This window comes from Oryx dammah, unplaced genomic scaffold, assembly GCF_014754425.2.
Source record: "Oryx dammah isolate SB20612 unplaced genomic scaffold, SCBI_Odam_1.1 HiC_scaffold_14, whole genome shotgun sequence".
Taxonomy (NCBI): Eukaryota; Metazoa; Chordata; class Mammalia; order Artiodactyla; family Bovidae; genus Oryx; species Oryx dammah.
Window position 1 is genome coordinate 6,212,473 of NW_024070198.1, and position 72,089 is coordinate 6,284,561.

The 72,089-nt window shown below is 37.9% G+C and overlaps 1 non-coding gene across 1 annotated transcript; it reads left to right on the forward strand.

Moving 5' to 3' along the window:
- The first annotated feature begins 38,264 nt into the window (after nt 1-38,264).
- TRNAS-GGA lies at nt 38,265-38,336 on the forward strand. Its single transcript has one exon. It is a non-coding gene; the product is annotated as a tRNA-Ser (tRNA).
- The last annotated feature ends 33,753 nt before the right edge of the window (nt 38,337-72,089 follow it).

Below are 72,089 nucleotides of genomic sequence, written 5' to 3' on the forward strand. Positions count from 1 at the left end.
TACACCTGTGGCAGATTCATGTCAATGTATGGCAAAACCAATACAATATTGTAAAGTAATTAGCCTCCAATTAAAATAAATTTATATTAAAAAATAAGGAGAAGAAACAAATATCCTATATAAATGCTAAATATGGAATCTAGAAAAATGGTACTGATGAACCTATTTGCAGAGCAGAAATAGAGACACAGAACAGACTTGTGGACACAGTAGGGGAAGGAGAGGGTGGGACAAATTGATAGCATAGCACCTAAATATTAACATAAACATTCAGTTCAGTTCAGTTCAGTCGCTCAGTCATGTCCAACTCTTTGCAACCCCATGAACTGCAGCACGCCAGGCCTCCCTGTCCATCACCAACTCCCGGAGTCTACCCAAACCTATGTCCATCAAGTCGGTGATGCCATCCAGCCATGTCATCCTCTTTCATCCCCTTCTCCTCCTGCCCCCAATCCCTCCCAGCATCAGAGTCTTTTCCAATGAGTCAACTCTTCGCATGAGGTGGCCAAATATTGGAGTTTCAGCGTCTACATCAGTCCTTCCGATGAACACCCAGGACTGATCTCCTTTAGGATGGACTGGTTGGATCTTCTTGAACCATATGTAAAATAGACAGCTAATAGGGAGGTAATATATAACACAGGGAGCTCAACCCAGTGTTCTGTGACAACCTAGAGGTGTGGGATGGGGTAGGAGGTGGATTCAAGAGAGAGAGAGGACATATGCATACTTATGGCTCATTTACTTTGTTGTATGGCAGAAAGCAACACAACATTATAAAGCAATTATCCTCCAATTTAAAAAAAAAAAACAAAAACTGTTAATAAAAGAAAAAAAAAAAAACATAAGCTCCGGGATTGGGATCTCAACTTTATATTGCTCTCTTAAAATCATAAAATTGGGAGACTATCAGAATAAGCAAGGTATTTAAAAAATCATCTAATATTTCAACTTCTTAGTGAATGAAAATAAAAAGAGCTCTCTCATTAAATATGTTTTGGAAATCATGCATTCCATATCATCCTCTGAAATTGTCAGAAGTATTTTGCTATATTAGAAGTTTTATGAAAATCTCCAATAAAAAAAGCTTTTTCATTTTGTGTAACCTAATCTCCCCCCCCCCTTTTTTTTTTACTCCTTTAATGCCATATTTCACCATCCTATGAGGACACATTTGGAGAAGTGCTAACCTGGTCTAACGCTTTTCTGAAATTTGCATCCAAGGAAACATTCTTTCTCACTGCTACTGCATTCTTCGGAAATGCTGAAGACATGTCTGGTTCCTCCCGCCTCGTGGAAGAACAAGACAGATTGTCTTATGAGAACATTTCATGTCTGAGTAGGTAGAACAAAGTGTCACCACTCTGAAATGCATGACTTTCTCATTCTCGAAATCCTTATCCAGAGTTGGTTGGCTAAGAATCATGGATACTGGTAATATTGTTTGTTTGGTTTAGTTTTTTTTTTTTTTTAATTGTTTTTCACCCAATAAGCTTTCTCATCCCCTTCCCTCTGGGAACAGAACCTGCTCTCTTCCACTGTAGATTCAGTTCTTGGCTCATCATGGTCTCTTTTCTTGGCAGCTGTGATGGGTCCAGAGATGAGCACATCACAAAACTGGGCTAATTAGGATCCTTTTGTAAGATTAACACGTGAACTTTGGGAAAGAGCAACTCTCTCTTTCTACAGAGTTCATTAAACTAGGAAGATGTGATATCTGTGGCTGGCGGTCAACTTCTGCTCCGGCACAGGAAAAAACTATGAAGCTGAGCAGAAATAAGCAGTGGAAACAAAAAAAGCAAGGTCAAGTTGGGTTCCTTGTTCTCATGCTTGAGAATCTGAGCTTCAAAATACGCTGTGACAAACAGACACATGCTTCCCAATATATTATCCATAAATAATTCACTTAAAGATCATTTAAATAAAGCCTATTATTAAGGACACTCTTTCTTACAAGACTCAAATTATCAGTGCATAACTCTGATTATGAACAAAGCTGTTGTATACAGAATAAAATTTAAATGTAAATAACATCTTGGGTAAATTATTTTTTTATTATTCTAGTTTTAGCAATTAAAGGGACTTTATTTTCAAACCTTAAAAACAAGCAAAGGTTTCTCTTTAGTTATTGTATATTTTATTATTTGAATTTGGTAGTCTTAAGTAATTATTAAAATTTGTAGTTGGGATCAACCTCAAAAATAGCAGAGAGTCAGTGTATTTCCCTGTGGAAATCCCAGTACTTTTTGTTCTGGTGTGTTTGGTAGGGAGAGAACGTGAGAAATAGTGTTCTTTATTCTGACTTCTTTACAACATTCTTCATTAAACACTGTACAAGACACAGAAAAAAGTATCCCCTTGCTCTCTGTTTCTTTCTTGTTTAGCAGAAGTCATCCTCAAAGATGTTATCAACTGAACAGAATGTTTAGTGTCTGGAGCCTTAGATCAGTGAGTCAAGCATTGCTACAATGAAAATCAAAATGTCATGCTGGCTTCAACTCCTAGAGCTAGCTCCACTCTGATAGCATTTAGGAAGACAAGTGGCACAACGCCACGACATGTATGCTCACGTCCTGATGGATGTGCCCAGAGATGTGTTTAGTTCTTGGGTTCTTTCCCACATGGCACCTCCTGCTGCAGTTTATTGACACCAGATGCTCTTTTGTATAAGAAAGACTTGCAGTAATGTCTATTTAAAGTTAAACGGAGTAATTGAAGCCAGAGCATCGTACTTTGAATGAAGTAAATCAAAGCGCATCACAGTCATAAAAATGCAGACTAGGGAAAGCATGAATGAGAGAAATCCATTATAAAAAGAAAACCAGACTAATAGAGACCAAAAAGCTCTGATTAAAATGTATCATCTCACACTGCACTGATAGAAATCAATTGGTAACTGGTTGGGTCTCTGACGCCAGAATTAGTGAGCAAGTCTCACTATATAAAATAGGCAGGAATCTTTTGTCATAATGACCTCCTTCTCCACAACAGCTCATGGAAATCAGTTCTCCACTGAATCGCTATAGGGATCAGATGCAGAAACTCTAGTTAATGATAAGAGACATGGACCTGAAGTCTAATCATTTCACTAACATAATGCTTTAGACAGAGGTTTTAACAAATCAAAGCTCAACTAATGATTGACGGTAGGAAATGAAGACATCTTTTAAAGTCTGATTTAAAAGAAAGTTAAGACAGGAAGGACAGTGTGATTAGAAAAGCTCAAAGCCAACCACGAGCCATGAGCATTAATAAATACGTATTTTAATAGATACATGTCTGGCAGACAGTAGAGCTTAGAATGGTTGAAAAAAAATAGAACTTTCAGTATGAGCCCTACTAAATTGATTCATGAGTGGCAATCAAAAAATAATAGTAATTTTAAAATACAGAAATCAAAGCTAATAAGACTAAAATAATAAGTGTAAGCAGGGCAAGAATCCTTGGTGAAGGAAATGGCAGCCCACTCCAGTATTCTTCCCTGGGAAATCCCATGGACAGAGGAACCTGTGAGCTACAGTCCACGGGGTCACAAAAGATTCAGACATGACTTGGCAATTAAATAACAACAATGGCAGGAACATATTTTAAAGAAGTTAACCTATATTTTCCTTTTGAAAAAATTTTCCAGGCATTTTTCCTCAATCTGTTGCTATATGAAGGCTAATTCCCAACTCTGCATTCATCATTTGAACAGAATGTCACAGGACATAAAGCAGACGGAGCCTGTCAGACTCTGCCTTTTGTACTCCAAAAGCCTAAAATCCTTTGGAGAAATGTTAAGGATTTAGAATAAAATATACAGGAAAAGAAAAATAAAAAGGGATGTCCCACTTCCACTTGGACTAGAAAAATAATCCCCTGGGTAGAGAGAAGAGATGGTAAAGAACTTTAAAAAGAGAAATTAGAGTGTTTGAGAAAGGGGCCCAGTGCCCAGATCTCGAAACAGGATGCTCAGAGTGGGGTTGGGGAAGTCAGGAAAGCATGAGGGATAGTAAAGAAAATCTGTATAATGGATCCAGACAGCCCTGGACAGACACTGGGAGTTTCCATTGCCGCATGATAGAATAAAAGCTACAGGATGACGTCCATGCCCGAAGTCTGACTCTGATGTAGAAGAGAGAGGCCAGCAGACTAGAAGGAATCTTGAAGACAGGAACATGGGTGGACTCAAAAGGAATCTTAATTCCTGAATGACTAAGGACTAAATAGGAAAAGGTAGGTCTCTGAGGATTCTTGCTTCAATAGATGACTCAAGGGCCAGATATGCCACAATATCTCAGTACTACACAAGCCCTTGGAAAACCCTTACTACTCCTGCAAATGAAGTCTTGATATAAAAATTAGGGTGATATAGAAAAATTAATTATTCATGTATTTAGGGCTAAGGACTCGTATTTATACCACTATAAAAGTATTTTAAATGTCTTTGAAGAGAAAAAAAAGCCATATTCAAAACGTGGACTCAGTTGCTCAGTCATGTCTGAATCTTTGCAATGCCATGGACTATAGTGGATTGAACCCATGTCTCTTGTGTCTCCTGCATTGGCAGGTGGCTTCCAGCAACCCAGTCCAGTATTCTTGCCTGGGAAATCCTATGGACAGAGGAGCTGTCAGGCTATAGTCCATGAGGTCACAAAGAGTCAGACACAACTGAGCAACTAACACACTTCTTTACCATTAGCGCTACCTGGCAAGCCCCATATTCAAAAGAGAGGGAGATACAAAATATTGGACAGCAGGAAGAATTATTGCATGAATATGAATTGCTTTAGTGAATCAAAATGTAAGATCAGCCAAGGGAAATGTGTGATCCCTGCAAAGTGTGGGTTCCCTCATCACAATAGATGGCTAGCATCTCAAGTCTTTCACATCCTAATGATCCTGAAACAACCTAGCTCTCAGTTTTGGACATGCTGAAACATGGCTCCACTCCATAACTTAAGGCCAGGAAGATTCAAGTAGATAACCAAGGAAGGTTTTCTGGCTTCAGGGTAAAAGCAGTGTATGGATCTATGAAGAGGTAGTGGTGTGCTACTAGTCAGCAGAGGATATAGCAGAGCACAGGGCAGAAGCAGGTGAGTCATTCAGTTGTTTATAGCATTGTGAAATTCTAAAACAATAAAGTAAAAGACAAAATATCACATTGCTTAGGTTTTTTGGAGAAATTACAAAATGTACTAGGAAAAAATGTGAACTTGGGACATTGTTAAGGAATTTCTCCTACTGTTTTCAAGCAAAAAAAAATAAAACACATTTATCCATTTTGACAGAAACAATCTAGGTGTCTTTGTAAGATTTAGGATATAGATGCAATTTTTAGAAGAAGCAGAAAAATGGACTAAGACTTAATAAGGAAAAAAACAATCATATGTGAGCCAACTGTTTCTTTAATGAAAAGACTGCAACTATAGGAAGTTAGGAAAAAATACAGAAAATAACTGTGTGGACTTCAGATAAGAATTTCTGAAGCAGAATGAATACAGATTCACAAACTATTAAGAAAAATTACATAAATTTGTATCTGTTTAATTTAAAATTTTAAAATATTTAAACTTAAAAGATAAGTGGTTGATCAGGAGGCCATATTTTTAAAATATACAGCCTACAAAATATCAATCCCCAAAATTGATAAATCCCCAAAAGTGCTAAAAAATGCACTTACACACACACACACACACACACACACACACACACACACTGAGATGCCACGTCATACACTAGCAAGACTAGATACAGAGTACACCAGATTAATGTTTACAGGAGGATATGCAAAAATGGTTTATGCTGGTGGAATTGATGTTAATAAAACAACATGAAGGACAATTTTTCAGAATCTAGTATGGTTGAAAATGTATATTTTCTATAGACCAGGATTTCTGTTTCTCAATGTGTAACATAGGGAAAGCATTTATTGCAGTATCACTTTTTAATAGAGAAATATTGGAAATATCATCAATAGGGAAACAATATAAGAGGAATGTAGGAAGTAATACTACTGTTTAGAAACAAATTAGATTTCTATATCTTAAAATGATTAGGCCTCAAAAATATGATTTTTAGAAAAAAGTAAGTTGCAGATTGGTATTCCAATATGATGCATTTATGTATATATACATTTAAAAATACTTTGTTAGTCTTCAGGGTGAGGAACAAAATGGACATTATCTGAATGATTTTTACTTCTTTAAAGAAACCAAGAAAATATATCAAAATATTAACAAGGATTAATTTTAGATATGACATTGTCTTTTGTCTTAGTATTTTTATATTTTATAAAAGAACAAAGAAAGAAGATCAGGAAAGAATACAAGGTATTCATTTACCTTCCAAAAAACATATTTAAGAGGTAATTTTGGAACCCAAGACCTAAAATTGAACAGATTCCAAGTGTCATTATCAATTACACAAATTGAGCCAATTTTTATTGTATTAAAATAAGACCTCTTTGAATGTCTTAGGAGAGTAAAGGTATTGTTTCGCTAACTTCTTGTGTCATTTCATAAATTTTTCTTTAAATACCTCAAATCCAAGGTGGACTCCAAAGTAAAAGTTCAATTATTTTATTAAAATAAATAAATCACATCTTAGTAGGTTGGAAGAAAGGGAGTTATCAAAGTGGATACTTTTTTTAGCCTTGGGGAAATAAAAACCTCATTCACTATATTCAGCATTAAATGTAAAGCAGTCACTTATGTCAAGATTGTACCAGTATCTACACTGCATAAGACAGACATTGAATGCATGGAGATTTTGTATATAGAGAAGAGGATACACAAGTAGAAAACAAAGGCAATTGCATGATGATTATATTAGTTTCCCGGCTTTCACAACAAAGCACCACAAACTAGCTTAAAATGACACAAAGTCATGGTCTCACAGTTCTGGAGGCTAGAAGTCCAAAATCAAGAAATTGGCAAGGTTGGTTCCATCTAAGAGTTCTGAGGTAGAAGCTGTGCTTCTTGCTTCTGTTGAAGCAGGCTGGGCATTCCTTGGAGTGACTCTGTCACTTCAATCTCTTTCCTCCATCTTCACATGTGTTCAAATTTTCTCTCATCATACAAAGACACTAGTCATAGTGCATGAGATCCAACCTAATAATCTCATTTTAAATTGTTTAAATCTGTAAGAACTTATTTCCAAATAAGGTCATGATCATTGGCACTAGTACTTCAGCAATAAGGTTGTTGTGGGGGCTGCATGCTTGCTAAGTCACTTCAACTTAGTGTCCAACTGTTTGCACCCCAGTAGGCTGTAGCCCGCCAGTCTCCTCTGTCCATTGGATTCTCTAGGTAAGAACAGTGGAGTGGGTTGACATATCCTTCTCCAGGGGATCTTCCCGACCCAGGGATTGAACCTACATCTCTTATTTCTCCTGCATTGGCAGGCAGGTTCTTTACCACTAGCAACATCTGGGAAGCTCGTGGAGGGTGGAAGGGGACATAATTCAACCGATAACAATATATACTTCAGAATCTCTAAAAAAGGTAATAAGAACTGTGTGTGGTAGAAATTACTTCTTCTTTTAACTTTTTATTTTATTATTGTATCCATTCTCCCCCATACTTCTCTCCCATCCAGGCTGCCACGTAAAATTGAACAGAGTTCCCTATGCTATACTGTAGGATCTTGTTGGTTATCCATTTTAAACATAGCAGTATGTACACCATGATCTCGAACATCTTAACTATAGAGATGTTTTCTTTAAAGAGATGAAACTTGAACTAGAGACTAGAAAAAAACTTTTACAAGCAGGGAATATTCTAGGTCACAGGAATCAAGTATGAAAAATGACATATTGACAAAAATCACATGCATTTAAAAAAATCATTTGATTGCTTAGAACTGGAATTTTCAGTGCTTGGAAGAACATTAGCCAGCCATTATGGGTTCTGACCCCTCATTATTGCATTCAACAAATCATTATTCAATAACATTATCAACTGTCAGTCACTGCCAATGTGCACAGCTCTTGTCCTTGTGGAGGAAACAGAGTTAATAAAATAACCACACAGACCAATGTAAAGCTGGTTGACAAATGCCGAGATAGAAAAAACATAGAAATCCCTTATGACTATACAGTAGAAGTGAGAAATAGATTTAAGGGACTAGATCTGATAGAGTGCCTGATAAACTATGAACAGAGGTTCATGACATTGCACAGGAGACAGGAATCAAGACCATCCCCAAGAAAAAGAAATGCAAAAAAGCAAAATAGCTGTCTGAAGAGGCCTTACAAATAGCTGTGAAAAGAAGAAAAGTGAAAAGCAAAGGAGAAAAGGAAAGATATACCCATTTGAATGCAAAGTTCCAAATAGCAGGGAGAGATAAGAAAGCCTTGCTCAGTGATCAGTGCAAAGAAATAGAGGAAAACAATGGAAAGGGAAAGACTAGAGATCTCTTCAAGAAAGTTAGAGATAAAGGAACATTTCATGCAAAGATGGGCTCAATAAAGGACAGAAATGATATGGACCTAACAGAAGCAGAAGATATTAAGAAGAGGTGGCAAGAATACACAGAAGAACTATGCAAAAAAAGATCTTCACGACCCAGATAATCATGATGGTGTGATCACACACACTCACCTAAAACCAGACATCCTGGAATGTGAAGTCAAGTGGGCCTTAGAAAGCATCACTATGAACAAAGCTAGTGGAGGTGACAGAATTCCAGTTGAGCTATTTCAAATCCTAAAAGATGATGCTGTGAAAGTGCTGCACTCAATGTGTTAGCAAATTTGGCAAACTCAGCAGTGGACACAGGACTGGAAAAGGTCAGTTTTCATTCCAATCCCAAAGGAAGACAATGCCAAAGAATGCTCAAACTACCGCACAATTGCACTCATCTCAGTTCAGTTCAGTTGCTCAGTTGTGTCTGACTCTGTGACCCCATGAATTGCAGCACACCAGGCCTCCCTGTCCATCACCAACTCCTGGAGTTTACCCAAACTCAGGTCTATCAAGTCCTGCATTATTGTGGAATTATTATATTATGCTTTATAAAATAAGCACTCTGGCAGCACATTATAATTTACAAACAGGAACACCAAGAGTCAAATAAATTTTGTCAGGCCAAAATCTAAGAGGTTTTTAGAAACAGAATAGAGCAAAAACCAAAACCTCTTGCCTTGTCCTTTGTGAAAAGCAAAACTGTAGGGGTTCCTCAAACACCTAAAAACATTTGGCTTCTCCCCTAGCCCTCTCCCATGTAAGTAACTGTCATCTACCCTATTCAGTTCAGTTTAGTTCAGTCGCTCAGTCGGGTCCGACTTTTTGAGACCCCATGAATAGCATCATGCCAGGCCTCCCTGTCCATCACCATCTCCCGGAATTTACTCAGACTCACGTCCATTGAGTCAGTGATGCCATCCAGCCATCTCATCCTCGGTTGTCCCCTTCTCCTCCTGCCCCCAATCCCTCCCAGCATCAGAGTTTTTTCCAATAAGTCAACTCTTCGCATGAGGTGGCCAAAGTAATGGAATTTCAGCTTTAGCATCATTCCTTCCAAAGAAATCCCAGGGCTGATCTCCTTCAGAATGGACTGGTTGGATGTCCTTGCAGTCCAGGGGACTCTCAAGAGTCTTCTCCAACCCCACAGTGCAAAAGCATCAATTCTTCGGCTCTCAGCCTTCTTCACAGTCCAACTCTCACATCCATAGATGACTACTGGAAAAACCATAGCCTTGACTAGACGGACCTTAGTTGGCAAAGTAATATTTGTGCTTTTGAATATGCTATCTAGGTTGATCATAACTTTTCTTCCAAGGAGTAAGCGTCTTTTGATTTCATGGTTGCAGTCACCATCCACAGTGACTTTGGAGCCCCCCAAAATAAAGTCTGACACTGTTTCCCCTGTTTCCTATCTATTTCCCATGAAGTGAAGGGACGAGATGCCATGATCTTCGTTTTCTGAATGTTGAGCTTTAAGCCAACTTCTTCACTCTCCTCTTTCACTTTCAAGAGGCTTTTTAGCTCCTCTTCACTTTCTGCCATAAGAGTGGTGTCATCTGCTTATCTGAGGTTATTGATATTTCTCCCGGCAGTCTTGATTCCAGCTTGTGCTTCTTCCAGTCCAGCGTTTCTCATGATGTACTCTGCATATAAGTTAAATAAGGACGGTGACAATATACAGCCTTGACGTACTCCTTTTCCTATTTGGAACCAGTCTGTTGTTCCTATTGCCCATATCCAAATCCTTCAGCCATTTCCAGCTCTATTTCTCACTACCATATTTAATCCATTAGCAAACACTGTCAGTCTTAGAAAAAAATTCCTTGAATCCATTGCTTTTCTCCAAAGCCCTGCTTCCACATTAGTCAATACCATCATCAGTGGTGGCCTGAACAATGACATGGCTAACTGCTCTCTAATCACCATCCTCGCCCCACCACGACAAAATGATCAACTCTCCATATTGCTAGAAAACAGATTTTTTTTTTTAATTTAACTGGGAAGATCCCCTGGAGAATGGATCAGCTACCCACTCCAGTATTCTGGCCTGCAGAATTCCATGGACAGAGAAGCCTGGTGGGCTACAGTCCATGGTGTCGCAAAGAGTTGGACACGATTGAGTGACTTTCACTTTTTCCTTCATAATTGCTTTACACATTGCATTAGTTCCTGCTGTACAGGAAGTGAATCAGCCATATGCATTCATAATCCCCACCCTTCTTGTACCTCCCTCCCAACCCCTCATCCCACCCATCCACCCTGAGAAAACCATAATTCAAAAAGACAAGTGTACCCTGATGTTCATTGCCTCACAATTACAATAGCCAGGACATAGAAACAATCTAAATGTCCAATGCTAGACTGATATTTTTAATTTTTCTTTTTGAAGAATATATAGTATGTAATGTCACTCCTTTACTAACCTCCCCGCTCCCATGGCTTAACAAAACTCCTAAAATAATTCAAAACAATTTACCATGCCCTAGTATATCCTGCATTTTCTAGCTCCTCTTCAACTTGAACTCAGACATTTTCTCCTTAACCATGCCTGGTCCATTTCTCCAACTTACCAAGGTCATTCCCAACTCAAGGCCTTTATATTTGCTGTTCCTTCTGATACGTTCTCCTGGTTCTTTGTAAAACTGGATCCTTCTCATATTTCAGATGTCAACTTTCCACATTTGAGAGAGAAATTTTTGGCTGTTGTATCTAAAGTGGGCAATGAATCTGCATCTCAAAACTCTCTTTTCTTCTTGGCTCTTTATTTATAAACACTTTTAATTAGAAGCTCTTTATTTTTTCAAATTTAAAATTTTTTTCAAACTTTATATATATATATATATCCCTTCTAGTATTATCTGCTTCATCCCATCAAATATGAGATCCCATAAGAAGGAACTTTCAATGCTACATTTCCAACATTTACCATAGTCAATGTCAAACACAGAAGTTGTTCAATAAACACTGATCAAATAAATGAATAAATACATACAGTGCTCAGTAATTATGAATAAAAAAATCCACTAAGGACAAAAACATGAGAAGGATAAACAAAAACAATTATGAAAATCTCTCAAAATTTTCATCAAAAGTAATAATGACTTTTAAAGGATCCTCCTTGGAAAACTATATTTGCTTTATGGGTACATGTTTTATTAATTTTTAGTCTAGAGTTTGAGACGTTCTTCCTAGAAAGTCTCAATAATGATTTCCTTCCTAGAAATAATGATGATTTAATAATGATTTTCTTCCTAGAAATAATGATTTTCTTTCTAGAAAACTATGTCTGAGGTTTTCAAAAGAATGAAACAAGACACTATGGACAGTAGAAGGGTGGTTAGAACCTTGGTCAGAGACACCTTGACTTAAGAAGATTCTGTTGCGGCTTTTCATGTAATAAAAAGTGTAGAAAACACACCCAACTATTACAGGAGCTGAGCTTAGGATTTTTTTTTAACACTTTTAATTAGAAGCTCTTTATTTTTTCAAACTTAAAAAAATTGTTCTAATTACTCAATAAAAACAGCCAATTGTTGGTTTCATCTGATTAATTTTCCCTAATGTAAGCTAAACTAAGTGGACCATTTCAATTTGAATGTTCTCTTCCCAAAGTACTTTGTCTGTAAAATTACTTGGAAAATAAGAAACTATAAATAGATTTCTATGTCTGTGTAACATGTGTTTAACTTCTGATCATCTGGCTAAAACATACTGTCTCATTGATTCGTAAAATTATTTCATCATTCTTATCATTGTTTGCAATCAACCACAAATATGTTTATAATGCTAGGAGCTTTTCATAACCGAACAACACATATTTACAGAACAACTACTATGTCCTGAAACTTGTAAGACAATAGCACTATATTAATAAACAAAGTATAATTTGCTTCCCTCTAATCTGTAGTATCATGGTAGGACCTAGAAATCAGTGATCAATAAAACAGATTCTACTATGCCAAAGCATTGCCCCTAATTAACATGATCTTAGAAAATTTGTTTAAATTTTATAGAATTTTTTTGAAGGACTTGGATTCCTCATCAGTATTATGGTGATAATAGCACCAATATCATTGTATAATTAAGCATATAGTATATTAGTAATAGCATTCAGTTAATAATGATGAAAAGGTAGAAATGGGGTACATTGTTCTTGAAATGAGGCAAAATTTGAGCCAGTTGTATAAAGAGAAACACAGAACCCCTTTCAAGGAAAGAATCTTTTCTTTTTTTGGATAGCATTTATATGGTTAATTAGTAGCATATATTTAAGCCTCCCCATGGTGTAGATGGGACAGGGGAGCCTGGAGGGCTGCCGTCTATGGGGTTGCAGAGTCAGACACGACTGACACGACTTAGCAGTAGCATGGTATAGATAGCTTAATACAGTAGCCATATGAACTAAAAATAGTTAAGCTTGCTTTATAAGAGAAAACAATATGAAAGCTTTCATGGGCTGTTGGCAGCTGTTGGAAAAGATGGGAGAACCTGGGAGAAAAGGAAGAGTGATGAGTTAAGCAAGATGGTAGCAGTCAGAGACAGAAGAAAAATTTAGCTCATATACATTTTCTGTTATAAGTTTTAGAGACTAAATCTTAAAAACTTTAGAACAATGATATTACGCAATCAGTGATATGCCATGTGGCATCCTTTCTTCCTACAAATCTATCAACCTATAAACCTAACATATTTGCAAGTGGTCTGATGAAGAATATCAGCTCATTGATAAGTCTTCTTTATCAAAGTAAATGACAAGGGCAGATGTTAGAGAAAAGGAAACAAATTTCCTTTCAAGAAATACTTATTTATGAGAAGATAATCCATGAAAGGAGAAAGGGAAGACATGCATATTGCACATTTGTTAAATGACCTAATAAACCAGACACAAATTGCCCTACAAATAGAGGGAAGAGTGTTTCTTAACGTTACAACTTATAGTACCAACAATTTGAGAGTATTGTAATAATTTGTAAAGTATTGTCCTCTCTGAAGTCCATTTCATCAAAAGAATGCAATCCATAAAGTCGTTCATGACACTTTCTTGTTAATCTTCTAATGTATGTGAGAGCTAGAGACGTGTCTTTTCTTTCATTTCTGATATTGATCATTTGTGTTTTCTCTTTTGGTCTTGATCAGTTTCTCTAAGGCTTATCAATGTTAATAATCTTTTTGAAGAATCGGTTTATGGTTTTATTGATTTTTCTCTGTTTTTGTTCTGATTACTTTCACCTAGATCATAACGGTTACCCAAGTGATGAACACATGACCCAGTAAGACCAATGAAACATGGTCTTACTTAAAGTGATTAGAATTTTATCACTGTATTATGTAGGATGAGGCTAATTTCACCATCTTGCTACCACATGCAAAACTGTGTGTTGGCAAAAAATCAATACTCAGAAGCAGGCAGACCTTTGAAAAAGAAAATCTGAATTTTGCTATATCCTTCAAGTTTCAATTGAGCTGAGCTTACAGTCTCCCTTTCTTCTTTTTCTTGTTATATGAGTTAATATATTCTTTTTGATTAAGGCATTTTGGTTTGGGGTGTGTGGGTGTTCATGTGTGTGTGTGTGATACTCAATCTAAATAATCCTAACTGATAAGACAACTTTGCAGCTTTAGATATGAAACAAATCTAGTAATAACAACACAGAGAATATCCGCAATAAAAACCAGCATCTAAGGCTTTCTGTCACGATGGTAGACCAAGTTGACACAGGAATTCTGCCTTCCCATCTGATCTTCCTTCAACATACATTCATATTCTTCAAACATAAAGTAGGACTATTCTGATACATACCATAACTCATTGCTTGGGTCTCCTCTGAACTCATAAAGTTCTCATACTGATTCCTCATGCAACAGTTAGGCATGTGCATGTGTGTGTGTGTGTGTGTATGGGTGTGTGTGTGTGTGTGTGTTGCTTTCTTATGTTGAATGTGCTTTTAACATGTAAGGACTTAGAGCCTTCTTTTTTGGCTCTTTAAAGAGATTTATTGTTTATGGTGCTAACCCTAGAAAAGTAAATGTGCATTTTTATTAAAGTCAGATAAGATAAGAGCACCCCAGCAGGCAGGGGGGAGAGAGAGAGAGAGCCCTTTGGCTCCTCTTTTTATATGTCCCTCCTCCCCCCCACCACCCCGGGCCTGCCCTATGTAAATTGGGCCAGCTAGGAGTGCTGTTTGTTCTACTTGAGGTCCTCACTCTGGTCCTCGGTCCTCCGACCTTCCTTCGTTCTATTTTTGTGGGCTTTTCTCTTTCTTATCTTTCAGCCACCACCATTCTGGACTCCTTTTCCCTGTTCTAACTACCTAACATTTCTAAAGGTAGATTTCAATCTATAGTCATTCCACCCCAAATGTGCCTGATCTTGTCTAGACGTAGATTTCTGGTCAAGAGCATAGTATTTTGTACTTTTTAGTAAAAAAGGTACAAACTCCTAGTTATAAGGTAAGTAAATTCTGGGGATATACAACATGGCAACTAGAGGTAACTATTATATATTTGAAAGTTGCTAAAAGAGTAGATCTTAAAATTTCTCATCAAAAGAAAATAATTTGTAATTATGCATGGTGATGGCTGTTAACTAAACTTAATGTGGTAATTATTTTGCAATATATAATTATGTCAAATCATTATGTTGTATGCCTAAAATTAATGTAATGTTATAAGACAATTATTAATATATCTCCATATATATATGCACATATATGACACATATTCAGAAAGTATTTTTCTCCTTAGGAAAAAGAACTAAATGAAATACACGGATAATTTTTTTTTAAGAGCATTGTCATTTGACCAAATCACTTTAATGAAAGAGAATGGCTAACCATACTGTGTGTGTGTGTGTGTGTGTGTGTGTGTGTGTGTTTAATTGGAGGATAGTTGCTTTACAAAGTTGTGTCGGTTTCTATCACACATCAACATGAATCAGCATAGGCGTACATATATAACCCCTCCCTCTTGAACGTCTCTCCCACCTCCCACCCCACATCACCCCTCTACTTTGTCACGCAGAGCACCAGGTTGAGTTCCTTGCATCACACAGAAAATTCCCACTGGCTATTTGTTTTATGGTAATTATACCATACCATGTATACCATGCATATGTGGTAATATACCTGGTATCACCTCACACTAGTCAGAATGGCAATCATTAAGAGAAATCTACAAACAATACATGCTGGAGACAACGTAGAGAAAAGGGAAGCTCTTTCACTGTTGGTGGGAATGTAAATTGGTACAGCCACTATAGAGAAGAGTTTGGAGATTTCTTAAAAATGCTATGCATTTTTCATTTTCATTAAATGCTTGTGGAGGGTGAGGTAGGCACTGCCTAAATATTTGTAGCCTCTGAGTGTGCAGGTAAGCATCAGAGCAGAAATGGCTTTAACAGATTTTGAAGAAAATGAGCCATTGCTAATGGGGAAAAAATCAATTATACATACAAAACTATATTCTTTCTTTTTAGGACTTTATATAGACCCATCTTTATTACCGTGTTAGTATTTGTGTTTCAAAATTTTTGTTTTACATTTTTTGAAGGGCCTCAAAATAACAATAGATAACACGTGATACACACTGACCGTGTTATAAGCATCATGCCAGGCACTTCAGAAACATCATCTATTGATCCTTCAGTTCAGTTCAGTTCAGTTGTTCAGTCGTGTCTGACTCTGTGTGACCCCATGAATCGCAGCACTCCAGGCCTCCCTGTCCATCACCAACCCCCGGAGTTTACTCAAACTCATGTCCATCGAGTTGGTAACGCCATCCAGCCATCTCATCCTCTGTCGTCCCCTTCTCCTCCTGCCCCCAATCCCTCCCAGCATCAGAGTCTTTTCCAATGAGTTAACACTTCGTATGAGGTGGCCAAAGTACTGGAGTTTCAGCTTTAGCATCAGTCCTTCCAACGAACACCCAGGACTGATCTCCTTTAGAATGGACTGGTTGGATCTCCTTGCAATCCAAGGGACTCTCAAGAGTCTTCTCCAACACCACAGTTCAAAAGCATCAATTCTTTGGCACTCAGCTTTCTTCACAGTCCAACTCTCACATCCATACATGACCACTGGAAAAACCATAGCCTTGACTAGACAGACCTTTGTTGGCAAAGTAATGTCTCTGCTTTTTAATATGCTATCTAGGTTGGTCATAACTTTCCTTCCAAGCAGTAAGCTTATTCACCAAATTTAAATATCCTCATTTTGTATCTGAGGAATGAGGCTCTGACGAATGCAATCACTTGCCCTGGATCAACAGATAGTGGCAGAATTAGGAACCACAGAGCCTGAATCTATAGCTAATAACATTCTTAATTACTATATTCCTGCACTGCCTTCTTTAACTTTAGGCCTCTGTTAGCACAAAGTATCCACCCTATATTTAATCAAAACAGAGAAAGGTTTGTAAGGCTTTTTCTCTGTCCTTTATCTTTGCCAAGTCTCCCAAAATAGAGTAATCTAATTTTTCATAGTTCAGCTCATGTCTATCTAAGTATTTTGAATATACCTGCCTTCATTCCCTGTCATGCCCCCCTAAATTTTCGACCGTCTCACCACAGTAATGTCTCTAATGGCGGAACAATGCCCATCATTGTATAATTATTTAAATAAATTGTAGTCCATTCTTTAGGTACATATGTAGCCATAAAGAGTGTGTTATAGAAGAATATCTACTGAAATGGAAACTATTTCATACTATGCTTAAAATTAATAAAATATTCTCTGTTACTACTTTTGGTAAAGAAACATACACAAATGTGAACTTTGGTTACTTTTATCTAGTATAATTACACATGTGTTTATTTTTTCTTGTCATTTTCCAGAGTTTATATTGCTTCTATGACAGGAAAAAGTTATATATTTTTTAAAATCATGGAAAATCTTCAACATTAAACTCAGTTCCACTGCTTTCACTAAATCTTTGGCAGGCAGCTATGATCCCTCTCATCCAAACTCCTATAGTATCTGGTACTTGCAGTACGAATGCTGCACATATACTAACTTGCTTAATGATTACTTTGTATATATGTTTAACTCTACAAAATTGTAACTAGGATTTAGAAGAATGAGGAAGAATGGCTTGTACATTCTGTTCCCTAGCCCCAAAACCAGAGTACTGAAAATTCAGCTAGAAATTATAGTTCAAGGCTTCCTATTTCCTGGTTAACCTCACATGTTTACTAATCCTTGCTGGTCTGTGCTAAGTCGCTTCAGTCATGTCCAACTCATTTGGACCCCATGGACTGTAGCCCACCAGGATCCTCTGTCCGTGGGATTCTCTAGACAAGAATTCTGGAGTGGGTTGCCATGCCCTCCTCCAGGGATCTTCCTGACCCAGAGGTTGAGCCTGTCTCTCTCATGTCTCCTGCATTGGCAGATTGGGTTCTTTACCACTAGTGCCACCTGGGAAGGCCCTTACTAACCCTTACCTATCACATAATTCATTCACCTAATTACCGTATATATACATATATATGTATATATATGACATAGGTCATATACATCTAAAGAAAAGAAATGCTTCAGTTAGTTACTCAGTCGTGTACAACTTTTTGCAAGCCCATAGACTGCAGCACGCCAGGCTTCCCTGACCATCACTAACTCTCAGAGCTTGCTCAAACTCATGTCCATTGATGTGGTGATGCCATCCAACTATCTCATCCTCTGTCATCCACTTCTCATCCTTGTCATCTGTATTCAATCTTTCCCAGCATCAAGGTCTTTTCCAGGAGTCAGTTCTTTGCATCAGGTGGTCAAAGTATTGGAGTTTCAGCTTCAACATCAGTCCTTCCAAAAACTATTCAAGACTGATTTCCTTTAGGATTGACTAGTTTGATCTTCTTGTAGTCCAAGGCATTCTCAACAGTCATCTTCAACACCACAGTTCAAAAGCATCAATTCTTTGGTACACAGCTTTCCTTACAGTCCAACTCTCACATCCATACATGACTACTGGAAAAACCATAGCTTTAACTAGACGGATGCTTAGAGCACTTATTGTATATCAGGGCCCTTCAAAGACCTGGAGACTCTTTCTCCAACAATTCTACTTTAACCTGGGGAATATCTTGGGCTTTACCTAAGATTCAGTTTTTAAAAAGTATTTGTCACCTATAACCTGAAAAATATTTTTTAAAATACTAGCCTGTAGAGGGAATTCCACTGATCAAAATAGCACAGGGAAAAGCCCAATTACAAGTAGAAGTAAGAGTTTATAAGGCACATTTCAAATTTCTCTTGGAATTGTTCAGAAAACTCTTTGTTCTATCACTTTGTCACTGTCCAAAAGTGGTAACTAAATGATTGTAACTAAATATGTAGGTAGGCATGATATACTTAAATTGGATAACAACACTAGCTGCCATAGTTAAGAGCACTTCTAATCAAGAAGGAGATAAATTAAATAAATACAAATAGAGTATCCTAGAAATGGAGGAGACAGAAGATGGTTTGCTCCTGTCAGTGCTGGAGTTGGACTTTTTTGCATAAAGAAAAGACACATTTCAAATTTCTCTTGTCCAATTATCATGTTAAGGTTTGAGAATTGATGATTTAAGTCTATTTCCTCTTTTCAGTCATTATCACCTAATAGTAAACTTTCAAACACACTTAGAAACTGGTATGAAGTCTCTCCCTTTTCCAAAAACCTAATTTTTACAGACTAAGTGTGACCCTGCATTCTTATATTAGCACCTGGCAAAAAGATTCCTTCTTTATGTTCTCCTTCTCCAGTTTGTTTTTAATTCTTTTCTGGTGATAGGAATTTGCTAGTAGAATTTGCTAGAAACTTTATGTAAAAACTTTCTTCTAATGGAAAACAATACCATCTATTAATATGTTCATACCAGTAGAGAGATAACAAATTATCTTTAAAATTTTATCTAGTCAAAAACATAGATTGTCTTGTTTGATATAAGCAACTTTTAAAATTCTTCTTCATATAAGAAATAAAAATGACTAAATTAACCAGAATATGGTATAAATTGCTCACTTTGGGTTGCCTGTACAGAGTTATAATGGGTATAAATTTCAGAGTTTTCCACTAAACAAGGGATTCAGTGAATGAGGCTGATAATTCCTGGTAAAAATCTTGGCCAACAGAGCAAAATGAACACTCAACAGAATTTGGATTTGTGTTCTTATTTTTCCACTAAAAGACAAATCCTTAATCTTCCATACATTTCAATTTATATAACTGTAAAATGGAATGGTTGGATTAGGGTATATTAAAGTCCCTCTTTCATTTTAAAACTCTTAATTTCTCTAGGTTACTGCTTTGCACATGTACAAGTACACACATCGCACACAAAATTTAAACATGCTGGATTGCAAAACACTGCATATGTATGATACGTCCTCTAGACATGAAAGACAGTCCCCTTCAATTTATCTGTGGATGTTAACATTTTGGGCTTCCTTCAGTAATAAAGTAAATGTTGCTTTTCTTTCTATTTGTCTTTATTCAAGTGTTAAAGTAATCCTTATAAAAAGATAATTTAATCCATAGAAGGGACAACAACTTGCTTTCAAACGTGGACTTCCATCACTTTTAAATTTTGTTTAATTAGGGTGAGGAGTGCACACTGGAAATGCTTGTATGGTACTGATTACCACTTGGAATGCAGCATTTTGATTGAAGTCGTAACAACTACATGTCTACACAACTTGTATCAATAGCTGCAGCCACGCAGGAGCCACAGCTTCAGTGTTATGTCTCTCGTCACTAGCAAGTGCCATTGTGAGCCAGGCTGCTGCACAGGGCCTGTCTGCTTCCTCACAATAGCTCTCGCCCTCTGGGGAATACAAAGGCAGACAGCAGCTTTTCTCCTCTTTTCAACAGACACTCAGAGGGTCTGTTCCTTATTATCTTTGGAAGAAACGACACAGGTTTCCACAATCTACTTGAGCTGGTATCAGCTTTAAGATCAGAAAAGATGAGGTAGGTCCTTGAGACTCTCCTGCAAGACAGACTTTATTGTTGTTGCTGATAAAAGTAAGATTCACAAACATTCAGCAAATCGGAGGAGTTTCATTTTTTACTTACTAACATCTTTATAACCATCTCTTTTGTGGAGAAAAGGAGACTTAAGTGGAGAAGCTAAGAGCTACTAAATAGGAGGAGTATTCATAATAAAAGAGAGAGAGAAAGGCAGAGATAGAGGGAGAAAGGAAACTTCCTGACCTCCACAAAGAGTTACAATCTGAAAGACATCCCTTTACCTCCAAGAGCACAATGCTGGTCAGCATTTACGATAGTCGACTTTCTTATTTGCCTCAGTCAGTTAACTTCCAGGAAACAATCATAATAACATTTTTTTTTTTTAAGAAAATGACAACACGGCATTAAAAAAAAAAAGGTGTCTTGGACTGGACTCTGGAAAACATGGGTTCTAATCTTACTTCTGACACTTGATGGCTGTATAATGTTAGGAATATTGCTTTAACATCTCTGCCCCTTGGCTTCCTTGTTTTTAAGACATTTCATTTAGATTATCTCCAAAGTCTCTAAAAGTACAAAAATTCAATTCTAAAATACACTGAGCCTATTTTCTTTCTTTGGTCTAATGGAGTTGTAAAATTTATAACATTTTTAAGTTAGTACAAATTTATTCATGCAAACAAGAAGGCCCTCAATTTACTTACACTTTCCAACCAAATATTGATGCATTTAAAGAGAAAAACTGTATTTCAGCAAGGCCACCTAGGAGCAAGAATAAAAACCAGCTGTAGCACAATATTCTCAAGGACTGCCCTTGGTAAAAGTTCTGAATGTGTCTGTTCATGGTGAAAACCTAAGGGAAAAAATCAAATGTCATATTTCCCTTTCATTGGATAGAAACTAATAATACATAGAATAAAATAAGGCACCAACCCAGAGGCCTTCTTCTGTTTTAACTAGAGCATCTGTGTGGACATTGTGGAGCCATCAAGACTGAATTCCCTAAATCCTATAGGAAATGATCATTTTATCCTGAGTGATAGAACAGTAAGTAGAAAAGAGTGAGGGACACAAAGAGGGTAAGCTGTGCTGAGAACAGAGACACACTTTTATTGATAGCCTTTAGACAAAATCCCTTGGCCAATTACACTTCCTAACTATCATTCCAAAATCTATACTAGTTTAGACTCTGCTAACAGGTTTATTGTATGAAATCAGCCCCAGCTTGTATTTATCTCCTAATTTTTTAAACCAAAATAAACATTTACCAGAATTATTATAAAACAAGATTCAAAGAGTCAGACATGACTGAGTGACTGAACTGACTAGAAGACTGGTAAGTGTGACTGAGACCTGACTAGACTCACTAGACTAGACTAGACTAGACTAGACTAGACTAGACTAGACTAGAGATGTAGTCTGCATGCTCAGTCATGTCCGACTCTTTGCAACCCCATAGACTGAAGCCTGCCAGGCTCCTCTGTCCATGGAATTTTCCAGGCAAGAATACTGGAGTGGGTTGCCACTCTGTACTCCAAGGGATAGCCCCCACCAAAGGACTGAAACCAGGTCTCTTGCATCTTCCGCATTGGCAGGCAGATTCTTTACCACTACATCATGTGGGAAGCCACCAGATATAGATATCCCAGGATATAGATATCCCAGGATATAGATATCCCAGGAATCCCTCTTTTGGTTGAATTAGAGAGCTTCTCCTTAGGTAATAGCCATCAGTCCACCTTCTCCTAAAAAAGCCTCACCAGCACATTGGATTCAATCCCTCCTTATTTACTCGAAGTCAAATTCTGACTCTCTGCTCAGTAGAACATAAATGCCTTTATTTGTCTTATACATAGCTCAAACTTTACTTTGGAATATAAAGATCACTCACTGAACATCTAGGGCCTCTCTATCACTGGAAAGCCCCCTGGCTCATTTATTCACTCAACCAACCATCCTCCACTTATCAGATAATTGTCCATGTTGTATTGCTGGGTTTGGGGGGCCTGCATCATCCCATTTTCTTTTCAGATTCTAAGCTAGTTTGTAAACTGGTACAACAATCAACGAGTAAAATATGACATTATCTTTATTGAAAGCATGATAGAGGTGAAAAATGTAGCTTGAACCCAGGAAGGTTAGATATCTTAATCTTTGCTGCCTAAATTGAACTCATTTAACCAGTTACGTGGAGAAGACGCTTGAGAGTCCCTTGGACTGCAAGGAGATCCAACCAGTCCATTCTGAAGGAGATCAGCCCTGGGATTTCTTTGGAGGGAATGATGCTGAAGCTGAAACTCCAGTACTTTGGCCACCTCATGCGAAGAGTTGACTCATTGGAAAAGACCCTGATGCTGGGAGGGATTGGGGGCAGGAGGAGAAGGGGACAACCGAGGATGAGATGGCTGGATGGCATCACTGACTCGATGGACGTGAGTCTGAGTGAACTCCGGGAGTTGGTGATGGACAGGGAGGCCTGGCGTGCTGCGATTCATGGGGTCGCAAAGAGTCGGACACGACTGAGGCACTGAACAGAACTGAACTGAACTGAACCAGTTACAGAGGGCTTCCCTGAGGGCTCAGTGGTAAAGAATACAATGCAGGAGACCTGGGTTCGATCCCTGGGTTGGGAAGATCCCCTGGAAGACAAAAAGGCAATCCACCCCAGAATTCTCACCTGGGAAATTCCATGGACAGAAGAATCTGGGGGGCTGTAGTCCTTAAGGTCACAAAGAGTCAGATACAACTGAATGACTGAACAACCAGTTATAGGCAAAGATGCAGAATTCCAGTCATCTGCATGGAGATGGGTGTATCAATAAATTGTACCAAGACTGTTTACCTATTTATCACAATTATATTCAACTTATAGAAATGTACATCCTCTAATACCTAAATGAAACTGAATTTAATTTTTCTGCTTTTATTCTTCTCTTGGTCAGATTGCCTTATGGCTTTTATTGTTTTAAGTTACGATAGCAAGTATTAAAGAGTCATCCTGCAGAAATAGAAAAGATATTTAGAAAATTATTTTAGCACTTACACAAGTAAGTGAGAATAAGAATTACTAGCCACAGAGTTGTTACCAAGTTCACAGTTCTAAGAAAAGATTCAGAAATGTATATGTTCATGTGTGTATGTGTGTCTGTGTGCACGCACACACACGCACTAGTTGGGGAGGGGGTGGCTAGAAAGTGAACAAAGCTGTTTGAAGCTAAAGCTGTTTCAGCTTTGTATTATGGCTTTCTGGAAACATGCCAAGTATTCAAGTGTCTTTAAAAAGACACTGGATTTCCTGCTGCTGCTAAGTCACTTCAGTCGTGTCTGACTCTGTGCAACCCCAGAGATGGCAGTCCACCAGGCTCCCCCGTCCCTGGGATTCTCCAGGCAAGAACACTGGAGTGGGTTGCCATTTCCTTCTCCAGTGCAAGGAAAGTGAAAGGTGAAAATGAAGTCGCTCAGTTGTGTCCGACTCAGCGACCCCATGGACTGCAGCCTATCAGCCTCCTCCATGCACGGGATTTGCCAGGCAAGAGTACTGGAGTGGGTTGCCATCACTAAAAAAACAAGTAGGAAAATCTGAGTAATATTAGAAATTAGCCTTTTCTCATCATTTACAATAAAATCCCAGTGATACTTAGAAACAATAAAATGATACCTCAAAACCCTGTGAGAATATTTGTTTAAAAAATACCTTATTTAAGATTCTCCTTGTTATAAACCTATAGTTAATGCAAAGCTTTTAACTCAGGTTATTTCTATATCTATTATTTCTCTTTATTACCATATGTATCTAATAAAATATGAGGGCAGTGGGGCAAAACTACGTTTTTTGTTTTAATTTCTATTTCCTTCTTTTTTAGTAATAGGACCTTCCATTTTCAGTTGGACTTAAACTCTTAAGAAAAAAATCACATTTTCTTCACTCTCTTGAGCTAGATAACTCCATGTCACTAATGCCTGACCGATGTAGTGTGTACAATTTCTGGGAAGTGTCCTTAAGAGCTATGATCTAGCCATGATCTAGATCACTCTTCTCTTCTTCCTTCTAGCTAGCTGAGAAGCAAAAGAAATGCTCGTATTCAAGCAGCTGTATTACCTGTGACCTTAGGACTAAACACTATGCAACAGAATCAGGAGACAGAAGGAGACTTGGCCTCCAATATGTAGCTATTTTAAAACTCAAAGCTGCTTATCTCTGGGCTTTTGTATGAGAGAGAAATAAATCTCTTATTTCAGCCATTTGTGTGTGTCTGTTTTCTATCTATAACCATATCTAATTCTAATATAGGTAAATAAAGAGCTCACAATCCCTACTAAGGTGTCAGATATGTTTCAAAAGTAAACTATTGGGATTTTTAGCAGGATAATACAATGTGTAAAGTGTTCATTAGGCAATATAGCAATGGGATCTGGAGCAGTAACATATAATCAATTCATTAATATTTTTTTCAGCAATATATCAAAATACAGTAAATGAGATAAATATAGCTAAAAATAGCTTCTCATTGGTTTATGCCTGATTTTCCCCAATAAACTAATACAGTCTGGTTGGTTACATTTCACCACCAAATTATCATAAAAAATTTCTTGGTTTTTAGAGATTTGAGACTCCAGTATTGTGGCAAAAGAATAATATACCTACATTATCTCTTTTTTTACAGGTAAAAGAGTTATAATGTAAGAGATTAAATACTTGCATAACGCTTCATTATGATGACTCAGACAGTAAAGAAGCTGCCTGCAATGCAGGAGACCTAGGTTTGATCCCTGGCTCAGGAAGATCCCCTGGAGAAGGAAATGACAACCCACTTATGTATTCTTGACTAGAGAATTCCACAGACAAAGGAGCCTGGCAGGCTATAGTCTGTGGGGTCGCAATAGCCATAATGCTTCATGGTGGGATAGGTATTGAAATTTCCTGACTCAGCTGAAGATCTTTTTTATTATATAATAGCATTTCTGTTTTTTTATTTTATGAAGTCTTCATTTATTTATTTATTCACTCCAAAAAACATTGACTGACCATAAGCCATGTGCAAGGCTTATACTCCAGGAAGTATACTCTTGGGAGTATATTAAGGCCATGCTCTTATCAAGGGTATGTGTACTCAGTTGCTAAAAAACCATATTATAAACACAGAACAAATGCTCATACAAAGATTTGCACATGAGTGTTCACTTATTTGTAACATCCCCAAACTACAACTCAAATGTCTATCATTAGAATGTTTATCATTCCACTGTATGGTATATCCATAAAATGGAATAATACTTAACAATAAAAAAGAACAAATTATACATGCTATAATATGGATGAATCTCAAATCCATTATATAGAGTAAAAAATGGGGGAAAGGAGTAAATATTGTTTGAATCTGCTTATATAAAATAATACTAGAAATACTAACAAATCTATACTGACAGTGGATCAGAGGTTACTCACGGGGAGATGTCAGAGACAGGTAGGAGGAAGGAATTACAAAGTGGCACAGGAAGGTTTTGAGTGATGGATATGTTCATTATCTTGACTGTGGTGATGGTTTCACTAATACACACACATATATATATGTGTGTGTGTATGTGTGTATATGTCATAACTTATTAAATTGTACACGTGCAATATGTGCAGTTAATTATTTGTCCACTATACATCAATAACGGAGAAGGCAATGGCACCCCACTCCAGTACTCTTGCCTGGAAAAGCCCATGGATGGAGGAGTCTGGAAGGCTACAGTCCATGGGGTCGCTAAGAGTCGGTCAGACAGGACTGAGCGACCTCACTTTCACTTTTCACTTTCATGCATTGGAGAAGGAAATGGCAACCCACTCCAGTGTTCTTGCCTGGAGAGTCCCAGGGACGGGGAGCCTGGTGGGCTGCTGTCTATGGGGTCACACAGAGTCGGACACGACTGAAGTGACTTAGCAGGAGCAGCAGCATACATCAATAAATCTGTTTTTTTTTTTTTTAATGGGACATCTTCCTGGACTGTGAGTTTTACCAAGAGTTTTTAAAGGGATACTCAATGCCTAGATTTTCTTTGTATTAAAACAACATAAATACCATTAATATAACATATAAAGCAAAACTGAATTACTTCTCAAGATAAAAACTCTAGATATCACAATTTAACACTTATGATGGGCTAGATCTAGGTAACCCTTTAAGATACCCCAGAACCTGGCTATTTTCACTCTTCTCTGCAGTTACAAGACTTCGGTGGTAAAGTCTGAAGTTCTGCCAAGGGATTTACAAGCTTATATACGAGATGGAAAAAGTCCCCCCATACCTATAACATACCCTTGGCTCTAAGTTACATGTGGTTTTAGTTCTGTCATCATATCTTCTTTTTTTTTTAATTTAATTTTATTTTATTTTATTTTTTATTTTACTTTACAATTCTGTATTGGTTTTGCCATACATTGACATGAATCCACCACGGGTGTACATGCGTTCCCAAACATGAACCCCCCTCCCACCCCCGTCCCCACAACATCTCTCTGGGTCATCCCCATATACCAGCCCCAAGCATGCCGTGTCCTGCATTGCACATAGACTGGCAATTCGATTCTTACATGATATTATACATGTTTAAATCATTGACTCCTTTTCTATTTCTATTTCTAAGAGTACTAGTTATTTACAATCAATGGAATAAAAATAAAGGAATAGTCCTTGGACTACCATAATTGTACTATCCTGGGACATGAGAAAATTAAACCCTAGTTTTAAATACCCATATTTTCTAGTATATAGAAAATATATTCTATAGTTTCTTCACTATATTCTATAGTTTTTAGTATTCTTTCCCCCAGAGAATTACAGATTAAATGGGTAGCAAATCTTGAAACACCTTACAATTCTCACACTGTGCAGACCATAATGTCCTATGGACCTACTTGAATAATCAGAAACAGGAATTTATTACAGATATTTTATTCAGATGCTTCATATAAAGAATGCACAATATTCTTGATGAAAACAACACCATGAAATCTATGAATTTCTAGATTTTATGAAGATAGAGTTCTAAAGATTCTGACAAAACATAACTGCAGAAATGAACACCTCTCCAGAAGATGGTGTATATTCATACACCCAAAAAAAAAAGAAAAAAAAATAAAAGTTTTTTTGACTCCTTGAGAGAAGGATACTCAAATCCTACAAGGTTTAAAAAACATCATTCAGAGATATTTGAAGCCAGGTTAGAAGAAAGTAAGAGGGTGCTTATCCAAAATATTTAGGATCAAGATCCAAATTACTTTATCTCAGGGTACTGAGAAGATTTGCTTGATATGATCTTAGAGCAAAACTTAGCAATCTTGGAGAAATCTTTGAGAAATAGTGGAGAAAACTGGAGGAATGATTTATAATCTTCTAAACAAAGAACAGATAAGAAATAGAAACTATGGAGAAGAATGAACAATGTTAATTCCCACAAAAATACTAGAATCAGCTGCTAAACAAATGGTTTATGATGCTTTCAGAAAAAATGTTACCAATGTAGTATATACTCATTAAAAATTTCTGTCTAAAATAATATGTGTTTTATCTCATACTAAGTAGGACAAATATATGTCTAGGCCATGATGGAATGTAGCTTCAATTCATTTCAATTCAACAAATGAAACAGTGTGTTGTTACACACTGATACATGAGGTGAGGATATAGAAGGCTGTCTGTTAGACCACATCAATCCTAAGGAGAATCTGTTTGTTTACCATAAGACTGTACTTGGCATTACACATAAAAACAGATATTGATAAACTAAATTTAACCAGAGGATTATAAAAAAGAAGGTAAAAGTTCTGGAAATTATAGCAAACATAAATAGCTGCAGTAAGAGAATGTTTTACAGGCAGATGAAAATATTCACATGGGGCTTTTAAAAAACGTTCAAACGTATGTTATAGTGATGAGTGAAACTACTTATTTTTTATTCTTCCAAATGGCATAGCAGGACCAATAGTTGAAATTTACAGTAAGACTGATTTTGGTTCAATGTAAGGATGAATTTATAACAATTATAATGTCCAACAATATATTTTCTGTTTCAAAATGTATCATATCCTTTACTTATCAGTATCTTTCAATATTCAAAATGTGCAGGCCTTTTGACAAAAGATTTCTATTTAAAGCAACTAATCCTGAAACTATCACACACATATTTTCAAAAATACATATTATATTGTTTGGAGCATTATTTATAAAACCATCCAATAAATTATTTTTAAAAATCCATACATGGGAGGCAGCAGTTACAAAGAATAAAAAAGATCTATATGACAGTATTTGTTTCTATTAAGTGAAAAATTATTATAGAACATTGTCCCTAGTTTGATCTCAGTTCAGTTCAGTTCAGTTCAGTCACTCAGTCGTGTCCGACTCTTTGCGACCCCATGAATCGCAGCACACCAGGCCTCCCTGTCCATCACCTCATTTGCATAAAATTAAAAGGATTCTGAGTGTTTTATATTATTACATGTATATGCTTACATATGCATAGAAAATTCTCATTAATGCATAGAAAATATGCCTTAGAATCATAGTAATTTCTCTAGACAAACTGGGAAACCTACAAGAATTATAAAAACAATCTTTATATTTTTATTACCATTTTTATTTTTTAAAGCTATGAGTGCAAATTACTTTTTAAAAATACTAATTTAAAAGTTATTGCATTTGTTATCAAAAGTGTTATCAAAAGTGTTATTTGATTAGTATATATTATTAAACTCTGTCATATATGTTATTTATATTACATTATACCTGCTATATATAATTATTACATCTATTATAATTATTATATAATAATTCATTCCTATCAAACACATAATATTTCAAAGAATCTGTTTTACTATCAGGATAGAATATTAGTTATACAATTGTCTAGTTGTGAACTTAGCCTGGAAACTTAACATCTGTGAGCCAAAAATGTATTTCTTGTGATGTAAGGAGAGCTTATGAATTGGAAATAAGGATTAAATGGGATACAACTAAGAAAGAATTAACTACTTCACTTAATTCTTGCAAACTGAACTTATTAATGTCTACTAAGCTTGAGCAGGCTTAATATAACAGAATAAAGTGTACTCTGGAGACAATATTTTTCCTTAATTCTCCATGCTTCCCCCTTTAAGACCTGGAAGTTGGTCATCGCCTTAAAAATATAACAAAATATTTAAATTTCCTTATAATTGAATATGGACTTTTCTTATATTTTTGCTTTTAGTTTGCCAAGTTTCAAACTTGAATGTGAATAAAAATTACCATATAGAGATGGTATATTCAGTATTGTGTATGCCGTACTTATATGGGGAATTTTTCATAGGCAATTTTAACAAGACACGATTTTCCTTTATTTGCTAATTTTATAACACACACACATATAAATCTGGGGTTGACTTATAGTCCTCAAAAGATATGTTTACCGGAAACCTCAGAATGTGACCTAACTTGGAATAAGGGTCTTTGCAGTGTAATTTAGGTAATGGTCTTGAAATAAGATTATTTTGGTTTAGGGTAGGTCTTAAGGTCAGTAAATCTTTTTATAACAGACAGAAGAAAGACACAAAGACACAGAGAGGAAGCCCATGTGAAGACGGAAGTAAAGACTGAGGGCCTGTGTGCGTGGGTGCTAAGTCACTTAGGTCGTGTCTGACTCTTTGTGACCCTATGGACTGTAATCCGCCAGGCTCCTCTGTCCATGGGATCCTCCAGGCAAGAACAATGGAGTGGGTTGCCATGGGAACCCAGGGATTGAACCCCCTTCTCTTATGTTCTCCTGCACTGGTAGGTGGTTTCTTAACCACCTAGCAGCACTTGGGAAGCCCGAAGACTGATATCATAAATCAAGAGTGTCAGGCACCACTGGAAGCTGGAAAAAACAAGAGAGGATTCATCCTCAAAGTCTTCGGAGAGAATATAACCCTGCTGACATCTTGATTTCAGACTTCTGGCTTCCAGAACTGTGGGAGAATAACTTTCTATTCTTTTAAGTCACCAAGTTTGTGTAACTTGTTACAACAGCCCTAGGAAACTCACTTCATATACAGATTTCATGACTATATAACTTGTTGTCCTTAATGGGTCACTTTGGGGAATAAAAGGGGGCACAATCATTAATGATACTGAGCCAATAGAGATGACTAGCATAAAGAGCACTGCTTGTTGAGACATAATCACCTAACTCATGAAACATGAAGTTGCACTGTAATGTATGCAATAGAGTTAGCAGAATGTGCCTCTGATATAATACGTCCTCAAAAAATTATTTACTACAAATATCTTATACGTAATTATAGTATAGAAAGAACTGGGGCCCTGAAAGTGTGGACTCTCTGTCTACAATTATAGGATGGAGGCTGGCTGAGCAAAGGAGTGACAGAAAATGGAAAATTACTAGCCAAAGGAAGGTCTCTGTCACACTAGCAGTCAGATAATAGTAAGAATTCTGATTATTACAGCTGCTCCCAGCTCCTGTGTGTCCACAGATACCTTTTATATACTGAGAAAGCTCTTTTACCCCTAAATTATGGCCAAGGTTCAAGTTCTACCACAGCTGAATGACTTGGAAAATCTGTCCCAAATTTCTGTTGAGTTGTAAAACATATCATCACTACTGACTGTTTTATTGACTATGCCAAAGCCTTTGACTGTGTGGATCACAATAAACAGTGGAAAATTCTGAAAGAGATGGGAATATCAGACCACCTGACCTGCCTCTTGAGAAATCTGTATGCAGGTCAGGAAGCAACAGTTAGAACTGGACATGGAAGAACAGACTGGTTCCAAATAGCCAAAGGAGTAGGTCAAGGCTGTATATTGTCACTGTGCTTATTTAACTTCTATGCAGAGTACATCATGAGAAACGCTGGACTGGAAGAAACACAAGCTGAAATCAAAATTGCTGGGAGAAATATCAATAACCTCAGACTTGCAGATGACACCACCCTTATGGCAGAAAGTGAAGAGGAACTAAAAAGCCTCTTGATGAAAGTGAAAAAGGAGAGTGAAAAAGTTAGCTTAAAGCTCAACATTCAGAAAACGAAGATCATGGCATCTAGTCCCATCACTTCATGGGAAATAGATGGGGAAACAGTAGAAACAGTGTCAGACTTTATTTTGGGGGGCTCCAAAATCACTACAGATGGTGACTGCAACCATGAAATTAAAAGACACTTACTCCTGGGAAGAAAAGTTATGACCAACCTAGATAGTATATTCAAAAGCAGAGACATTACTTTGCCGACTAAGGTCCGTCTTGTCAAGGCTATGGTTTTTCCTGTGGTCATGTATGGATGTGAGAGTTGGACTGTGAAGAAAGCTGAGTGCTGAAGAATTGATGCTTTTGAACTGTGGTGTTGGAGAAGACTCTTGAGAGTCCCTTGGACTGCAAGGAGATCCAACCAGTCCATTCTGAAGAAGATCAACCCTGGGATTTCTTTGGAAGGAATGATGCTAAAGCTGAAACTCCAGTACTTTGGCCACCTTATGCGAAGAGTTGACTCATTGGAAAAGACTCTGATGCTGGGAGGGATTGGGGGCAGGAGGAGAAGGGGATGACAGCGGATGAGATGGCTGGATGGCATCACAGACTCGATGGACGTGAGTCTGAGTGAACTCCGGAAGATGGTGATGGACAGGGAGGCCTGGCGTGCTGCGATTCATGGGATTGCAGAGAGTCGGACACGACTGAGCGACTGAAATGAACTGAACTGAACTGAACTGAACTGATGATATGAGACTAGATTCCTAGAAGAAATTATTTTCATACAACCATCTGAAAAAGAAGGTCTTAGTTTGAAAGGAATCTTGGTCTAATAAGTCAATTGTCTGTTTTACAGTTATAGAAACTAGGACCAAGCAACATTACACCTGCCAGGTAAAACAATATCCAGAATACATAATTTTGATGTTAAAATATTTGGGCAGATTTTGCCCTTATTTTTGTTTATCCATATTGTGTGTACCTAGGAAATCATGAGAGTGTATTGAACGTATTTCATCTTTATTTATTCTTCAAATAATTCATAAATTGTATAGAAGCACTTATTCCATTGCCTTCAAGATATCAAATTACTGATTTGTACAGGGAGTCTACACCCAAGGGAATTAAACATTTATGAATAAAGAGAGTGAACAGCCCTCTAAACTTCTGACATTAGGACAAGGTATTAAAAATGTGTTTTTTTAAATTATCAGAAAAGTATTTAGTGTTTACCATATGCCACTTAGGGCTTCCCAGGTGGCTCAGTGGAAAAAAATCTGCCTGCCAGTGCAGGAGAAGTGGGGTTCAGTCCCTGGGTTCGGAAGGTCCCCTAGAGAAGGAAATAGCTACCCACTGCAGGATTCTTGTGTGGAAAATTCCATGGACAGAGGAGCCTGTTGGACAACAGTCTGTAGGGTCATAAAAGAGCTGGACATGACTTAGTGACTATACTACTTATGAGAAGTACTTTCCATATATTCTCCTTTTTGATCTATTACTCAGCTGAAAACGAATTTGCCTGCAATGCAGGAGATCCTGGTTGGATTTCTGGGTCAGAAAGATCCCCTGGAGATGGAATAGGCTACCCACTCCAGTATTCTTGGGCTTTCCTGGTGGCCCAGATCGTAATGAAACTACCTGCAATGCAGGAGACCTGAGCTCAATCCCTGAGTTGGGAATATCCCCTGGAGAAGGGAATTGCTACCCACTCCAGTATTCTGGCCTGGAGAATTCCAAAGACAGAAGAACCTGGCAGACCTTGGTCCACAGAGTCACAAAGAGTTAGACATGACTGAGCGACTTTCACTTTCATGCAGATATTATGTTTCCATTTTCAGATGAGAAAACTTAAGCTAAAGATCACTACATAATTTGTTCTGGAGCCCACATTCTTAACTAGGCCCTGTACAAGGCATTCAAATTCCTAGCCTCAAGAGTGTTTCATTCATGAACTTGAAGGACTATTGGAAAATCATCTCATTCTTCTAAGCACCTGCCAGACAAGAATATTGCTAAAGTATATATTTTCCATCTCTAAAAACTATGAATACAAAATTCAGAATAACTAGGGTAGATGTATTCAAACACTTCTAGAATAATGAATATCTATTTTCTGCATTTTGAATTTAATGCAGAAGAGTCAAGAAGGGTGAGAATATGTTGAATGTGAGAAAAATTTTATTCAGTTTTTTTAGTGTATTTCTTCATAGAAAAATTGATTCATATGCTCCTTACATGTGACTCATTTCAATGAGCAGATAATTAAGGTCTCATGTTACATACAAGTCAGTCTTGAGACCAATGCAAAAATAAAAATTGAAATCCAATATTTGTTTCAGCTCTTTTGATTGGCCATAAATTTATTTATGTTTCTGGTTGGAATAGGAAAAATGGTTGAAAACACATTTTTTAAAAATACAATTCAGTGCCTTGGCAAGAAGTTATTGTATTTGTCAGCCTACACCACATAAACCTTTCCAAGATGTTTCTGATGTTATAGATAGCCCGACTTTGATCACTCTAAGAATTAATTCTCCTATTTTTTTATAATGCTTTGCTTTGGGGAAGAATTAGAAACATTTTTGTAAGACATAGACTAAGACTGTTAAAAATAAATGGAAATGTAGAGTGTTCTTAAATAACCCAAAAGCAATTATCTAAGCTAACCTAACTACTGTGAACATTATATTTATCTCTGAACATCTAGTCATCACAATGAAATAAGCAGCATAATATCTGATAAAAGAAAATATCAAAATTAATCAAGTGATTAGAGGTAATCAACTTAGCCCAGGGTCATTTTCAAGGGACATTTGTTCAACATAATAACCATAAACTTTAGAGTATCTTTAACTCTTTAACAATAAATGTTTGACTAATGCATTCTTTATATTACATTTCTTACAGTGCAAGTATAACTGCCACATTGTTCTTTGAATACTTTGTAGGGAAAAAAATAAAGTTTGGGTTGAAACATCTCTTTGCTAACGTGTTTATAAAAATTAAATCGCATAAGTGTGAAGGCACTTTGAAAATATAGTATTTCTTACCATTGGAATGTAATCCTGAATTTCCTTCCTTTACATTGTTTAATAGTGTAAAAGTATCACTTAGAGGTTTTAGCTCATGATGGGAGTGCATGGTTTTTCACATTTCTTTCTTCCCAAGGTAAGAAAAGAAAAACTTATTTTCTTTATTCATGAATAGCCATATACTTCTTTCCTTCAACTGCACAAGAGAAGAAAGGAATAGCAATTATTATCTTAGACCAAGAAGAGTTAATAAGAATGAACACACTGGAATGGTAACTGATTCCTCAAACTCCTGAACTTGCCAAACTGCTGGGATGATTCATAAAAATTCTCAGTAGAAAGAATGAGTTGATTCTGGAAACTTTGAGTGATATTTTGATCAAAGGTAAACATTAAATAAGAGCACTTCCTTTTCAATTACGGGTTCTTTGATTATGGTTTTCCTATATTTTAGAACATGTGAAGGCTATTACAAAATGTTGTACTGACAGTCTTACATGAAATTCCTGCCTTTGTTCACTATGTCCAGATTTTTAAACTGAAATCTGTAGACAGACAATTATATGCATGTTTTACTTTAATTAGGCAAATACACAAATTTAAAGGTCATGTATTTTAAATGGATCCTATTAGGCAAATAAATGTGTCTTGAGTATATCAACAACAAACATCAACAATATGGGTTGGCCTTAATATAATTTAAATATTAAATTAAAGGAATGCATCTGTGTGTGCTCAGTTGTGTCCGACTCTTTGCAACCCCATGGACTGCAGCTTGCCAGGCTCCTCTGTTCATGGGATTCTCCAGGCAAGAATACTGGAGCGAGTTCCCATGCCCTTCTCCAGGGGATTGTCTTAACCCAGGAACCGAACCCCGCGTCTCTTGTGTTTCCTGCATTGGCAGGCAGACTCTTTGCCACTGGTGCCACCTGGGAATTGAGTACTACATGGTTCCCTAAATTATTCACTACTGTAGATTAAACGTCAACCTGGAGGAGAAGAGACGACTGAGGCACAATTATGGGTTTCTGGTGGTTTAAATGTCCCTCTATTTCCTCCAAAATTCTGTCAGGCTTATCCTCCCTCCACTATGCTAACAGCAGGTAATGTGAGACAGAGGGGCAACAGGAAGAGAGAGAGAAAAGGCAGCAGATACAGACTCCAAAAAACTCATTCCAATTTAAGTTTCACATATTCTATCTAAAAGTAAGGGACAGGAAATTAATGAAAGACTGCCTAAACTATCTTGTAAAACTAAAGTTATACAGGCATGCAGTTGAGATGTTTGCTTACCTTTTTTGGTACATTTAAGTATAGTTTAATATTTTCAGCATGTTCCCTTTTTACTGTTTACTAAGCTTTTTAATAATTTTGGACAGTGTTAGTGTCTTGGAACCTAATGCATTACTTGGTAAATAATGTGAAAAACAATAGCAAAAGCAACTACAACAAACATTTATTGAAAATATACCATGTATTCATACCTATTCTAAGTAATTTGACATACAAAAGCACATTTTACAGTTATGCGATGAGGTGATTATAATTAGCATCCCCATTTTACAGATGGAAAAAAAAAATAACTGAGGTTAGAGAACTTAAGCTTGAGATCACAAGGCTAAATTAGCACAGTAGCCAGGATTTGATATATTAGTCTGGCTTCAAAGTCTGTGCTCTTAAATAGTGAACATATAATAAATCTAAGCAAAATATAAATTGTTTAGCAGATCATGTTACTTGCCCAATTCACATTTCAAATATGGGCAGCTTCCATCATTTGTATTAGTAGTAATTAATTCATTTACCATTTATCTCAAGCTAGGCATTAGGCTACATAATTTATATAAATATTCTCCCTGTTTTATATTCAGGGAAACTGAGATTCAGAAAGTTTAAATTATTTAATTAAAGTCACACAGTTGATGAATTGAGTATATAAGCATTCAAAAATGATCACTTCTGCCTTTCCAGAACTGTCTCCCCTGGTATATAATTATGAAGCAACAATTAGAGTTTAAAGTGGTAACTGGTAATAGGTAAGTGATAATTGGAAATAGGTAACTTTGAAGAATTGTAGTTAATACATGTTTTATCATATGGTTATTATGCTCACTTTTTAATAACTGAAAATGACAATTACTCTTACCCAGTCTGAATCCCTCCAAATCACTGTCAACTAACTTTAGCCAAACTTCAACAAGCTTTCATGTAAAAAAAAAAAAGTACAATAGAAAAAAAAAAAAGATTATTTCCTATTTTACTTAGTTGACAGCTTTACGTTTGAAAGTAAAATAAAAATTAGTCTCGGACAAGACCAGAAAAGGGATTGATCGACATTGGCTCTGGCTTGTGGATCTTTGTTAACGTCAGCCAGAGAACACAAAGTAAACAGCTGTCAGTTCTATGACCAACGCTGCTACTTCGTTGCGTTTTTGAGACTCAAAATTGTCTCTACCTATTACTGTTTTCTGTAGACTATGGGGCTTCCCAGGTGGCTCAGTGGTAAAGAATCGGCCTGCCAGTGCAGGAGCCACAGGGGACGTGAGTTCGATCCCTGAGTAGGGAATATCCTCTGGAAGAGGAAATGGCAACCCACGCCAGTATCCTTGCCAGGGAAATCCAATGGACAGAGGAGCCTAGCCGGCTGCAATCCATGGGGTCCCAAAGAGTTGGATACCACTGAGTGACAGCACTCACTGCTATGCAGTTTCTGCTATATAATACTTTCTGCCACCAGGTGGTGACAAAGAGTCACAATTGCTTGTCAGTCCTAAGCAAGTGGTGTTTCAGGATTGTAGCATAATTAAAAATAGCTTAGGTAACAGCATTTAAGTATGAAGATATATGAACTGAAAAGAAAGCTTAACAAGAACAAGGCAATATTCAAGGGTGTCAGCTGCCAGCAGATGCAATACAGTGCCTCATTTCTAAAAGGTGCTTGAGGCATAAGCAAAGCTACATGGCAGGCTCCATGTTATGTTAGGACATTGTTCCTGGAATCAGATTACTTGGGAAGTGACTATAGCTTACTCCCTCTAACCTGTGTATTTTGAAGCAAATTTCTTTTAACATGTGAGCATCTGTTTCCGCAACTGTAAAATGGAGGAAATAATTACTATCTCACAGGATTACGGTGAGAATTTAAAAAAGATACCCTATATAATTTACAGTGGTCTTGAAAGTGTAGTTCCCTGAATCAAGAGCATCAGTCTCAACTGGGAACTGCAAATGTGGAGCTCTACCCCAGACCCACTGAATCAGAAACTGTAAAGGTGGAACCCGAAACCAGTGTTTCAACAAGCCTTCCAGGTTTTTTTCTGATGGTCTTCCAAGTTCAAAAGCAAGTCACTTAAAAGACTTAAAATAAACCCTTAAAAATGGAAGCAAGCAAAATTCCTATTCTAATCGTTGATCAAAAAGTTCATTTGGCCTTTTCCTGTAACATCTTACAGAAAAACTGGAAAGAACTTTTTGGTCAACCCAATAACAATAGAAAGAAGGTAGGAAACACTAAAATAAAAACAGCTATTATGGGGCATAGGGCTTATCCAAGGCATACCAGTTCCTAGGTATGCTTCTCAATGAAGATGATTCAAGAGAAAATAAGAGCAAATTTGCTCCTAAGAACTGGAAATTAGTTGGGAACTGGGGCCCATATTTTATTCCTAACCTGATGAATTTGAAACCACTGACCCTTTATTCAATCAGCTGTGGTTGAGGGATTGAGGGTCACATGATAGAAACATACCCACCGGACTCTGACTATCCCTTCAGGAAAAACCTGGATATAGTAATGTTCCAGATAATGAGGCCCTGGTGGGAAGACATCCTACATATATTTACTTCCCTGGTGGCTCAGAGGTTAAAGTGTCTGCCTGGAATGCAGGAGACCCTGGTTCGATCCCTGGGTTGGGAAGATCCCCTGGAGAAGGAAATGGCAACCCACTCCAGTCCTCTTGCCTGGAGAATCCCATGGAAGGAGGAGCCTGGTAGGCTACAGTCCATGGGGTCGCAAAGAGTCGGACACGACTGAGCGACTTTACTCTTACTTTACTAAGCAGAATTAGTTTCTTCTCAAAATTTCAGTATCTTCCTTCCACCTCAAAAACCTATTCCTCCTGGTCACTGTCCTCTTAAAATATGACATAGTACTCTAAAATATTAATAGTAAGTCCTTAGAACATATTAATTATATCTCCATTCTATCACTCTATATCTGCTAGTTCATTCTGTTCATTATGTTTTCTCTGGCTGTCCTGCTTCCCTGATTACATTATAAGACCCCTGAAGCTCCAGGATATGTCAATCTGTCTTGATCCCTCATATTTGTTATAATACTCTAACCTAGACTCATGTTTTTTAAAAAGTCTGAGAAAGTTATTGTATGTGATGATCTATATATACATTTCAGCTTAAACAAAAGCATAAATTTTTAATCCTCAGATCACTATAATTAGCCCAGATTTCACTGTGCTGCCTAGCATTTTGTATTTTTATTTCTTCTTATCGACTCTAAATAACATCAAACAGAAGTAACTAGCTTATTTTGTCATACATCTAAACAATACCCAAACACAGGCTTAGGTTTAATGTGTGGATCTGTGCCACTCCTCTAACATTAAAGCTATGCTCTAGCTGATAAAAATGTCTAAAATTGATATATATTCTGGAATTAAAAGTAATTTGTATCATTCACAAAATTATTCTTTCAGAATGATGAGTTATGCATTTTAAGGACTACACATCACTTCTTTTGAACTTAGGTATAAAGTAAAACATTTGAAAGTGAATATTTTTTAAAACAGAGCTTTCTACAAAATGCACGTATTTGCCAGTCTAATTATTAACACATTCCTGTCCTCTTTATTTGGCATAAGAAAGATTTGCTGAGGGCTGGAATACTGTTATATTTATAAGTCACGTGTTAAAGTGAAAACAGTTGCAAAACATTCAAAGGGAAAACTTCTATAAATTCCCTTAAAACTTTACTAGAACTACAAAAGTCAAGGAATATTTGCATCTCACCCCCAAAAAAGAAAAAATTGTAAGCTTATCAACCCTCATTGCAATAGCAAGATTCAAAAAGAATCCAAGCACATGGTCTTTCTACAGATATATTGGCAACTGAAGTAAGACAAGATTACTAATAACTATTAATATTTGGTCTTTCTATAATTTTCAGGCTGGTAAAGCTCATTGTACATATCTTCTTTAAAAATAATTTCATAAATTTGAGCCTCAGTGTCAAAAATCAAAGGAAAACAAACAAAAAAACATTCATAAGAAGTTTTTTTTGTTGTTGTAAATAATCTGAATCACCCTTGCTGAATAGTCAACTTATGTTCTGTTGTGCTTTCACACTATTACACACACACACACACACACACACACACAGAATTCTTGTTTAAAAACTTCCTTGATAAAAAAAAAAGAAAAAAAAGAAAGAAAAACTTCCTTGATTTATATAGCTTATGTCAATTTTTATGTTTTTCATGATCTTTCAAATAATTTATTTTTTATTTTTTAAATATAAATTTATTTACATTAATTGGAGGTTAATTACTTTACAATATTGTATTGGTTTTGCCATACATCAACATGAAGCCGCCACAGGTATACACGTGTTCCCCATCCTGAACGCCCCCTCCCTCCCCATACCAAATATTTAAAAATAAATGTATAATAATATTGAAATTTTATTATTCTCATTCTTGGTTTTTCTACAAGATGTTTCTTCCCCAATTCTTTCTTTATTACCAGGCTTATTTTTCAGCATTACTCATCCTTACTATTTTTGAACTCTCTCCAAATTTAATACAGTATACCCATCTGAATATAATTTTGAGATAATATCCAGTATTAGTTGACATCTCTGTAATGATTTAATTGTTTTAAATCAAAGAAGTCAAACAACCAATATTGCTATTGACTTTAGTATCAAGAGAATTACACTAAACATACCAGTATGTTGCTTCTCTGTAGAGACATTGGTTTAAGGAAGCTACACAAATTTTCTTTACCTTTTATCATCACTTTCTTCTAATAAAAAAAAAGAAGCTTGTTGTGATTTGAACATTTAAATTTGAATGCCACCTTAAAAGAAAGTAAGACGTTTCTGTTAATGCCAAGGGATTGAAGCTCCAATTTGGATATATCAGAGAGCCAAGTTCAACCTCAATGAGACCCCATGGATCTGTGAAAACCCCTAATGTAATGAGTTGCTCAGTCATCATTTTAAAGTAAGCACACATTTTTGTGGGAGCCCAGATTGAAACGTGAAATTGAAATAATAAATACAGAACATATACATGAATATAGGAATCCCAAATTTGGATGAAAGCTGAGTTCTGGAAAGAGCATTAGTGTGTGGAAAGAACCTGTTATGACCACATCTAAATGGTCAAATTGGACTTTTAATAGACTTGACAATTAAGAGCTATGGAAGATTCTTCAGCTAATCAAAATCATATGTGTTCCTAAAGTTTCTCAGTTCTATAACACTGCTGCAAAGGAAAAGAAAAGATTCCCTTTCAAGAGTAGAATGACATTTTGAGAAAGTTGCTTCTGGTTTCTAGATGGGTAAATGCATGTAGAATCTTAGCTACTTTTTCCTCTTGGACCATTATTGAATACCATCGAGCAGCCAATGATGGTGAGAGTCTGTCTTAGATCAGGATTTTTGCTGCTTCGTGCTGGTATTTTCAGAAGTTTATAAAATCGCCATTCATTCTCACTTAAGGACAGAAGGCTGTCTGGAAAATCCCACTGATGAAGTTCACTCCCTTTTTTTAGCATTTGCTCAACTAACCATCTCAGCTGCCTTTATGGCCAATTAGTGAGCTCATGGACTTAGCTGAAAGTTTGTGTTTTTTTTTTTAAGTTGTGTGTGGCTCCCACTGCTGTCAGTTTCCCTTGCTGTCACCAAATATTTTCCTCTTTGGGACGGTTCTCTCCTTGCTTTGAGACTGTTCTGATCCTAGGAATATCTCCTTTTGTTGCTGCCAAGTTTTTCACTGGAACCCTCAGCTGTAGCAGTAAGATGATTTCTCACTTCATTTTCTTTTAATTTCCCTCCTATTCCTATCAAGTCAAATGTATATTACCATTTCATAATGATACGCTAAACCTTTAAGTCCCTGACATCTTGGGAATCAACTTTTCATTCTCTCCATTTCTCTAAGACTTTGCTACTCTTCAGAGAGTGGTCTGTGATCCAACAGTATGTGCTTCATCTAGGAGCAGAATCCAGGCCCTAGCTCAGAGCCACAGAATCAGTATCTGCATTTTAACAAGACCTCAGGTGATATACATGTATGCATATTAAATTATAGAAGCACTGCTCTATGATGCCACTGATATGTGGTAATATCTTCTTAAATGTCGTAGTGATGCAGAAAAGTGCAGGTGAAAGCCCTTCCTTACACTGAAATCAAGTTTACATCTCCATGAATTCTATTTGTAGGTTTAAGTTCTACATGCTTGGGTCAGGCCAGAATTTAATCTTTTGTTTACAAGATATTCTTTCAAATATGTTAAGATAAATATCAGCCCAATTTTTTTTTTCTATTTCAGAGTAGGTACATTCACTTAATTGCTTCAACAGGTACTCATATCATATAATTTCAGGGTTTTGCTCCTCTGAAGACATTTCAGTTTGACTCCACCTCCAAAAGAAACTGTCCTAAGTTTTGAAAATTTCACAGCCCAGCATTCAGGGACTAGATTATTGGTACAACCTCATGTTGGTAAGAATGAAGGGTGGAATTTCCTTTCTAACATTCTCACTGCCACACTATTTTCATCAAAACCCTAACCCGTAGCATTGTTTGGCATGCCATAAGTTAGAAATTTCTTACCTGTCTGATATAAACCTATGGGATTCTTTTTCTTAAAGGTTTTTAAAATACATTAAAACCTGGAAATAACCTAATAAATTTACCTAACATTTTTCATCTTTTAAAATAATGTGTTAGCAACATTGTAAATTATCTATAGTCCAATAAAAATTTTTTAAAGTGTTGGCTTGGGTCACCCAATCTGTGATGTTTTATTATAGCGGTCTAAGAAGAGAAACACAATTGGTTAACTTATTTGGGCATATACAGATCTATGTATGAATGTCTTATAAAATATATTTCTAATATTTCAGTTTCAAAGATATAGCCCATAAAAGTTGGCTTCTTAGGCAACTTGGTACATCAGATTGTTTCCTGACAAGGACCTATTGTATAACACAGGGAACTGTACTCAATATTTTGTAAATAACCTATAAGAGAAAAGAATCTGTAAAAGAACATATGTGTGTGTGTGAATTGCTGTGCTGTACACTTGAAAAAATAAGACATTGTAAATCAACTATACTTCAACTTTAAAAAAGGAAAAAAAATAGGTTCTTATTGCATGATGATTTTTATTGACTGATGTATATGATAATAAGCATATAATAAGCACGTGTGTATTGTCTGTATTAAGTCCTGTGAATAACAATAGGCATTATTTTTCTTTTAGGGACTGATTTACAATTTGTGTAGTGGATGATTATATTCGATGAGTAATACTGTCATTTGTGAGACAAAATTATGTATAGCTCTTTGAAATAAAACTTGATTCCATTTCACTTAAAAAAATAAAATAAATAAAATAAAATAATGTGTTAGGCCTACTGCCTTGTATGGAAGTGATGAGATTTTTTTTTTCCATTCTCTCAATAAAAGCATCTGTTAATGGAAGTATAATTTGAATTCTCTGAAGCTGCATCAAATAAAAGAAAACCATTAAGTGGACCCAAGGAGGAATAAGGACACAGAATTGGAAAAGGAAAATCTTAAAAATAGAAGGCTATGTTCTCACAGGGGAAAGTGCAATCACAAGCTCTATGATGACATTTAGCCCCATGGAAATACGAGTGTTCTCTAGCATTCCAGCACTTAGACATCAATTCATGGTGGTCTCAAGCTATGTTTTTGTTCTGGCACATTAAACAGAATGAAGACATATGTCTAAATTTAAGACATCCTTTCAGTGCTGTGTGCACGAGAGCCAGCTGAGAAATTTGAACTATTTCAAAGCACTAGAAAAGGAATTGTAGACACATCCTTTGTTTGGGCATATATTTTTAATTATCTTGCCTTTTAATATTCTTCTCCATTTGAGGATAATCAGACAAAATGGATCCTGCTGGGCATTGTCATGCTTAATAAAAGTAAGACTGAACATCTGCAAAGATGGCGACACTGTGGCGCGTACGATGGGCCAGTAACTGAGCTGCATTCTGATGTAATTATAACACCACATGTTGCTGTGATAATGCAACTCCCTGCTTACATTAGTTCTAGCACTTAGAGCAAACTCTTCTAGTATTAGGTGCTAAGCAATTTCAACCAGGGTAGGCACAAAGAATAATGAAGGAAGAAATGTATTAAATGCAGGATGTAGATAATAGCAAGGGAAGACAGATAAAAGTCTACAGACTCTCATGTTTGAGTCTGCAGGCCAGATGTAAACTCCCTGCATTTAATTTCAGCTTCTTTAGTTACTAACTGTATGACCTTGAGCAAGTCCTTAGCCTTTGTGACATGGAGATAATAATCATACTTTTCTAGTAAGATTATAATAAGATTTAAATGTATTAATATATGTAATGTTTTCTCTTCTTCCCTTTCTTACTTTCCCTTCTCTTGATTTCTTTCTTTTTTTTTTTTTTTTTTTTGCTTTAAAAAAATATTTTATTTTACTTTGGAGAATAGTTGATTTACAATGTGTTAGTTTCAGGTGTACAGCAAAGTGATTGAGTTATATACATACATATATCCATTCTTTTTCAGATTCATTTCCCACATAAATTTTTACAGAATATTGAATAGAGTTCCCTGTGCTATATAGTAGGTCCTTGTTGATTATTTACTTTATATAGCAATGTGTATATGCTAAAAACAAACTCCTAATTTACCCTTCCCCACCTTTCCCCTTTAATAATCATAATTCTATTTTTGAAGTCTGTGTGCATGTTTCTGTTGGATAAATAATTTCATTTTGTATCATTTTTTTAGATTCCAAATATAAGTGATATCATATAATATTAATATTTATATTTTTCTGTCTGACTTACTTTATTTAGTATGATAATCTTTAAGCCCATTCAGCTGCTCCAAATGGCATTATTCATTCTTTATGTAGCTGAGTAATATGACCAACCTAGATAGCATATTGAAAAGCAGAGACATTACTTTGCCAACTAAGGTCTGTCTAGTCAAGGTTTTTCCAGTGGTCATCTATGGATGTGAGAGTTGGACTGTGAAGAAGGCTGAGTGCTGAAGAATTGATGCTTTTGAACTGTGGTGTTGGAGAAGACTCTTGAGAGTCCCTTGGATTGCAAGGAGATCCAACCAGTCCATTCTGAAGGAGATCAACCCTGGGATTTCTTTGGAAGGAATGATGCTAAAGCTGAAACTCCAGTACTTTGGCCACCTCATGGGAAGAGCTGACTCATTGGAAAAGACTCTGATGCTGGGAGGGATTGGGGGCAGGAGGAGAAGGGGACGACCGAGGATGAGATGGCTGGATGGCATCACTGACTCGATGGATGTGAATATGAGTGAACTCCGGGAGTTGGTGATGGACAGGGAGGCCTGGTGTGCTGTGATTCATGGGGTCGCAGGAGTGGGACACGACTGAGTGACTGAACTGAACTGAACTGAATATTCCATATGTACATTTTTTTTACCCATTCTTCTGTCAATAGACATTTTGGTTGCTTTTATGCCTTTGCTAGTGTAAATAATGCTTCAGTGAACTCTGCGGTACATGTATCTTGAAGTGTGGTTTCCCTGGATATACCCGCAGTAGTAAAATTAACTGATCATAGGTATGTAGGTGTATTTCTGAGTTTTCCATCCTGTTTCATTGATCTATGTTTCTGTTTTTGTGCCAGTATCATACTATTTTGATTTCTGTAGCTATGTAATATAGTCTGAAGTCAGGAAGCCTGATTCCTCCACCTTCTTTTGTCTTTGATGATTCAGTGTCTTTTGTGTTCCATACAAATTCTAAAATGTTTTCTTCTAGTTTCATGAAAAAAGTCTTTGATAATTTAATAGGGATTGCATTGAATCTGTAGGTTGCTTTGGATAGTAGAGTGATTTTGATGATATTGATTCTTCCAATTCAAAAGTATCATATTTTTATTGCCTTTCTTCTTTCCTTCATCAAAAAGTCATTTAAAAAGCAGATAGATGGGACTTGTCAGGTCTCAGTGACAGTTGGAGCCAGTGTACAAAGAGAGTGGCAGCCAGATGGTATCATGAACTTAACTACGCTTAGGCACTTGAGGTAGTGAGAGCCAGACTCTTCACTGTCAAAGAAGGGAGATACAAACGTGGAGGGGAAAGCTAGATAGACCCTGTGATGTTGGACTAGAGTTGAGGTATCAACAGAAACTCATTATTTTATAGATTATATAGTATATTATATAGACTATATAGTATATATTATATAGTATAGTATATATATAGTATATTATGTATTATATATATACATATATAGAGAGAAGGCATGGCACCCCACTCCAGTACTCTTGCCTGGAAAATCCCATGGACGGAGGAGCCTGGTAGGCTGCAGTCCATGAGGTCACTAAGAATCAGACACAACTGAGCAATTTCACTTTCACTTTTCACTTTTATGCATTGGAGAAGGAAATGGCAACCCACTCCAGTGTTCTTGCCTGGAGAATCCCAGGGACAGGGGAGCCTGGTGGGCTGCCGTTAATGGGGTCGCACAGAGTCGGACATGACATTTGCTATGGTCTATATGGTCTCTGGTCTGAATGTTTGACCTATATTCATATGTTTAAACCTAACTCACAAAGTGATGATTCTAGGAGGTGTGGCCTTTAGGAGGTGCTTAGATCATGAGAGTGGAGCCCTCATGAATGGCATTAATGCCCTTATAAAATAGACCACCCCCCCAGAGCTCTCTTACCTCTTTTACCATGTGAGGATACAATGAGAATTCTGGGACCTGGAAAATGGCTCTCACCTAACCATGTTGGCACCCTAAACTCAGATTTCCAGCCTCCAGAACTGTGAGAAGTAAATTTTTATGGCTTATAAGCCACTACTCTCTGGTATTTTGTTAGGACTAAGTCTGTGGTGTGTGTGGGTGTGGGTGTGGGTGTGTGTGTGTGTGTGTACATGCATGTATTTTCTATTTCCCATGAAGAGCTTGGGAAAAGAAATATTACAATAGCAATGAGCATGCCTCATGTTAAGACCGTGCTAATGTTTCCAAAGAATATTTTGCGTTAAAAGGAACCAGGGCACCTTACTGAAATGACTGATTCTAGGTCTGATTTAGGAAATGAACAGAACGAGCATAGAATTTTGTTATACCAGATAGGAAATACTTAAAGAATAATAAAGACTTGTCAAAATAATAAGAGAAGCTAGCTTAAAAGAGGTAAACTAGTGAAATCTAAGATAATCTTTGATCATCAAAATAAACCATAACAGTAGTAAATTATTATGGCAAATCACTTCATTATTCTTGCCTTGAGAACCCCATGAACAGTTTGAACAGTAAATTATAAGGATTCAATAAAATAGAAACTCATGGGTTCCCAGGGAAATAAATAAATTAGTGAGAAAGCTCCTCCTTATAGAAAGCCAACTAATAAATATAGAAGAAATGATAAGAATAGAAAACCACCATTTAGCAACCATCAGTATAACAATTCAGAAAAGAAATATTAATGATGTTATGATAAAACATGATTTAAGGAACTGGATTTTTTTCAACTATCACAAATTTATTTCAAAAAGAACTAAACATTTCTGCTTAAGACATCCTTGTGACAGCTCACATAAGGATTGCACCTGATTCAAAGGTAAGCCTTTTAGTTTATATTCAGATTAAGTCATTATTCATATTTATTATGATCATTTCACCAACCTTTATCATTAGTAGGAATATACATTTTGTTCAATACCAGAAGCTGTTTGCAGATTCAAGGAATGGGATTTTTATATGGTCTCTAAATATCCTCCTACAAAATATTAATTGCAAAGGAAGAAAATTGGTTTTACAGTGGAGAAAAACTTGGCAGACATCCCTTTAATCAAATGATCAAAGTTAATAGCACTAGTAAAAATCATTACCACTCAAAAGAATGTACAAAAGTTAGTTACTAACCCTAACTTCAAGGGTCTTCTACAAAAGGAAAAGTCCATAATTCTTTAAGAATTTCAAGATCATGAAAGTGAAGAAAAGACTGGGGAACTGTTCCAACTGAAAGAAACTACAGTGACAAGACTAATGGGTACAAAGCATAATTCCTAGATTGAATTCTTTACTCAGATATTAGTGGGATAATTGGTAAAATTTGAAAGAGGTCTCTGAACAAAGGATATGTGAGAGTTCTTTGTTTGCTTTTGCAACTTTTCTGTAGGTTTGAAGCTTATTCAAAATAAACTATTTAATTTTAAAAATTTAGGAAAAACAAGATTTGTCAAGTAGCTGTCACATAGTAAGGGCCCAAAAAAACTTAGCCATTGTTTTTCTAATTGCTGTTACAGGTGCTTTCATTTTCATTTGTCCTAACCAAGAATTTCCCCAAATAACCAGTTCAATTCAGTTCAGTCAGTCAGTTGTGTCCGACTCTTTGCAACCCCATGGACTGCAGCACGCCAGGCCTCCTTGTCCATCACCAACTCCCAGAGTTTACTCAAACTCATGTCCATTGAGTCAGTGATGCCATCCAGCCATCTCATCCTCTGTCACCCCCTTCTCCTCCTGCCTTCAGTCTTTCCCAGCATCAGGGTCTTTTCAAATGAGTGAGTTCTTCACATCAAATGGCCAAAGTATTGGAGTTTCAGGTTCAACATCAGTCTTTGCAATGAATATTCAGGACTGATTTTCTTAGCAAGACTAAAACTTTAAACCTGCAAAATTTTAATATCCACACCAAGATTTACCAATGCTGTTCAAATTTCCTAGGTATGGGTTAAAGGAACTCAAGCGTCTATTTCAGTAGATACTCTAAAAATTCTCCATATAGCCAGATTCTTTTTATGTATATCAGTTCAGTTCAGTTCAGTTCAGTCGCTCAGTCGTGTCCAACTCTTTGCAACCCCATGAATCGCAGCACACCAGGCCTCCCTGTTCATCACCATCTAACTATTGCTGATTTCCCCTTTTATGGCTGGTGCATACACACACATATATAATGAACTGAAAAGGAAGAGAAAAAGAGAAAAAATATGAGAATAAATGCAAAGGTTTATATTGGTTTCTCCCAAATGAAAACCAGCCTCACAATTACAAGGTCACATTTCATACAGCTACTTTTTGGAACAAATGACTAGTCCTTATTTTCTGAGTTTGAGGCTTTCACCTATATTTTTCAGTGTTTTTCTCTAGTTTGTTTCAATACAACTTCAATGGTTCCAGGTACCACAAGTGCACGTATCTCCACCAGCAAAGAAGAGAGCTATTTCTTCATATAAAGGTCTTTCTTCCTTAACAAGAAAAACTTTCCCAGAAGGTAGTGAAAGATTTTCCTCAGATCCAATTTGTTAGATTAGGTCAAGAAACATTTAAAACCAATCACTGTTCAGTTCAGTTCAGTCGCTCAGTCGTCTCTGACTCTTTGCGACCCCATGAATCGCAGCATGCCAGGCCTTCCTGTCCATCACCATCTCCCGGAGTTCACTCAGACTCACATCCATCGAGTCCGTGATGCCATCCAGCCATCTCATTCTTGGTCATCCCCTTCTCCTCCTGCCCCCAATCCCTCCCAGCATCAGAGTCTTTTCCAATGAGTCAACTCTTCACATGAGGTGGCCAAAGTACTGGAGTTTCAGCTTTAGCATCATTCCTTCCAAAGAAAGCCCAGGGTTGATCTCCTTCAGAATGGACTGGTTGGAACTCCTTTCAGTCCAAGGGACTCTCAAGAGCCTTCTCCAACACCACAGTTCAAAAGCATCAATTCTTCGGTGCTCAGCCTTCTTCACAGTCCAACTCTCACATCCATACATGACCACAGGAAAAACCACAGCCTTGACTAGACAGACCTTAGTCGGCAAAGTAATGTCTCTGCTTTTGAATATACTATCTAGGTTGGTCATAACTTTTCTTACAAGGAGTAAGTGTCTTTTAATTTCATGGCTGCAATCACCATCTGCAGTGATTTGGGAGCCCAAAAAAATAAAGTTTGACACTGTTTCCCCTGTTTCCCCATCTATTTCCCATGAAGTGATGGGACCAGATGCCATGATCTTCGTTTAAGCCAACTTTTTCGCTCTCCTCTTTCACTTTCATCAAGAGGCTTTTTAGCTCCTCTTCACTTTCTGTCATAAGGGTGGTGTCATCTGCATATCTGAGGTTATTGATATTTCTCCCGGCAATCTTGATTCCAGCTTGTGCTTCTTCCAGTCCAGCGTTTCTCATGATGTACTCTGCATAGAAGTTAAATAAGCACAGTGACAATATACAACCTTGACGTACTCCTTTTCCTACTTGGAACCAGTCTGTTGTTCCATGTCCAGTTCTAACTGTTGCTTCCTGACCTGCATACAGATTTCTCAAGAGGCAGATCAGGTGGTCTGGCATTCCCATTTCTCTCAGAATTTTCCAGAGTTTATTGTGATCCACACAGTCAAAGGCTTTGGCATAGTCGTTAAAGTAGAAATAGATGTTTTTCTGGAACTCTCTTGCTTTTTCCATGATCCAGCAGATGTTGGCAATTTGATCTCTGGTTCCTCTGCATCCTGTATCCTGCATCAAACCTGGACAGGCGATTTATTTCATATACGATATTATACATATTTCAATGCCATTCTCCCAAATCATCCCAGCCTCTCCCTCTCCCACAGAGTCCAAAAGACTGTTCTACACATCTGTGTTTGTTTGTTTGTTTGTTTTGCTATCTCACATACAGTGTTATCATTACCATCTTTCTAAATTCCATATATCTGTGTTAGTATAATGTATTGGTGTTTTTCTTTCTGGCTTACTTCACTCTATATAATAGGCTCCAGTTTCATCCACCTCATTGGGACTAATTTAAATGTATTCTTTTTAATGGCTGAGTAATACTCCATTGTGCATATGTACCACAGCTTTCTTATCCATTCATCTGCTGATGGACATCTAGGCTGCTTCCATGTCCTGGCTATTATAAACAGTGCTGCGATGAACATTGGGGTACACATGTCTCTTTCAATTCTGGTTTCCTCGGTGTGTATACCCAGAAGTGGGATTGCTGGGTCATAAGGCAGTTCTATTTCCAGTTTTTGAAGGAATCTCCACCCTGTTCTCCATAGTGGCTCTACTAGTTTGCATTCCCACCAACAGTGTAAGAGGGTTCCCTTTTCTCCACACCCTCTCCAGCATTTATTGTTTGTAGACTTTTGGATCACAGCCATTCTGACTGGCATGAAATGGTACCTCATTATGGTTTTGATTTGTATTTCTCTGATAATGAGTGATGTTGACCATCTTTTCATGTGCTTGTTAGCCATCCGTATGTCTTCTTTCGAGAAATGTCTATTTAGTTCTTTGGCCCATTTTTTGATTGGGTCATTTATTTTTCTGGAATTGAGCTGCAGGAGTTGCTTGTATATTTTCGATATTAGCTGTTTGTCAGTTGCTTCATTTGCTATTATTTTCTCCCATTCCGAAGGCTGTCTTTTCAGCTTACTTATAGTTTGCTTTGTTGTGCAGAAGCTTTTAATTTTAATTAGGTCCCATTTGTTTATTTTTGCTTTTATTTCCAGAATTCTGGGATGTGGGTCATAGAGGATCCTGCTGTGATTTATGTCGGAGAGTGTTTTGCCTATGTTCTCCTCTAGGAGTTTTATATTTTCTGGACTTACATTTAGATCTTTAATCCATTTTGAGTTTATTTTTGTGTATGGTGTTAGAAAGTGTTCTATTTTCATTCTTTTCTTTGCATTGATCACTGAGGAAGGCTTTCTTATCTCTCCTTGCTATTCTTTCGAACTCTGCATTCAGATGCTTATATCTTTCCTTTTCTCCTTTGCTTTTCATTTCTCTTCTTTTCACAGCTATTTGTAAGGCCTCCTCAGACAGCTGTCTTGCTTTTTTGCATTTCTTTTCCATGGGGATGGTCTTGATCCCTGTCTCCTGTACAATGTCATGAACGTCAGTCCATAGTTCATCAGGCAGCTGTCTATCAGATCTAGTCCCTTAAATCTATTTCTCACTTCCACTGTATAATCATAAAGGATTTGATTTAGATTATACCTAAATGGTAAAGTGGTTTTCCCTACTTTCTTCAATTTATGTCTGAATTTGGTAATAAGGAGTTCATGATCTGAGCCACAGTCAGCTCCTGGTTTTGTTTTTGCTGACTGTATAGAGCTTCTCCATCTTTGGCTGCAAAGAATATAATCAATCTGATTTTGGTGTTGACCATCTGGTGATATCCATGTGTAGAGTCTTCTCTTGTGTTGTTGGAAACGGGTGTTTGCTTTGACCAGGGCATTCTCTTGGCAAAACTCTATTAACCTTTGCCCTGCTTCATTCCATATTCCAAGGCCAAATTTGCCTGTTGCTCCAGGTGTTTCTTGACTTCCTACTTTTGCATTCCAGTCCCCTTTAATAAAAAGGACATCTTTTTGGGTGTTAGTTCTAAAAGGTCTTGTAGGTCTTCATAGAACCATTCAACTTCAGTTTCTTCATTGTTGCTGGTTGAGGCATACATAGGCTTGGATCACCATGATATTGAATGGTTTGCCTTGGAAACGAACAGAGATCATTCTGTCTTTTTTGAGATTGCATCCAAGTACTGCCTTTCAGACTCTTTTGTTGACCATGATGGCTACTCCATTTCTTCTAAGGGATTCCTGCCTGCAGTAGTAGATATAATGGTGATCTGAGTTAAATTCACCCATTCACATCCATTTTAGTTTGCTGATTCTTAGAATGTTGATGTTCACTCTTGCCATCTCCTGTTTGACCACTTCCAATTTGCCTTGATTCATGGACCTAACATTCCAGGTTCCTATGCAATGCAAAGACATAGAGGAAAACAGCAGAATGGGAAAGACTAGAGATCTCTTCAAGAAAATTAGAGATACCAAGGGAACATTTCATACAAAGATGGGCTCAATAAAGGACAGAAATGGTATGGACCTAACAGAAGCAGAAGATATTAAGAAGAGGTGGCAAGAATACACAGAAGAACTGTACAAAAAAGATCTTCATGACCCAGATAATCATGATGATGAGATCACTCATCTAGAGCCAGACATCTTGGAATGTGAAGTCAAGTGGGCCTTAGAAAGCATCACTACGAACAAAGCTAGTAGAGGTGATGGAATTCCAGTTGAGCTCTTTCAAATCCTGAAAGATGATGCTGTGAAAGTGCTGCACTCAATATGCCAGCAAATTTGGAAAACTCAGCAGTGGCCACAGGACTGGAAAAGTCAGTTTTCATTCCAATCCCAAAGAAAGGCAATGCAAAAGAATGCTCAAACTACTGCACAACTGCACTCATCTCACATGCTAGTAAAGTAATGCTCAAAATTCTCCAAGCCAGGCTTTTGTAATATGTGAACCATGAACTCTCTGATGTTCAAGCTGGTTTTAGAAAAGGCAGAGGAACCAGAGATTAAATTGCCAACATCCACTGGATCATGGAAAAAGCAAGAGAGTTCCAGAAAAACATCTATTTCTACTTTAGTGACTATGGCAAAGCCTTTGACTGTGTGGATCACAATAAACTCTGGAAAATTCTGAAAGAGATGGGAATACCAGACCACCTAACCTGCCTCTTGAGAAATTTGTATGCAGGTCAGGAAGCAACAGTTAGAACTGGACATGGAACAACAGACTGGTTCCAAAAAGGAAAAGGAGTATGTCAAGACTGTATATTGTCACCCTGCTTATTTAACTTCTATGCAGAGTACATCATGAGAAACATTGGACTGGAAGAAACACAAGCTGGAATCAAGATTGCTGGGAGAAATATCAATAACCTCAAATATGCAGATGACATTGCCGTTATGGCAGAAAGTGAAGAGGAGCTAAAAAGCCTCTTGATGAAAGTGAAAGAGGAGAGCGGAAAAGTTGGCTTAAAGCTCAACATTCAGAAAACGAAGATCATGGCATCTGGTCCCATCACTTCATGGGAAATAGATGGGGAAACAGTGGAAACAGTGTCAGGCTTTATGTTTTGGGGGCTCCGGGGGCACTGCAGATGGTGACTGCAACCATGAAATTAAAAGACACTTACTCCTTGTAAGAAAAGTTATGACCAACCTAGATAGTATATTCAAAAGCAGAGACATTACTTTGCCGACTAAGGTCCGTCTAGTCAAGGCTGTGGTTTTTCCTGTGGTCATGTATGGATGTGAGAGTTGGACTGTGAAGAAGGCTGAGCACCGAAGAATTGATGCTTTTGAACTGTGGTGTTGGAGAAGACTGTTGAAAGTCCCTTGGACTGCAAGGAGTTCCAACCAGTCCATTCTTAATTTCTTTTGAATTTCTTTCTCCTGACCTTAATTCCATTCTTAAATTCCATTCTGGGATTTCTTTGGAAGGAATGATGTTAAAGCTGAAGCTCCAGTACTTTGGCCACCTCATGGGAAGAGTTGACTCATTAGAAAAAACTCTGATGCTGGGAGGGATTGGGGGCAGGAGGAGAAGGGGACGACCGAGGATGAGATGGCTGGATGGCATCATGGACTCGATGGACGTGAGTCTGAGTGAACTCCGGGAGATGGTGATGGACAGGGAGGCCTGGCATGCTGCGATTCATGGGGTTGCAAAGAGTCGGACACGACTGAGCGGCTGAACTGACCTGAACTGATGCAGTATTGCCCTTTACAGCATCGGATCTTGCTTCTATCACCAGTCACATCCACAGCTGGGTGTTGTTTTTGCTTTGGCTCCATCCCTTCATTCTTTCTGGAGTTATTTCTCCACTGATCTCTAGTAGCATACTGGGCACCTACCGACCTGGGGAGTTCTGCTTTCAGTATCCTATCATTTTGCCTTTTCATACTGTTCATGGTGTTCTCAAGGCAAGAATACTGAAGTGGTTTGCCATTCCTTTCTCCAGTGGACCACATTCTGTCAGACCTTTCCACCATGACCCACCCGTCTTGTGGGGCCCAACACAGTATGGCTTAGTTTCATTGAGTTAGACAAGGCTGTGGTCTGTGTGATCAGATTGGCTAGTTTTCTGTGATTATAGTTTCAGTGTGTCTGCCTTCTGATGCCCTCTCGCAACCTACCATCTCATTTGGGTTTTTCTTACCTTGGATGTGGGGTTGCTCCTCTCGGCTGCCACCCCTGACCTCAGGGCCAAACACCTTGTGTGACAGTAAATATGAAGTGGTGATTAGCAGCGCTTTGGGGCTTAAAGTTGAATAAGGGAGAATAATGGTATTAATAATAAACATGTCATTAAAATTTCAATAAGTAATTAAGACTCCGATGGATTTCTCACGAATGTCTGATACCCTTCCTTGGGGAAGGATTTTACTTCCCAGTCCTGTTAATGGCTGGCTTTTTGGCCAATAGGAGACACTTTGTTGGCCAATAAAATGTGGAAGAACATAGCATAAATTATTTTGCTGAAGAACTTCAAGTACCAGTATATGGTTTGCTATATCATTTTTCCCTCTATCACAATAACAAGCAGTATTCCAGATAGAAGCATCTCTGTCAGTCTAAGCTCAAAAGTGAAGAAAACATAGAGTACAGTTGCAACCACCCTGAGATGTACTAGTAGCAAGAATATAAAATACATTTTTGAGGTTGCAAGCCACTGAGATTTTTGAGGTCACTAGTTACCACAGCATATCCTAGTCTGATGATTCACTGACTTCTCTTTTAATTGAAAAAATTAAAGTGCAAGAACATGAGAGGCCACATAACATAGTTCCTAAAAGCAGGAACTCTGCAACCAAATTGCATGGATTCAATCCCATCACCCTTATTTACTAGAAAACCGGTCTTAGAAAATGTACCTCTTCCTCGGATACTAATAGGATAATACTAGACTTAACTCATAGCATTATCATGTGGATTAAACACATTAATATTCACAAAATTTTGAGGACAAGGAATGGCATATGGTGAGTGTTACACAAATGTTTGTTAAATAGTATTTCTTTGCTAGGAAATAATAGAAGGTATTTAATTTGGGGGGTGGGGGAAGTAGTCATAAAAGGGACATCTTGCAAAGCTTTAAATTATATCTGTTTTGTCTTCTATTTGTTAATGTTCCCCAAGAACAAAATTTCCTGAAAATTGCTGCATATTTAAGGATGAGAGGACTATACAAGGCCATATTGAAATGTAGGTTCTGGATGGTCAGCTAGTCTACCCTAAGGGGTTATTTCCATAAAATGGTCTTTTAGAGTTCAAGGTTCTGATTGGTGTTTCCACTTAGGTACAAATTTCTACCCTTCACAGACTTTCTGGAGGGCTTCAAAACAGCTGAATATACAAATATGTAACATCCTGAATGCCCAGGATATTCCATAATTTAACAAAGTGAAAGTCACTCAGTCATGTCTGACTCTTTGTGACCCCATGGACAATATAGTTCATGGAATTCTCCAGGCCAGAATGGGTGTGGGTAGCCTTTCCCTTCTCCAGTGGATATTCCCAACCCAGGAATCGAACCCAGGTCTCCCACAATGCAAGCGAATTCTTTACCAGCTGAGCCACAAGGGAAGCCCATTATTTAATGAATCCTTGTTGAATTTAAAACTGGAATCCTCAAAAACCTAGAAGTTCACTAATTACCTTCCTGAGTGATTGGTTGAATAGTTCATGGTTCTCTAATGGGATTTTAAATGAATATAAAACCTTCTTCCCTTTCTCATCAGCACTCTCAGCCATCATCTGCTAGCTGAAGACCCAAATCTTTCAGAAGAAAAAGTTTTCTTTTTTTCATGTAGAGATGAGGCTTAAAATACAAATCTTCCTGGTAGGAGTAATATAACTGGAGTTAAATTTACATTAGTTGTACATTACTGATAACAGATTCCCAACAGCCAAGAAGGATTTCCTGGAAGAAGGCACAAACCATAGAAAGGAAAAAAGTGCAAATGATAGTTTCTCAGCTGTGCTTAGGGGTGGGGCCTTAGTTCTTAGTAACCCTACCTTTTCAAATCACTCATAATTTACTTCACATTGGACTCTCTTCAATACAGCAATCCTAATTTCATTGGCTGAATGCTTGTATTTGCATGAAGTGTTTCCCGAAACTGATTCTCTTGGTTGCGCAATACTAATCCATGAACCAGACCCTGCCTCCAGAGGTTCTGACTCACTGCATCTGGGCATTTGTATTTTATCACTGGAGGATTTACTAGCATACCATGATACATACAAAGGAAAATAAGCCATGTTAAAGACACGTTCTACAGTACGTACTGTTCCACTCGACTGCACATTCTGGAAAACTAAATTTTTTGTTAACATCTATTAGCTTCACAGTAACATATGCTTACTATAGACTGTGGAAAATCACAGAGGTAATAAAAATTACTTCTAATAAGTCCAACACTCAATGATATCCATATCATTCATGAAAATTTTCTAGTCTCTTAAGTTTTATAAAAAACATGTATTCATTGAGCAAATGTAGCATGATTTATTTGACCATGGGAGATATTTAGAGATTTTTTTCCTTCCAATGTTTTACATTAATTTCAATAATGCATAATTTCAACAAGCATATTTATAGTTAAATACTGAGCATATCCATGAGGATAAATTTTAAGTTTCAATAATAAAAAGTTTTTTAAAGTTAGGAGACTGTTGCCAAATTTCCATCTAGAAGCAACTTAAAATCTGAGTTCTTTAAATCAGAACTTTATGAAAACAACAGTGATTTTTTTTTAGAATTAAGCTCACACTGTCACATGAAAACCTTGAAAGGTCTTTGGCATGTTGGAATTGAAGAGTGAGATGCTATACTACCGAGGAGCAGTATGACAGTCCATGACGTGGTCAGATGATTTTAATGGGTGAAAGTTTGAAAAGCAAGGCTTCCCAGGTGGCACAATGCTAAAGAATCTGCCTGCCAATGCAGAAGGTGCAAGAGATGCAGGTTCAATCCCTGGGCTAGGAAGATCGCCTGGAGTAGATAATGGCAACCCACACCAGTATTTTTGCCTGGAAAATTCCATGGACAGAAGACCCTGGCAGGCTACAGTCCATGGCATCTCAAAGAGTCAGACATGACTGAGCACGCACACGTGCACACACACACACACACACAATCTGAAAAGCACACTCACAAATCAGGTAGGCAACATTCAGTCCGTGCCTAGCACTTGGTCCCTAAGATGGCTTTGTAGTTTATCACCCATTCTGCTGTTTACAAAAATCCTATGGCTTAACAAAATGAACAGTAAGACTATAATGAAAACTGAGAATTTGTGTATGTTAAAATGGTATGGGATTCTTTAATGTGATTCAGGGAAAAGCCAAGAGCTTATACAGATATTTCTACTTGAAAATGTGAGTATTCTTGAAGGTCTTGGCACAAATTCTAAAAAAAAAAAATCAATGATACCCTGCTCATCTAACTTACTGTTTAATTTTCTAACATTTATATTTAGCAAAATATAATATGTTGATATGCTGATAATATAATATGCTGCTATAAATATGATTCCGTGGTATTTCAGTGGTAAAGATTCCAACTGCCAATTGCAGGAGCTGCAGAAGATGCAGGTTTGATCCTGGGTTGGGAAGACCCCCTAGAGGAGGAAATGGCAACCCACTCCAGGATTCTTGCCTGGGAAACCCCATGGACAGAGGAGCCCGGAGGGCGACAGTCCATGGAGTCGCAAAGAGTCAGACATAACTGAGCAACCAAACACACCGATATGAATATCTAGTTGTATCCTTCTGAGAAAGCATAAAGGCTACCCAGATCTGACTAAAAGGAGGGTGTCTGTTTGAATCTAACCTCTCCTTCTTTCCTTGTCCCTTTTCCTATAGTTCCCTTCTTGCCCTTCCTCTGTGTGACCCATGCTAATCTTTCTCCATCCTGGCTGGGAGTGGTTCAACTTATTGTATTAGGACCCTTACAACTAGTCACAGAGTTTCACGGTCTATTTACAACTGCAAGTTTTCTTTTTTCTCTTTTTAAAAATTCATTTATTTTTTATTGAGATACAGTTGCTTTACAATGCTGTGCTAGTTTCTGCTGCACAACAAAGTGAATGAGCTATATACGTATACATACACCCCTTCCTTCTTGGACCTCCCTCCCACTCCTGCCCCCTCCCACCCATGTAGGTGACCACAGCACAGCAAGCTGAGCTCTCTGCCTTATACAGTACATTCCCACCGGTGTTATTCTGTTGTATAGTCGCTGAGTCACGTCTGATTCTCTTATGACCCCATCGACTTAGCCCACCTGGCTTCTATGTCCATGGGATTTCCCAGGCAAAAACACTGGAGTGGTTTGCCTTTCCTGGGGATCTTCCCAACCCAGGGGTCAAACCTCCCTCTCTTGCACTTCCTGCACTGGCCGCTGGGTTCTTCAGCACTGAGCCACCAGGGAAATCTGCACTATACAGTAGGTTCCCACTGACTTTGGTAGCAATGATTTTAAGATAGGCCTGTTGGTAACTATTTGAGGCTCCAACATTAACTTTCATGTGGTTTTCTGGGTCCTACAACTTTTCTCTCTAACATAAGTATTCTGTGTTCGGTTAAATTCTGTGTGTTTTTTGCTTCTTTATTACTATCTGTTTGGGATCTGAGCTTAAAACAGCACACCTTTAGGCCCAAATATGGGCACCATGATATATTCTTTCTTAAAACTTTCTTTAAAACATTGTATTAGGTGGCTCAGTCAGTAAAGAATATGCCTGCAGTTCAGGAGACCAAGTTTGATCCCTGGCTTGGGAAGGTCCCCTGGAGAACAGAATGGCAACCCACTCCAGTATTCTTGCCTGGAGGAGCCCATGGAGAGAAGTGCCTGGCAGGCTACTGTCCATGTGGTGCCAAGAGCTGGACATAACTTAGCAACTAAACCAGGCTTCCTTGGTGGCTCAGCTGGTGAAGAATCCGCCCACAATGCAGGAGACCTGGGTTCTATCCCTTGGTTGTGGAGATTCCCCTGGAGAAGGGAAAGGGTACCCACTCCAGTATTCTGGCCTAGAGAATTCTATACAGTTCATGGGGTTGCAAAGAGTCAGACATGACTGAGCTACTTTCACTTTCTTTAGCAACCAAACCACCAAATAAGCAACAAAATGATCAACTATCATTTACCATAGCCATCTCTACTCATTGTGGAACTCTTGTTCCCTCAATAACATCTACCACAGTTCAGTTCAATTCAGTTCAGTTTAGTCGCTCAGTCATGTCCGACTCTTTGCAACCCCATGGACTGCAGTGCACCAGGCTTCCCTATCCATCACCAACTCCTGCAGCCCACCCAAACTCATGTCCATTGAATCAGTGACGCCATCCAACCATCTCATCCTCTGTCATCCCCTTCTCCGCCTGCCCTCAATCTTTCCCAGCATCAGGATCTTTTCAAATGACTCAACTCTTGGAATGAGTTGGCCAAAGTATTGGAGTTTCAGCTTTAGCATCAGTCCTTCCAATGAACATTCGGGACTGATGTTTAGGATGGACTGGTTGGATCTCCTTGCAGTTCAAGGGAATCAAGAGTCTTCTCCAACACCACAGTTCAAAAGCATCATTTCTTCAGCGTTCAGCCTTCTTTATAGTCCAACTCTCACATCCATACATGACTAATGGAAAAACTGTAGCCTTGATGAGACAGACCTTTTATGGCAAAGTAATGTCTCTGCTCTTTAATATGCCATCTAGGTTGGTCATAACTTTCCTTCCAAGGAGTAAGCATATTTTAATTTCATGGCTGCAATCACCATCTGCAGTGATTTTGGAGCCCCCCAAAAATAAAGTCTGACACTGTTTCCATTGTTTCCCCATCTATTTGCCATGAAGTGACAGGACCGGATACTCTGATCTTAGTTTTCTGAATGTTGAGCTTTAAGCCAACTTTTTCACTCTCCTCTTTCACTTTCATCAAGACGCTCTTTACTTCTTCTTCGCTTTCTGCCATAAGGGTGGTGTCATATGCATATCTGAGGTTATTGATATTTTTCCCGGCAATCTTGATTCCAGCTTGTGCTTCATCCAGCCCAGCATTTCTCATGATGTACTCTGCATTTAAGTTAAATAAAGCAGCCTTGACGTACTCCTTTCCTGATCTGGAACCAGTCTGTTGTTCCATGTCCAGTTCTAACTGTTGCTTCCTGACCTGCATATAGGTTTTTCAAGAGGCAGGTCAGGTGGTCTGATATTCCCATCTCCTTCAGAATTTTCCACAGTTTATTGTGATCCACACAGTCAAAGGCTTTGGCATAGTCAATAAAGCAGAAATAGATGTTTTTCTGGAACTCTCTTGCTTTTTCGATGATCCAGTGGATGTTGACATATTTATCTCTGGTTCCTCTGCCTTTTCTAAAACCAGCTTGAATATCTGGAAGTTCGCGGTTCACTTGTTGCTACCACAATACTGCATTGTATTTTGTGCATTTAAGAAATACACTGAAATGGAAAAAAATCAACTGGAAACAAGCTATAAATTTTTTCAATTCTTCTATACATTGATATAATATCCCAAAGTTTGATACTTTTCATAGGAGCAGATTTTTAATACTAGTCATCTAATGGGTAAAACAGGTGCTTACAAAATTTTTACTGACCCATAAAGACTGCTTTAGCATCAGCTATAATTTTCAGTTCAGTTCAGTTCAGTCGCTCAGTCGTCTCTGACTCTTTGCAACCCCATGAATCGCAGCACGCCAGGCCTCCCTGTCCATCACCAACTCCCGGAGTTCACTCAGACTCATGTCCATCGAGTCAGTGATGCCATCCAGCCATCTCATCCTCGGTCGTCCCCTTCTCCTCCTGCCCCCAATCCCTCCCAGCATCCGAGTCTTTTCCAGTGAGTCAACTCTTCGCATGAGGTGGCCAGAGTACTGTAGTTTCAGCTTTAGCATCATTCCTTCCAAAGAACACCCAGGGCTGATCTCCTTCAGAATGGACTGGTTGGATCTCCTTGCAGTCCAAGGGACTCTCAGGAGTCTTCTCCTACACCATAGTTCGAAAGCATCAATTCTTTGGCCCTCAGCTTTCTTCACAGTCCAATTCTCACATCCATACATGACCACAGGAAAATCCATAGCCTTGACTAGACGGACCTTTGTTGGCAAAATAATGTCTCTGCTTTTCAATATGCTATCTAGGTTGGTCATAACCTTCCTTCCAAGGAGTAAGCATCTTTTAATTTCATGGCTGCAGTCACCATCTGCAGTGATTTTGGAGCCCTCAAAACATAAAGCCTGACACTGTTTCTACTGTTTCCCCATCTATTTCCCATGAAGTGATGGGACCAGATGCCATGATCTTCGTTTTCTGAATGTTGAGCTTTAAGCCAACTTTTTCACTCTCCTCTTTGACTTTCACAAATAGTCTTTTTAGTTCCTCTTCACTTTCTGCTATAATTTTAATGATGTCCTATTACACAGATAGTGACTTTATTAATGACTGACCAACAGTGACTTGGGCTTTCCAGATGGCACTAGTGATAAAGAACCTGCTGCCAATGTAGGAGATAAAAGAGACTCCGGTTCGAACCTGGGTCGGGAAGATCCCCTGGAAGAGGGCATGGTGACCCACTCCAGTATAGTTGCCTGGAGAATCCCATGGACAGAGGAGCCTGGGGGGCCACAGTCACGGGGTCACACAGAGTTGAACATGACTGAAGAGACTTAGCACATAGCACAACAGTGACTTAGAGGGTAGAATTCATAGGCTGTCTCACGTTTTAAAATTTTACTTGTTTTCAACTTTCTCATCTGTATTAAGAAATGGTTTAATACAGGTGAGATATTTTCATATAGAGAATCACTCTATTGCTCTAATCTTTACGGTCCTTCGTCAATGCACATGGTCAACCACACTGAAGGTGGGCAGAGGACTCATAAAGACAGTCAGTGTATATATTACAACATATTATGGAAAATGAACATAGCAATTCCTGTTTTGAAAGAGACTGTAAAACTTATTTTAGACTCACTACTTATGGAATGCTGTTTATTTTCAAGGCATAGTTATTTTTAAAATTGTTTATTAATTTTAAATGAAAACCCCACCAATATATCCTTTCCCTCTACCCTCCCCTTCTTTGTTCTTGTCCTTCCCTCTCACCATTACTCCCATATATATGTTTTAAGGTTAATTGAATTGGAACATTTGCATTTGGTATTATGGTGCATAAACCAAGGCTGCCCCATTGTTTAGGCATGTAAGGAAAATCTGTTTATCCAACAACTGTATTTAACCAGCTCTTAAAGGTATTGTTATTTATTTGGTAGGAACCAAAGTTGATGAGTGAATCATGAGGGTCAATTTGGGGCACTGTAGCACCAAAAAATACAGACACACTTCTTTCTCCTATTTAATTCTTCAAATTAGAAATAAGAGTCGGGAAACATTTCCATTTGATCTAAAATTGCATTAAGAGATGAAGCCCAAGTAATATACCCTTTTTCCATAACGTGTCTTACACACATTTAACATTCCTAACCTGAGAAAGATGTGAACAAGCAAGCTCTCACCATTCACTCACACTCTAAATTATCCACCAGCTTCAAAGCTGAATGAGAAAAAGTACAAGCAAAGAGGATATTATGCTTTTTCCAACCATACAATGGTAAATCAGAAAAGACATTCTGTGGGGTTCTTACAGAACTTATTAACCAAATAGTGTTTATCTTACCTTCCTGGCTAAATCAGAGCATTACTACTCAGAGCAAGTAATGAGCTCAGAGGAAGTAAAGCAAATACTGAGCCCTTTCCAATCCTTCCAACTCCTCTGCTACACACTAGTTCTTTGAATGTTTTCTCAGTTTTGTGTTTGGTTGACCTAAGAGCTCCAACTGAACTGAGCAAGGGCTTCCAGGAGGTGGTTTGGAACAAGCAAAGTAGGTTTCTTTGTTTCCCATGTGCTATTGGTAAGGTTCTCAAAGACATATGTCAATCAACAGTAAATACTTTTCCCCAAACATCTGCCTTTCCTGGCCAGCAACAGATTGAAGACTATGAAAAGAAGTCTCTTGTAACTTGAACACTGCTGCTGCTGCTGCTAAGTTGCTTCAGTCGTGTCCAACTCTGTGTGACCCCATAGACAGCCGCCCACCAGGCTCCTCCGTCCATGGGATTTTCCAGGAAAGAGTACTGGAGTGGGGTGCCATTGCCTTCTCCAAACTTGAACACTACATTGCCCCAATTAAACATGTAGCATTCAAGTTAGAAAAAACTTCATTTCACAATCCTCAATCTGTTGCTGGCCAGCAAAGGTAGATATTTGAGGGAAAGTACTTACTGTTAGATGTCTGTGGCCTTAATTTTGTTCTCCACTGCTATAATCTCTACCTTCTCTTCTGTGGCCTTCTCTTCAGTGAAAGAAAGCTGCCATTCTACTTTCAAGCATAGTGGAGAGACCAAACGGATATATGTTTTAGCAGCACCAGAAGAGCCATTTATATCAGTAGGGAGGATCAAGTGCATTACCACTTACTGAGAGTTTTATCATAAGTTTTATTAGGAGGAATTCTTTCAATTTCTGATAAAATAATATCAAAGATTAATGACTCATAAAAAAAACTTAAACTTCTATTTATTGTGGAGAATCACAAAGTGTAATATGAAACTTCTGTGACTCAATTAATAGGAGGTGGGGATTATGGAAGAAAGGATGAAAGAGGATGGCTGAAGTTGAGGAACAACAAATGACAAAGAGCAAGAGTTGCCAGTGTTTCCACAAAAAGGCACTACGTAAATGGGAAAAAGTTAGGAAATCGCCCACCATCTTTGATGTCTCCATGACTTTTTCCAAGACCTTCTCATTCCCTTGGAGAAGGGAATGGCATCCCACTTCAGTATTCTTGCCTGGAGAATCCCATGGACAGAAGAGCCTAGTGGACTATATAGTCCATAGGGTCGCAAAGAGTCAGACACGACTGAGTGACTAACACTTTCACTATCTCATACCTACAGCCATTAAAACAGTTAATGAAGAAGTTGAACCGTACTCCCTGTGGAGGACATTGTATCCACTTCCACTATCTCATTGTGTCAAAACATTCCGAATACAAACTGATTAGATTTCCAGAACTAAAAATTTATTTTGACTATTGCTTCCATGCAGAGAAACAGCCTTACTTTGAGAATGTTCCTATGTTGTTTATAATCGTTAAACTCAGTTATTTCAAATACTTAAGAAATTTATAATTCATTATTTTCATTGCTTAGATTTATATAGTAGTTATGAAATAAATTAGAGCCATTTTTAATATTGTGGCATATTAGGAATTACACATATTTGAAAGTTCTTCTCAGGTGACACTGTAAACATAGCCAATTTATTATCATTTTCTTCATGTAGCAATAAAATCTGAATATTAAAAAAATTCCATTTTCCTAACAAAATTAAGCATAAAAAATTGAGTTTAAGTAACTTTCTCCCTACATAGGTCTCCCCAGCTTGGATCTTGTGCCAGAAAACAGAAAAAACGCTATACAAAAACTTTAAGCATTAAGATGCATACATGCTCAGTCCCTAAATTATGTCCAACTCTCTGCAACACCATGGACTGTATCCTGCCAGGCTCCTCTGTCCATGGGATTTTCAAGGCAAAAATATTGGAGTGGGTTGCCATTTTCTCTTCTAGGGGATCTTCCCAACCCAGGGATTGAACCCTTGTCTCCTGTGTTTCCTACACTGACAGGAGGATTCTTTACCACTGCACCATCTGGGAAACTCAAGCATTAAGATACTTTATAGTAAACAAGAAAGAATGTGTTAAAGTAGGGCAAAATGATAGATTTTTTTTTTATTTTCCACACTTTCTACAGTAGGCATGTACCACTTCTATCATGTAAAATCACCAGTTTTTAAGTAGAAAAGTTTCCCTTTGCCATAATACAAAAGGAGGTAAGGAGAACAAAAATGAAAGCTATAATAATAACTCTAACAGAAATATTATAACTTTACAACTTAGATGCTTATAGCTACATGTTAAGAGACTGAAGAAGATCGCTTCCTCTATCACTAACCTTTAGGATGATGAAACTAAGGCTTAATTTACGTGGGCTTCCCTGGCAGCTCAGCTGGTAAAAAATCCACCTGCAATGCAGAAGATCCCGGTTCAATTCCTGGGTTGGGAAGATCCCCTGGAGAAGGAGTAGGCTACCCACTCCAGTATTCATGGATTTCCCTGGTGGCTCAGACTGTAAAGAATCCACCTGCAATGTGGGAGACCTGGGTTCGATCCCTGGGTTGGAAAGATCCCCTGGAGGAGGGCAACTCACTTTAGTATTCTTGCCTCTGTCCATGGAGAATCCCCATGGACAGAGGAGCCTGGTGGGCTACAGTCCATGGGGTTGCAAAGAGTTGGACATTACTAAGAGACTAAGCACAGCACAGAATGATGAAACTAAGGCTTAATTTACATTTAAATAAATGGCCAAAAGTCACAAAGTGAATAAATGGTTAAACCTGAACCAGAATACAAATTGTCAGCTCTTAGACCCTAACAAGTGCCCTCTCCATCACCTCATCATGGGTCACTCTAGAGGATGCCATCATATGCTTACAATAGCCCTGGAACTGCTTATCCATGCATGCTGTAGCTGATAATAATAATGAACATTCATATAGTCCATTCTAGGTGCTAAACTCTGCTCTGTGTACTATAAATATTAACTCACGTAATTCTCACAGCAACCCTACAGATTAGGTACCATTCTTACCATGCTATTTTATAGATAAGACAAAAAAACAAAACTTGAACCAAGATCATACAGCTAGCGATAAACCTGGGACACAGGCTACCTGGCTTCAGAACCTATGTGCCTAACAACAGCATTAAATGGTGTACCGACTTGCCTTTATCAGTTATGTTAAAGGAGAGGATGATCACCTTTGGTGCTAGGTAAACCTCAAGACTGGGGGCTGCTCTGGTGGCTCAGACATTAAAGAATCTGCCTTCAATGCAAGAGGCCTGGGTTTCATCCCTGGGTCAGGAAGATCCCCTGGAGAAGGGAATGGCAACCCACTCCAGTATTCTTGCCAGGAGAACACATGGACAGAGGAGCCTGGCGGGCTAGAGTACATGGAGTCACACAGAGTTTGATACGACTGAGTAACAAACATATATACACACACAAGCCTCAAAGCAAATTATAGAAAATAGTCTATAAAGAGTAAGTGCAGCATCACTGTTTTTCCAAGGAATTGCTTTGCTTATGTATTTACTGATTGTCAGAATCCAACTTGAATAAATTCACTTCCACACTGAGCCTCAGTGAACACTTGACTCATTTTACGGAGAAGGAATCCAGGTCCATAAGAAGCATCAATGATGTAGTTAAGAATATACTACTCAGCAGACTTTATCCAAAGACAGTTTCATTAAACTCCACCATTGTTGGTTCATTAAACTATGGCCTGTGACATTTCAGGGAGCAAACACAAAAAGTGCCACTTATACTAAAATGAAACTTTTCCTTACAAGGAAGTTGATTCCAGCAGGAGTAAGACTACCTAGAAGCAAAGGATTACTGCAAAAAAAACTCTGGAACATGACTTCTTCATTGTACATATGCGTTACATCTAAGCTGTTACACAAAATAGGCCACTGACAAAGACTGTGTTCAGAGAGAGTTATACTAGGCATAAGAAGACAGAAAATAAAATTTTCTTTATTTAACTGTACTAAAGTATGTATAATGTAAATTTAGCATTTCAACTTTTTCTAAGTGTACAATTCAATGACATGAAGTGTATTCACGTTGCTGTGCAACCATTACCATCGTCAATCTCCAAATCTTCTTTCATCTCCCCAGACTGAAACTTGATACCGATCAAACAGTAACTGCCCAGTCTTTCCTTCTTTCAGCTCCTGGTAGCCAGCATTCTAACTTCCATCAATATAAATTTGACTACTCTTGGTACCTCATAAAAGTGGAATAATACAAAATTTGTCTTTTTGGGGGCTTATTTCACTTGGCCCCTGGTGGCTCAGATGGTAAAGAATCCGCCTACAATGCAGGAGACCCAGGTTCGATCCCTTGGTCAGGAAGATCCCCTGGAGAAGGGCATTGCAATCCACTCCAGTATTCTCGTCTGGAGAATCCCATGGACAGAGGAGCCTGGCAGGCTACAGGCCACGAGGTCACAAAGAGTCAGACATGACCAAGCGACCAATACTAAGTAAACTAATGCCATCAGGCTTCCTCCGTGTCATAGCATGTATCAGAATTCCCTCCCTTCTTAAGGTTGCATGGTATTTCATTACATGTTTATATCTCATTTTATTTATCCATTCATCCATTGATGAACGCTTTGATCACTTCTACCATTTGGCTATTGTAAATACTGCCGCCATAAATACAAATATCTTTTAAAGCTTCTTTCACTTCTCTCAGACACATACCCAGAAGCGGAATTACGGAATCATACGGTAATTCTACTTTAAATTTTGTAAAAAAAAAAAAAAAAGGAAAGAAAGAAACCATACTGGTTTCCAAGTGGCCACACCATTTTACAATAGATTTAAAAGCCAATTTAATGAGTTCAGTTTTTCTGCCCCCCTCTACTTCCTCAATAAGACCACGTTCTTAACCCTATGATTGTCAACTGTACTATTTTTCTCCTCAGTCCAACACAGTCTATAGCCTCTCCATCTGTCCTTACCTTAGTAAGCCACCATTTCATTGACATTGTGGAATTTGTAGAACCATAGTACCTGGATCACAGGCATCTGCTGTGAAAACTGCACCCTTAAAATTTCATAATAGAGTCAGCCCAGGAGCCATGCTAGAGCTGCTTCATAAGGAAGCAAGACTGGCCTCAGAGAGCTGTCCAAGTTACTACATTTAGACTACATCGACCATTATCATAACACCCAACTTATATTTTGCCGTTTCATAAGAGAACTGAAATATTAACCAAAGAAAGCATAGTATGCCCCTGTTTTACAATATTCTCGTAAAGAATTTCATGAGTGCTTTCCTAGATAGATCCATATATCACCCACATTTGACTCTACCATAGTGTCTAATATGGTTACTTATACAATGTATGAATTGATGACAAACTCAGATGTGTCCCAAACCTGAATTACTCACATTACCTCCCTCAATGACTTTTCCCATGTTCATATAAGTCAACTCACTTTTCTTTTACTTAAGTTATTACCTTTAGCAAGAAAATTTTTATCACTAACATAGATGCAAAATGTATCCCTTACAATAAGAAAATAAATACACTTATAAGAAAATAAGTTCACCCAAGTACCACCTAAAATTATTTTACATACCACCAATAGAAATGCTAGACTAATTGCCTTGATAAATGAATATGGATGTATTCACCTCCTTCAAAATAGCATATCATCAACGTTTTGAAAAGAGTTACAAATAATTGGAGAACGAAATGGCAACCCACTTCAGTACTTCTGCCTGGAAAATCGCATGGATGGAGGAGCCTGGTAGGCTATAGTCCATGGGATCACAAAGAGTCAGACACGACTGAATGATTTCACTTTCATTTTAGGATAAAGAATTTGGTGCCAATATATTAACAATGATTTTAGGGGGGTGCAATCATGGATAATTTTATTTTTTATGCTTCTCACATGGAAATAGATGATTTATAGAAACATAATATGTATGTCTATAACATGTATAGTTATATATTTATTAAAATCACCTATTTCCAGGTGAGTGTGCATATGCTTATGTGCATATGTGTGATATTTTGTTAATAGAAACAGTGGGTGAATGAAAAAAAGCAAAAGAAGGTGAATCCTAAAAACCAGGTCCATCAAACTGATGCTGGACATCAGTGGGGTAATGACTGTTGTAGCCAGTAGATTATTCTTATGTCTAGCAATAGAGTGCATCAGAGGAATAATATAAGAAAGCAGACATAAGAGATTACCTGATGAAGAGTAAATATTTAAGGTAAAGAAATGACAGCCAGTCTAGCACAGGCATCTTCTGAAATGCTTTCCTCCATATTTAATCAATGAAATGTACTAATGGAAGACCCCCAATACACAGAGTAATATGCCAGGGGGTACTATATGCTAGGAGAATTATAAATCACTGTTCTTGCCCCATAGGTTTAAAAATCTAAATGATTCAGCCGTGTTGCAAAGTCTGAACAGAGATAATAATCTCTGAGTACAGAGAGGAGGAAGCCGAAATAAGAGTGGGAAAGCAACCAGGGAAGATTGCTAGGATGAAATGACATTTAAGGCTGTTGACGGTTGGAGTAAAGTGCATGAAAAGATTCCTTTGTCTCCACAGTATACACACCCGTTTCTCCAGGACTGAAGAGAGGAAGGGATAATCGTGAATGTAGAGTACCTCACCTAGTTAGAACTCGAGAATGCTGGAAGGGTGCACAGCTGAACAGACTGCCAAGGAAGGAAAAGCGAGTTCAGGGGAAGTCACAAAGCCCTGAAGTTTCACATGATGCTGGCTAGTTAAGAGGGCACTCATGCCAGCAGCTCATACTCCTCTGAGGCCTGGCCTAAGCTGTCTCACTTCCTGACATCCTTCTCCAGCTGAGCTATTTCCTGGGCTGCTCCAGACTCATCCCTTCACACTCCCTTCAGAGCTGCGGTTTGGCATCTTTGCAGCAAGAACCCCAGTGGCCAAAGTGCCCTCTGGGCTTGTCTCCTGGGAGGACCGTCCTGCCTATTTCCACTACTGAATTTACCCACAGAGACAGGCGGAGGAAGCTTTTTTTAGATGGCCAAGCAAATTGGCCTGCAGGAACTACATTGGAGTCGTGTGGGAATAATCAAATTCGGTGTCTGGGACACCCAGGCGGCACATGCGTAAGCTGTAAGCAGCTTAGAACTTTCCCTGCTGCATCACTGAAGCTGTTGGCTTAAGAAATGGAAGCATTTGAGGGATGAATGAAAACTCCTCCTCATACATGATGTTTGGCTGTGGCCATAGGGAGTAGTCAAGTTGAAGTTATACAACAAACAGTTGTTTTTTTTTCCAGAGCCAAGTAAGTGACTAGGATTTTCTATATCTGGATGGTGATAAAATAGGGGTCTGTAAACTCTGGCCTGCAAGCCAAGTCCAGCCTCCTCCCTGTTTTCATATAGCCTGCAAGCTCAGAATGTTTTTTCCATTTTGAAAATAGCTGAAAAGAAATCAAAAGCATATCTTATGATACATGAAAATTATATGAAATTCAAATTTCAGTGCCTACAAATAAAATTTCATTGGAATACAAACACACCTATTCACCTACGTATTGTCTCTAATTTGTTTCAAGCTTCAGATGTAGAGTTGACTCAGTGTAGCACAGATCTTATGGCCTGAAAAGCCTAAACTATTGACAGTCTCTCTAACCTTTTACAGACAGTTTTTAACCTCTGTACTAAAGTGATGGCCAGTGTGACCAAGGGCAAGTTGAAATAGCAGTAAGTGAGAAACTTTTAAAATAGGAACACTGTGTGTTTTTTCTGAGATGCATTTTTTAATGCTCTATTATACTTGGTTGCTATACTTGGTTAGATAGCATCACCGACTCAATGAACATGATTTTGAGCAAACTCTCAGAGATAGTGGAGGGCAGAGGGCCCTGGTGTACTGCATGGGGCTGCAAAGAGTTGGACACGACTTAGTGACTGAACAACAACAGCCTTGGTTGTAGATTGCAACACACTGAAGAAGACCTATATGTGGAGCTCAGCTTTAGTGCTTAAAATGCGACTTAGATTTCATTTTTTACTTTGTGATACTCCCTTCTCCGCTACCCATGCAAGCATGTACATGCAAACATGCACACACACACACACACACGTTCACACACACATGGAAAAAAATGATAGGCACACCACTCATGTGCCTCACAAGAGCTCAGCAACGTGCTTATGCTCACAGAGGCCCAGTGGTAGGAAGAAGTACAAGAGCAGTGAATTACAGACCCCCCACGATGGACCCCAAAGGAGGATTAACTGAAACAATTTTATGGAAATGTATTCAGTATGCACAGATGACAACATGCCAGCAAGCCATTTCAGTGCAGCATTCTAATTATAGACATCACTCTCAGAGCTTAGCCAAGCTATACAGTATCCTCTCTTTTACAGGGTGTGGTTGAAATTGACCACTTAAAAACTGGAGAGGTCACTTTTGTTAACTAGTACAATTTGGTAGCTCAAGGAAACACTATACCTCACTCATCCTACAGGACTGATTTTATTTTTGCTCTTAGAATTCTAAGATGATTCCCCCAAGCCAGACAGCTGGAATGAACAGTTAAAAATATTGTATTAATCAAGAAAAAAGGGCTAGTGTTTTGTCACAAAGAAGTTTATAAGGAAACTTAGTTTCTGAAGAAAGCAAGCTAAGATAGAGGTGTGTTGATGAGCTGGAGTGTGGCAGCAGTATACACAGGAGTTGTAGGTAGAGGAAGAGGGAAGAGTAGGCAAGGAAGTCTTTAGAAAATCCTTTAAAGATGTGCTGGTGGGATAACTGCTCTTGCCTAGGCACAAACCCATCAAACCATTGCAGTGAAAAGACAAAGAGCAGT